The sequence below is a fragment of the Vicugna pacos genome, chromosome 14 (genome assembly GCF_048564905.1).
Source record: "Vicugna pacos chromosome 14, VicPac4, whole genome shotgun sequence".
Lineage (NCBI taxonomy): Eukaryota > Metazoa > Chordata > Mammalia > Artiodactyla > Camelidae > Vicugna > Vicugna pacos.
Window position 1 is genome coordinate 25,358,707 of NC_133000.1, and position 72,089 is coordinate 25,430,795.

The following is a 72,089-nucleotide window of genomic DNA, read 5'->3' on the forward strand; positions in this document are numbered from 1 at the left end:
ATGAATATTTTGATGAAGAGCTAGTCATTAGATTTTTTAAAAATGTACTTTTATTGAAGTACAGTCAGTTTACAATGTGTCAATTTCTGGCGTACAGCATGTATTCAGTCATATAGGAACATACATATATTCGTTTTCATATTCTTTTTTACCCTAAGTTATTAAAAGATATTGAATATAGTTCCTTGTGCTGTACAGTAAAAACTTGTTGTTTATCTATTTTATATATAGTAGTTAGTTTCTGCAAATCTCAAACTCCCAATTTATCCCTTCATACCCTCTGCCTGCCCTGGTAACCATGTTTGTTTTCTATGTCTGTGAGTCTGTTTCTGTTCTGTAAATAAGTTTGTTTGTCTTTTTCTCCCCCAGATTCCACATATAAGTGATATCATATAGTATTTCCCTTTCCCTTTCTGGCTTACTTCACCTAGAATGACATTCACCAGGTCCATCCATGTCAAATTTATTTTTAATAAGCTTCATAGTGACACAGTGATTCGTGTGCATCATACTAGTGGAAGGTTCAGGTTTTATGTAATAGTACACACCAGTTACCATCTTCCCAAGATGCAAGACAACTTCAGAAATCTTTGTCTCTACCAGTAAAGGACAAGAGTACCTTGTGGGCTTCATTGGCCGATGCTTTAGGGTAGCTTCCCAACCTAATCACCCCAGAATCATTGCCAATCACTAATAAAAGCTGCAAACAGTACCTTCTCATTATTCCTAAACAATATATCCTTGCTTGTGATTTACTACTTTGAATTCCATGTCACAAAAACAAAGTGTTTTCCTAAAATCATTTCCAGATGGAGAAGAGAGATTCAAATACATTTTCAGGAAACGTTGGAAGTGTTAAAGTAAAGGAACAAAATATAGTCATTTTCAAAGCCTTAATTATTCATCCATGACCGTATGAGTCCTTTTTCTTCACTGTGGAAGAAACTAAGTATTAGATTATACACACAGGCACTCTTTTGTACTGATTTTTAAATTTTTTTGCTTCAATAAATGCTATAGCCACCTTTACACATTTTTGTAATTAACTAAAATTATTAAGCAATTAAAGAATCCAATTAACAAGATCATTCTAAGACTAAAGGTCCAAGAAAGGTTAGAGAATTGGAAAACACTTTGCAGAATTTTAGTCCTTGCTTCCTCTCAGGCTGGACTTTGTCCAAGTTTGATGGCACCCTTTTCCACTGACACGTATTTCTTTCACTTCTTCCCCTTTACATTACTTTTCCAGGTGTGCGGACTGTTTTCTTAAACTACCTTTTGCCCTCAGTTGAATGTCAGATCATCCCTTTTAAAGTGTTAACTTATAACCAGTTTCCTCTGTCTGATTTACTTTGTTCTTAACCCTTCAAGGAATAGAGTACTATGATATAAGAATTAAGTCTTACAGTCCAACTTCTTAAACACCCTGAAGAAATAAAAGTTACATGAGAGTATTTTTTTTTTGTCAAGAAAGCTGTCTGTATAACTCATTCCCCAGAATTAATTTTATTTTTATTTAAAAGGCTTTCCATGACTAGATTTATCAGTGACCCAGATGCAGTAGAAATAAGACTGAAGACAGATTAATAATAATAAAATAACAATAATAACTAATGCATATATGTTTATTAGTCTCTATCTGCTCAGCCCCCTTTTCTCTGCTCCACTCTGTGTCTTGGTGGGTTAAGGTTAAGGGTTTTCAATTCCTTTGGTCTTTGGTATCCAGTTGGTTGCAATCAGTGGGAGGCATAAACCAGAAGTATGAGTGAATTAGAAGGTGGTCAGCTATTTTCTCGTCTGCTCACGTCTGCTTCAACAATCAACCTGGCAGTGTCTGAGAGTTGACTCTCAGGCCCCATGAACAATGTCAGGCCAATAGGTAGACATGGCTTCCTGCCCATGCTAGTCCCTGGGCATCTTAACCTGTATCTTTGGTTCCTTTACACTGAGGCATACACCCCTAAATAGTCCTATAATTAAAAAAATTCAGTTCAACCTTTTGAATAGAATTATCTTTCCTGTTGAGACTGTTACTGATATAATGAAGGGCACCAAGACTGGTCCCCAAGAAACAGACTATCAAGATGGCTTTCTGGGATGGGTTACACGCATCATGGATATAGCAACTATCGTGGCATTATGCTCAGTGACCACAGATTGACTCTAATAATTTGTTTTGTTGGTCCATTGATACCTATACTCAAAAGTATCCTAGTGTCAATAAGGTTAAGACTCAAGAATAGACTTGGCAGGCTATATAAGATTCAATACAAACACTTTGAAAGGGGAAGTAGATGCTGGCCATGCCATCATGATTATATTAAGACCAATCCTCTCAGCCATTGCTCAAGCTACAGACTAGAATATTCCTTTCATCAGGGCACTAAAAAATGTATTGTCAAGAGAAGTACCAACATCCTTTGAAAAATTCTGTCTTGGTCGCACTCTCTAGGTTGGAGAAGATGGTGGGATATGTTGCCACTGCACTGTGTGCCTTAATGTCAATAATTAGCTCCTCGAGAGACAGAGGTAAAGTATCAGAATGTAATCATCAGAGATAAAGCAGAGCAAAAGCCTCAGTAAGCCACGGGGACCAATTGATAATTAGAGCGCTTTGACATCCCAGGATATCTGGCAATGGCTAATTGATACCATTGTCCTTAAGAATGAAATAGCTGGGCTACGTACTAAGGTGCCCCCCTGCCAGTTTCCCTGTCCCAGGTCTGTGCATCACAGCTTCTGTGAGTATCAGATGCTAATAGTTCACAAATGATCCTTCTTTAGAGAAATGTTCTCTGCTGAACAGATGTCACTTTGTCCTCCTGGTAGTGCTGACCTCTTTATCCTAGGGGGCCCTGTGTCATGTTTAAGGGGGCCATGTCATGGAGTTACAAAAGCCCAACCTCCATTGCCTTCATTGGGAGACAAATTCTGTGGTACAAGTCATGACCCAAAGCTGTCAGAGGGATCAGCCTAGATGGAGACTCAGGCTGAGCTGTTCTGTCCTTGTAGAATGCCTTTCCTTGTGTTATCCTGCCTGCCTTACTTCTTGTCTCGAAAGAGCACTCACTAAATAATATACTCTTGAACCCTTATCCCAGATTCTGCTTTTAGCAGACTTCCCTTAAGTTTACTGGAGCAAACAAAAACAGCATCTCCCCTCTTCCTTAGCAAGGGCCACTTTCATTTTCTAGGGGAAGATGTGCACCTTTACAACCTAACTTTCTCATCAAGATCAGGAAGGACCTTTGACAACCAAGTAAAGAATGACTTTGACTCTGACCAAGAAACTCAGTTTTTGGTGGACAGAAGTCTAGCAGCAGGCTCATGTACCCCAGAAACCACTGGTCTTGTGATAGACCCCCTCACACAGAAGTGGTCTGACAGAAAGGCGGAATGACTACTGAACGCTCGGTGATGGTGCCAATCAGAAAAACACATCTTGTAAAACAGGGATGCTAGCCTATAATATTTAGAATAAATATGTTGGTATATGTTTGATGGCCAGAGTGGAAATCTGAGAAGCCAGGTATGAAGGTGTGTGCTCCTTCATTCTCTCTCTTTCTCTCTCTCTCTCTCTCCCTACATGTATATATATATATACACACATGCATATACACACACATACAGACACACACATAACATGTCTATGCTACTTAAAGAATTTTTATTTCTCTTTCCACTACCAGAGGCATGGCAGGTTTGGAAATCTTTGAGAAGAATGCTTCCAGGAAAGAGCATAGTCATTTTTCCAGTAATTTGGAAGTTAAGACTATCTCAGGCCCTCTGGGGCTTCTTATGCCACTACCTTTCAAGTGGAGTGAACAATCCTAGTCATCAAAGAGAAATTGAGTGCTGGTTATAAAATGACTAAAAGAAGACTGTATTTTGAAACAAGGAGACTCAATGAGGCACATTTTAATAATCGACATCCAATAATAATGACCAAGGTAAACCATGGTGGCCCAGTGAGAACAGTATCATTAAAGGGCTTGAATCTCAGGGGAATGATAACTTGGGTCCCTCCTCTGGGTAAAGAGTCCAGACTGATTGAGGAGCTAACAGAAGTCAAGGGGAACGTAGAATAGATGATGTAAGAATGAAGCAAGAGTTAACAGTTTAGGCTTTATGACTTGCAAGAGTAGGTACTTTTGCAGCTGTATATTACCTTGTGTTTGTTTGTTTCTTTTTTTTTACATTTTATATTGATTTATAATCATTTTAGTACACTGGTGTTTGTTTCTTTTTGACCTTTTCCCTGTCTTTATATATGAAAAATACTGGCTGTGGCTCATGTTATAATTTATATCCTAGGTGGTAGTAAGATTGAAGAGACACCATCCCAGGATGACATCATGGCTAATAGGACCTCTCTGGGGATGAACAATATTCATCCAAGTAAAGGACAAAACTGGATGCTGAGTGACAGAAGAGGTAGAATGTTCTGGTTACAAAACTTTATTCCTTCCTTTGCCTTGTCATACAATCTCTGTTTCTCTGTGCAACAAACTCTAGGCCACTGCCTGCAAAGGGCTGTATCACTTGGGCCCTTTTGTCTTCCTTGGGTTGGACCAATGTGAAGCAGAGGCAGGCGATGGTAGAAAGAGGTAATGCCAGCTCACCAGGCACTGGTGTTGTCAGTGCCTCTCCTTCCCCTTCAAGCCCAGGTGTAGCAATGACTCCCACTGGTGCAGTCCATGGGTGTCTCACATTCCTTGGCCCTGAACAGTCCACACACTTCTTTAGACAGATTATCCATTCACTTCACTTCAATTAAACACAACTGAGAGGAACTTTTTTATTTGTTTGATGGGCCCACAACCAATACAATATATTGGTCGTTGATGAGTCAGACACTTTTCCAAATCCAACACCTCCATTATCCTTCTTGTTCTTCACAACCTGATAAGTTAGGAACTACTACTCCTCTGCCATTTTGCTAATAATGGAATTGAGCCCCACGTGGCAAGCATCTTGCCCAGTATCACACAGAGGGTCGGAAGTATCACACAGGATTGAATCAGGACAAAGTTGATTCAAGCCCAATCTTTGGGTACTTTTACAAAATGTAGAGGCATTTCACTTTTGTGTAAATAAAGTGCCCATTAGAGATGGGAAGATCTCTTTGCAGAACAAATAAAAACAGTTAAAGAAACATTTCTCTGGACTGAAACTCTTTCTACCAACAAACAGAGGCACTGAGAATCCTGCCCAGTATATAAAATATAAGTACCTTGGTCACCAATTTTGCATAGTATAACAGAGTCGGGCTCCTTGAGTGAATAAGTTATCCTCAGGTAGTGTTTTACGTACTCAGACTTGAAGAGAGCATTCAACAAGACTGTCAGAACTCGTCTTCCAAAAACTCAGTTTTATCCTGATTTTGGTGACACTTTTTGTCATTCTTTCTTCCATCTTCTCTGGCTGCTTCTTATATTCCCAAGCTGTACCCTAATTTCAAATTGTTGGAGTTCATGACTTTATCTTGGAGCATTGCTGGTCTTTTGTTTTCCTTTCTTCTCCTCTGTCATTTTAATTTTACATTTAGTATTAGTTTTTCTTGCAAGATATGTTTGGTTAGAAGTTCACCATCACAGTAAACTGCTAGTGTGGATTTACCTGGTGATTGGGCCTGGATGTGTTCTGATTGGTTGATGTCTGTATAGTCACAATCTGGAATTGTACAAATAAGATTGGATGAAAAAGTCATAAATCAATAGAAAGAGTGATATTTAATAGTCCTTCTCAAACTCTTCCAGACGATTGAAAAGGAGAATTATAGGCCAATATCACTGATGAACATAGATGCCAAAATCCTCACCAAAATGTTAGCAAATAGAATCCATCAACACATAAAAAAGATTATACATCATGACCAAGTGGGGTTCATCCCAGGGACACAGGGTGGTTCAACATATGCAAATCAATCAATGTAATACATCACATCAACAAGAGAAAGGACAAAAAACACATGATCATCTCAATCGATGCAGAAAAAGCACTTGATAAAATTCAACACCCATTTATGATAAAAACTCTTACCAAAGTGGGTATACAGGGAACATATCTCAACATCATAAAAGCTATATATGACAAACCTACAGCCAGCATAGTACTCAATGGTGAAAAACTCTAAAGCTTCCCACTGAAATCTGGGAAAAGACAAGGCTGCCCACTATCACCACTCTTATTCAACATAGTCTTGGAAGTCTTAGCCACAGCAATCAGACAAGAGAGACAAATAAAAGGGATCCAAATTGGAAAAGAAGAGGTAAAAGTGTCACTATATGCTGATGACATGTTACTATATATAGAAAACCCTAAAAGGTTCAACATAAACTACTAGAGCTGATCGAAGAATTCAGCAAGGTAGCACGTTACAAGATTAACGTTCAAAAATCAGTGACATTTCTGTACACTAACGATGAATCAACAAAAAAAGAAAGTAAAGAAACAATCCTCTTTAATATAGCACCCAAAGTAATAAAATATCTAGGAATAAATCTAACCAAAGAGGTGAAAGAATTATACACAGAAAACTATAAACCATTGATGAGGGAAATTAGAGAAGACTTTAAAAAATGGAAAGATATCCCATGGTCCTGAATTGGCAGAATCAATATTGTTAAAATGGTCACACTGCCCAAGACAATCTACAGGTTGAATGCAATCCCTATCAAATTACCCAGGACATATTTCACAGAACTAGAACAAATCATAATAAAATTTATATGGAACCACAAAAGACCTAGAATTGCCAAAGCATTACTGAAGAGAAAGATAGAGGCTGGAGGAATAACTCTCCCAGACTTTAGACAATACTATAGAGCTACAGTCATCAAGACAACATGGTATTGGCACAAAAACAGGCATATAGACCAAATGAACAGAATAGAGAGCCCAGAAATGAACCCACAAACTTTGGGTCAACTAATCTTCAACAAAGAAGGCAAGAATATACAATGGAATCAAGACAGTCACTTCAGCAAATGTTGTTGGGAAAACTGGACAGCAACATGTAAAGCAATGAAGTTAGAACACTCCCTTACACCATCAAAATGGATCAAAGACTTAAACATAAGACAAGATACAATAAACCTCCTAGAGGAAACTATAGGCAAAACATTATCTGACATACATCTTAAAAATTTTCTCCTAGAAGAAATAAAAGCAAGAATAAACAAATGGGGCCTAATGAAACTTACAAGCTTCTGCAGCGCAAGGGAAACCATAAGTAAAACAAAAAGACAACCTATGGAATGGGACAAAATCTTTGCAAATGAAACCGACAAAGGCTTGATCTCCAGAATACATAAGTAGCTCATACGACTTAATAAGAAACAACCAAACAACCCAACCCAAAGATGGGCAAAAGACCTGAACAAGCAATTCTCCAATGAAGACATACAAATGATCAATAAGCACATGAAAAAATGTTCAATATCACTAATTATCAGAGAAATGCAAATCAAAACTACAATGAGGTATCACCTCACACCAGTCAGAATGGCCATCATTCAAAAATGCACAAATGATAAATGCTGGAGAGGCTGTGGAGAAAGGGGAACCCTCCTACACTGCTGGTGGGAATGCAGTTTGGTGCAGCCACTGTGGAAAACAGTGTGGAGATTCCTCAGAAGACTAGGAAAAGACTTACCATTTCACCCAGGAATCCTGCTCATGGGCTTATATCCAGAAGGAACCCTACTTCAGGATGACACCTGCACCCCAATATTCATAGCAGCACTATTTACACTAGCCAAAACATGGAAACAGCCTAAATGTCCATCAACGGATGACTGGATAAAGAAGAGGTGGTATATTTATACAATGGAATACTACTCAGCCATAAAAACCGACAATATAATGCCATTTGCAGCAACATGGATGCTCCTAGAGAATGTCATTCTAAGTGAAGTAAGCCAGAAAGAGAAAGAAAAATACCATATGAGATCGCTCATATGCGGAATCTAAAAAACAAAAACAAAAAAACAAAGCATAAATACAAAACAGAAATAGACTCATAGACATAGAATACAAACTTGTGGTTGTCAAGGGGGTGGAGGGTGGGAAGGGATAGACGGGATTTTAAAATTGTAGAATAGATAAACAAGATTATACTGTAAAGCACAGGGAAATATACACAAGATCTTATGGTAGCTCACAGAGAAAAAAAGTGACAATGAATATATATATGTTCATGTATAACTGAAAAATTGTGCTCTACACTGGAATTTGACACAACATTATAAAATGATTATAAATCAATAAAAATGTTAAAAAGGTAATATTTAATAATAAATGCAAAAACAAACTTTCAGGCTAGAAATTCAGACTGCTGAGATCTGCCATCTACTGGACATACAACTACCTGTAACACACAACTTTTCTGTTAGTTTCCTCATCTATAAAACCTGATTCATGCATTAACTCCATATTTTGAGGTCTTTTCACAATTCTGAATTTCTATTTTTCTACTTGCCAAACTAAATAATAAAAATTATTTCTTCTTTTTCTGACTTACTTCACTTAGAATGGCACTCTCCAGGACCGCCCATGTTGCTTCAGATGGCATTATTTTATTATTCTTTATGGCCGAGTAGTATTCCATTGTATATAAATATACCACAAGTCCTTTATCCAGTCATCTGTTGATGTGTATTTAGATTGTTTCCATGTCTTGGCTACTGTATACAGTGCTGCTATGAACACTGGGGTGCAGGTGTCTTTTTCAATTAAGCTTCCCTCTGGATGTATGTCCAGGAGTGGGATTGCTGGATCATATGGTAAGTCTATTTTTAGTTTTTTGAAGAATCTCCATATTGTTTTCCATACTGGCTGCACCAAACTGCATTCCCACCAGCAGTGTAGGAGGGTTCCCTTTTCTCCACAGCCTCTCCAGCATTTAGTGTTGATGGACTTTTGAATGATGGCCATTCTAAATGGTGTGAAGTGATACCTCATTGTAGTTTTGATTTGCATTTCTCTGATAATTAGTGATATTGAGGATTTTTCATATGCCTATTTGATACCACTCATATGTGGAATCTAAAGAACAAAAGACAAATTAATTTACAGACTCACAGACATAGAAAACAAACTGGTGGTTACCAGGAGTGAGGGGCATGGGAAGGGATAAATTTGGAGTTCAAAATTTGCAGATACCAAATGTTATATATAAAACGGATAAAGAAATTTACACTGTATAGCATAATGAACTATATTCGAAATCTTGTAGTAGCTTACAGTGAAATAGAATATGAAAACATATATGTGTATATTCCTATATGACTGAAGCATTGTACTGTACACCAGAAATTGACACAACATTGTAAACTGACTATAATAAAAAAGACTGAAAAAATTAATAAAAAATGCTAAAAAATAATAAAGATTAGTTTTTGATATCAATTGGTATTCTAAGAAAACTGTGTCACATGTTCAAATAAGTTTTAACTCTGCCTAACATATTTTCCATATTGTAACTCTGAGCAAACATTCCAAATTTTGAAATTCCTTAAGCCAAAGAATGTTTGTTTATACAGAAAAGAAACATGTAAGCAGTATATTTTAAATGTAAAGAGCCATATTTTTCTAAGCTAAAAACTTCATTGCACATCATACTGTGGGGGCAGTCTAAATACAATGTGAACTTGGAAAATTTTAAGAAGCATTAGTCACTATCTGAATAGTACTTTTAATATATAGATTATCCACCATAATATTATATTTGTTCTTCAAGTAAATCCACATGGGGCAGAAAACTGGTCTCTGGATGGTGATGAAAAGCCATAGAAGAAAATTACTGCTGTTCTTAAGAATGAAAAAAAAAAATGATGTCATTCAAGAGGTCAGTTCTTTGGCATGAACAAAAACTCTATTTTAAAATCACCTGAAAATGTCTATGTATGGTTAGTGAGGGACTGAAGCTATTTCAGAGAAAATGAATGAGTCACAGTAATGAGTTCTTCCTTTATTGTAGAGTTTAAAATAGACTGTTCCAGCTCTTTCTTGGGTGAAGCTACAGTATCACATAAGGATCTTTGAAGCTGAATCTCTGCTAAATAACAGCTCGCATCCAACATTTCTGATCTACTACACATGAACCAGTCATTAGCAATAGAGTTGCATACTTGGTTCTTATTGTAAGTAAAGATTTTGATAAGTAAAGTTTTGAGACACAACATGAAAATTCCAGTTTCAATGAATTTTTTTTCCACAAAACTCTTTTAAAAGAGGATCCCAGAATGGGCACCTGATTCTGATATTTGGATAAGAAGAGAAGGCAAAAGCATGAGAATGTCTTTAACGTCAGATCATCTTTTCTTCTCTTGTTTTCCCTCATTGCTCTCAATTCTTTGTTCCTTCTCCTTTCTCTTGTCTTACCTGTATCATCATTTCTTCTCATCTCTCTTGCTTTGTCTCTTATTTCTTCCCTTAAACCTCGTTTGACTTTTCTTATTCTCGCTCCTCTGCTTTCCCTTCTAACTGCTTTCTTCTTGTCTCTTTTACCTCATTTTCTTTCGAATTTTCAATCCTTAATTTGATTATACAATAAAAAAGGAGGAAAGGATAAATTTAATGATGATTATTATAATTGAGAAATATATATATATGAATATATAATTTTAACTGAAGTGTAGTCAGTTACAAAGTGTCAATTTTTGGCGTATAGCATAATGTTTCAGTCATATATATATATACATATATTCATTTTCATATTCTTTTTCATTATAGGTAACTACAAGATATTGAATATAGTTCTCTGTGTTATACAGAAGAAATTTATTTTTTATCTGTTTTATATATAGTAGTTAGCATTTGCAAATTTTGATCTCCCAGTTTATCCTTTCCCACCCCCAGCCCCATAGGTAACCATAAATTTGTTTACTATGTCCATGAGTCTCTTTCTGTTTTATAGGCAAGTTCATTAGTGTCTTCTTTCTCATTTTTTCTTTTCTTTCTTCTTTTTTTTTAGATTCCACATATGAGTAATATTATATGGTATTTTCTTTCTCTTGCTGGCTTACAGGAATATATTTTTGAATGGTAAGTTTAGGTCCTATACATTAATGTTATCATTTGTCTCAGATGATTTATAGAGACTTAGTAAATTAAAGTAAAAATTACCTTTGAGATTTTTTTTTAACATGAGGCTTATCTTTTGAAATAATACTTGTCAGCCTGGCCAGAGAATGGGATTGAGTTTATGATGAGAGACATGTACCAAAAATCAAGCTGGCCTACTTCTCAAAGTTGCCCTGCCCGAGCAAATTGGCAACTCATAAATGCGTTGGTTGATGGTGGACACAAAAATACATGCATGGAAGGCTGGCCTGCCTGCTGCTCTGTGTGGCCAAAGAGATGCTCTTGCCAGCTGCTGAGTCCAGTTGCCTCGCTGCTCCTGGCAGACAGAGGCTTCCCTGGAGCAAGAGATTCAGAAAGACTTTCCTGTGCATATGGAAGGGCATGTTGCAAGCAATCCCTTGGAGAGATAAAAAAGACAATGTTTCTAATGAACTTCACATTCAGAAACATCACAGTCTGGCGGGAAAAAAACATTCAGATTCATGTCAGGATTTAGGGCATATCCCACTGAGCCCCATTTTACTAAAGAGATAAATTAAAAAAAATAGGAGAAGCCTAAAGAAGTGTCAAAGATACAGACTGAGAAAGGTGCACAGTTTAAACATAGGGGATATAAGAAGTAATCCTACCCTCCTTGTGCTGATGCTAGGGTGGATTGGTAGTCTGAGTTTACATATGTAATAAGGATGCTTTTTCCCGTATGTACCAATGAGCATTAATAGCTAACCTCCCCCAGGTTAAAGATAATCACTCAATTATCTGTAGCCTAGGTGTAGGTTGATTTCTCCTCTCCATCCCTTTTCTTTTCCCTTCCCTTCCCTGAAGGATTCGAAGCAACCTAATTGCATTAAGCATATTGGGAAAGGATGAAGCAATTAATCTAAAATATGAAATGGGGAATGGAAGTGGGGTCTAGGGACCATGAAATGGGAGTGGTATTGGCAGTGATAAAGATAAAAATTTTTTATGAAATCACAATATCATTATTATAGCTAAGAAAATGCAAAGTAAATCTTTAATATTATCTAATACACAATCCATAATAGAATTTCCCCTCCTTTCCACAAATAACTTTTGTTAAAGTTTATTTATCTGTATCAGGTTCCAAACTAAGTTCCCCAGATTCTATTTGGCTGTTATATCATTTAAGTCTTAAATATATCTCTTAAGGCTGGCACTTCAAATAGATCTTCAACATTGGTTTAACATTATCTTGGTTTAAGGTTTATAAATTATGTGTATTTTAAAAAAATAAATTCAAAGTTATTAAGAGAAGAACCAATATATCATTGTCTATAATCTGGAAGGTAATTAATATACTCAAAAAAAAAGATTTAAGAGAAAATGTAGAAATTATGCAAAGATATTTTGCCTTTAAAGTTAAAAAGATCCTTTAAAGAGAAATGTGTATATACATTTAAATATGTTTAAATTTATAAATGTATTTATATTGACTTCACACTTAAATATATAATATGCTGGTTCTCATTTTTACTACTTCACTCTGTTATCAGAGGAAACATGTCTAATACTCATTATTAAGAATTAGATAATCTAATCCTAAAATTAAATTTAGATGTTTCCTATAATACTTAGAGCAAAATAAAATAATTTTCTAAAGTACTGTTTAAAATTGGTCAATTAAGAATTATTTTTGTCCTGATTAATAATTTGCATCTTGGCTCAGAAGGTTCAAGTTATACTCATGAAAAATACTTAACAATTCATTATTCATATTTGAGATTACAAGCATATACGTGTGTAATTAATTTAGTTTATAGACACAAAGGTACAGATAGGATTTTCAACCACCCTCTTCTATTTCAGTAAATTTTGGCATTACTTCATAAGCAGAAATGGAACTCTTACTGCATATTTGAAATTTCTCTATTATGAAAGGAATTTTAAAAGATTTATTTTCTTGCCTTTTAATTTTTTTTTTTACTAGTTGAGGAGTACTGTGAGCTTATGAATATTTTAATAGAAAGAAAATAGAGCCCCAGCTCCATCTTTCTCTTAAAGCAAGGATCATTTTCATTTTAATTCTTCCTCACTCTGTAGCTTCAAAAGAGTCGAAAAATTCCCCTGCCCACAATTTCACAGACTGACAGACTCATACCATATTCCCTGTTTATCTAATGACTTCCATACTGATTAGATTTAATAGTGTTCTTCGTGCTATTTGGCAAAATTAAATGCTGTGTGATTAATTTATTGTTTTTAACTTTTTCATTACAAAATGTAATTCATAAGATATCATTGAACAAGAGATGTATATCAAATACTTTAATCATGGTGGAATTATTTTACAACAAGCATGATTATCAAAAGTGACTTGCTGGCTAAGTTATAAAATATGTTCTTATTGTAAAAAAGTATGATGCAGTGATAACGTTTGAATCCTACATTCAGATTTCCTTTAATTATCTCAGAGTTGCAAATGGAAGCTCTATTACTCTGTACACTACAGTCACAAGATAACACCACAGAAAACATTAAAATATTTAAAATATGCATTCAGGATTGTTTAAAGATTGTCAAAGGAATTTATAAACTGGAATTATGTCAAAAAATGAAAGTGTTTCAAAAGAATTATAAATTGTCATAGGCTTACATCAACAAAAACTATGGAGGGTAAGAGGAATATTAATTGCAATGGAGTATTGGCCTCTCCACTAGATGACTTTTAATTAAAAATCTATATGACTAAATGACCAGATAAATAATTTTGAAATTGTTCATTTCACTTTGAACAATAAAGTATATTGTGATAAAATATATATTCATTTCCATTTTCAGTCCTGAAATCATATCAATAGGACCATCTATAGCCATAGTAACAATATCCTAGGTTTAGAATTTATAATTTGACATGTAAAATATGGTAATATCTACACCAAGGTCTATATTTACTGATAATTAAATTAAATATATATGGAAGGGTGTGTGTGTATATGTATGTCATGTATATGTCTGATTTTTGTTATGAGGCCAAATTAAATTGCCATATGATAAGTTAGATTTATAGACATTATTACAAAGATTATTTTGAAAGAAAACAAAAAGCCAATATGGATTAATTTTGTACAATTGTAGATGAAGTTGATCTTTTTCTGACTTGCTTAAAATCTGTGTTAGGAACATATTTACTTTGTTATTGAAATTCTTCCCTTATATAACCATCGAATAATTTCATGTTTAATTTCTTGTTCATGGCACTTCAGAAAAATAACAAAAATTTCACATTCTAAATAACACTATATCTCAAACATTAAAGAAAAATCTAATTATCCTAATTATGAATGACTTGAAATTTATATACTCTGAGAATTTCATTGTTTTCATGAATTTTAAATTTTGTACAAAATTCTAGTTTAGAAAATATATTATTTTCTATATTCATAATGGCAGTGTTTTTATCCTAGCTATGGCATTTTGTGAGATGAAATATTTGGTGTTCCCCAGTCCTATTATTAACAACTAATACTTTATTTACTGGACAAATGCTCAGAATTTTTTGGTAAAATGCAATTACACAATTTTTCATTTGGCCGCTTTTGAATCCTGATATTAACAAACATATAACTGACCATGGGATAAAATATCAAACAAACAGAAGACCCAAGCAATCCCAAGTGATGCTCATATTTTGATAAGAACAAACTGTTTCTACATGGGCTGGTGGGCAGAACATCTGGTGCAAATAAAGAATCATCATTTGGGGGAAGATATTTATAATTTTCCTCTTTGATCTTAATGAAAATTTGAAGCTTTATGGCATTTCTGAATAGACAGGGCTGTGATCTATATTTTTCAGTTTTGCACAGGTGATTTTATCAACTTTTCACATTTAGTTTTTTTTGTAATATTTTTATTGAAGTATAGTCAGTTTATAATATTGTGTCAATTTCTGGTGTACAGCACACTATTTCAGTCATATAGGAATATACATATATTTGTTTTAATATTCTTTTTAACCATAAGTTATTACAAGATATTGAATATAGTTCCCTGTGCTATACAGTAGAAATTTGTTGTTTATCTATTTTATATAAAGTAGTTAGTATCTGAAAATCTCAAACTCCCAATTTATCACTTCTCATCCCCTTCCCCTCTTGATAACCGTAAGTTTGTTTTCTATGTCTGTGAGTATATTTCTGTTTTGTAGATAAACTTGTCTGTCTTTTTGTTTTTTTAGAATCCTCATATAAGTGATATCATATGGTATTTTTCTTTCTCTTTCTGGCTTTTACTTCACTTAGAATGACATTCTCCAGATCCATCTATGTTGCTACAAATGTCATTATTTTATTACTTTTTATGGCTGAGTAGTATTCTATTGTGTAAATATACAACAACTTCTTTATCCAGTCATCTGTCAATGAACATTTAGGTTATTTCCATGTCTTGGCTATTGTAAATAGTGCTGCTATGAACATTGGGGAGCAGGTGTCTTTTTGAACTAAGATTTCCTCTGGATATATGCCCTGAAGTGGGATTGCTGTATCATACGGTAAGCCTATTTTTAGTTTTTTGAGGAATCTCCATACTGTTGTCCATAATGGCTGCCCCAAACTACATTCCCACCAGTAGTGTAGGAGGGTTCCATTTTCTCCACACCCTCTCTAGCATTTATCATTCATGGACTTTTGGATGATGGCCATTCTGACTGGTGTGAGGTGATACCTCATTAAAGTTTTGATTTGCATTTCTCTGATGATTAGCGATATTGAGCATTTTTTCTTGTGCCTATTGGCCATTTTTATGTCTTCACTGGAGAATTGTTTGTTTAGGTCTTCTGTCCATTTTTGGATTGGGTTTTATTTTGTTGTTGTTGTGAAGTTGTATGAGCTGTTTATATATTCTGGAGATTAAGCCCTTTTCGGCTTCATCTTTTGCAAATATTTTCTCCCATTCTGCATGTTGTCTTTTTGTTTTGCTTATGGTTTCCCTTGCTGTGCAAAAGCTTGTAAGTTTAATCAAGTCCCATTTGTTTATTTTAACAGAATCCAATAACACATAAAAAAGATCATATACCATAATCAAGATGGATTCATTCCAGGGACACAAGGATAGTTCAACACATGCAAATCAATCAACATGATACACCATACTAACAAGGAGAAGGACAAAAATCACATGATCATCTCAATAGATGCAGAGAAAGCATTTGATAAAATTCAACACCCATGTATGATAAAAACTTACCAGGGTGGTTTTGGGAAGGAACATATATCAACATAGTAAAAGATATTTATGACAAAGCTACAGCCAGCATAATACTCAATGATGAAAAACTGAAAGCTTTCCCCCTAAAATCTGGAACAAGACAAGGATTCCCACTTTCAACACTTCTATTAATATAGTGTTGGAAGCCCTAGCTATAGCAATTAGACAAGAAAAAGAAATAAAATGGATCCAAATTGGAAGAGAAGAGATAAAATTATCATAATATATGGATGACATAATTCTATATATAGAAAATCTTAAAGGCTCTACACAAAAACTACTAGAGGTAATAAAAGAATTTGGCAAGATGGCAGGATACAAGATTAATATACAGAAATCAGTGACATTTATTTACACTAACAATGAAATATCAGAAAAGGAAAGTAAAGAAACAATCCCTTTTAAAATTGTATCCAAAAAATAGAATACTTAGGAATAAATCTGACCAAGAAAGTGAAAGACCTATATGCAGAGAACTACAAAACATTGACTAAGGAAATTAAAGATGATTTAAAGAGATGGAAAGATATCCCATGTTCTTGAATTGGAAAAATTAATATTGTTAAAAACTCCATACTACCTAAAGCAATGTACAGATTTAATGCAATCCCTATCAAATTACCCAGTATGTTGTTCACAGAATTAGAGCAAGTAATCTTAAAATGTATAGGGAATCATATAAGACCCAGAATGGCCAAAGCATTACTGAAGAAAAAGAATGAAGCTAGAAGAATAACCCTTCTAGACTTCAGACAATACCACATAGTGACAGTAATCAAAACAGCATGGTATTGGTACAAAAACAGACATATGGATCAATGGAACAGAATAGAGAATCCAAAAATAAACCCACAAACTTTTGGTCAATTAATCTTTGACAAAAGAGATAAGAATATACAATGGAGTAAAGATAATCTGTTCATCAACAGTATTGGGAAAACTGGACAGCTGCATGTAAATCAATGAAGTTAGAATACTCCGTCACACCATACACAGAATAAATTCAAAATGGCTTAAAGATTTAAACACAAGACAACACACTAATAACCTTGTAGAGGAAAATATAGGCAAAACATTATCCAACATAAATCTCAGCAATGTTCTCTTAGGGCAATATACCCAGGCAATAGACATTTAGTCGTTTGATGTTGTATAACCTTGAAATTCTATTACCTTTATAGCAATCTGAGGGGAAAGGTATATCATTTGGGAGGTTCACCTGAGAGACATTATTGAGATAATGTTTCAGCAGGTTGATTTTTAACTTGTGACATTGAATTCTTTTGATTTACTCTTTGATTGATTGCCTGATTAATCAGTAATAACTTTAGGCCAGTGCTATTCTTTCTCACATGCTCTTATATAATAAAGGGCTGTATTTGAGAATTTCCCTTGCTGCTGCTTAAAGAAGGACTACTTTCCCCTCAATAGAAGCCTGGCTTGGGAATTGGTAAGGATGGCAACAATTACAGAGTTACAGGGTGTATTGTAGCCTCCCCTCTCACCAAGTGTAGCTAAGACTGAGTAAATTGCAGATATTCTCTCAAATTAGAAAAACTGAAGGAGCCAGCACTGGTTGGTGAGATGCAAGTCAAGAATGAGAGGAGCAAACTTGGTGGAGGTTGGGGTCTGAGGGAACAGGAGCGTCCACTGCCTGTTCAGTGTTCATATTCCAACTCTGGGACCTTTGCAAACTATAAGTGATGTGATCACAAGTGGAAAGTGTTGAATTTCCCATAAGGTCCATTTTCTTCACCTAACATGGATGGAGGATCATAACAGAGAATGAGACCCACAAAACTGAGTCAGGGATCTATCCCAACAAAAATGGCTTTAATTAATAGAAAGTGACAGCCATCAATTTCAGTAATCATTATGCACACCCATTTCTCTCTTTAAATAGAAATCAATAAAAAAATAAAGATGAGTTTGTGTGAAGAAAAGATTAGATAATGTTGAATTATTACTTAAAAAAAAACTTTATACTCCTAAATAACTCACCCTTATAAAACTCAGATTTTAACCTTCTCTTTTTAGCTTTAAAGATATTCCTCGATTTAAAAAGAAAAAGAAAAAAATTGCCTGTAGAATATCAACATTTCTCTTTCTGTTATAATTCCACAAAGTCTATAAAGCGATTCCTGGAAATACTCATGATGCGCTTGGAGAGTAAGGAAAATTTCCTCCTACTATTTAGAACATGTAATGTGCAGTTTGATTTGGGGAGGGGGCATTCAGATATTTTATGAACAGTCTGAACATACAGTAAGGAATCTTTTTTGTTTGTCTCATAACACCAATAAGGAGCTAACAAAGCTCACAAGCTCCTTTGTAATGGGATGAATGACTGTTGTATTATAATTGCAAACAAAGCTGCAGATGCAATTCAAAATTCTTTTTATGTTTGCAAATATGTTGCTCATTGTTCCTTGTTTTAGAAGCAACCTTAATTTGCACTGAAAATTCTGTTAGCATCTTATTTTTGTAAGACTATGTATACTATGTATCTTTTAACATGGATCTATTTTTTTTCCAATTGGTGAATAATTTTCCAGGAAAGTGTTTATTAAATTCATGAGGCTAGCACCATTCCTGCTGCTATAATTAAGGTACAGTCTTGATACCTTAGCCATAAAACTATTCACTCCAAAAACTCATCTTATGGGCAAATTTTGAGCTTAGAGATTTCCAAAAAAAGCTTTTGGGCATATTTCATTTATATATCCATATATAAAGAAATGCGTTCAACATACTTTTATAAACTTCTTCCTGGGAGACATAAGGAAGTTTCTCAGATGAATATTTAAATGAACAATATCATAACACCTTACAAATGTATATTGTGGATAGATTATTTAAAATAGTTCCTATTATTTTTTTCTTTCTAAAATGTCCTTATATTTCTATTGATAGTCTTTCTAAATAGACTTATAAATCATCATTAAAAAGAACACAGGGGCTTTAGATATTTTTTTTTGATGTATACTAAGAATTTTCTGTTTCCTAAATGTACCAGAGACGTGAGCGTTACTGAATTGAACAAAACAATATTTGCTTTAATTCTCAAATTCTATTGATCATGTACTGTATTTCAAGCATTATTCTTGTCACTTTAGCAATATTAAGAAAAACTGTCATAAGAACCCTATAGGTAGGTACCGTTACTATTTCCATTTCACAGATGAGAAAAGTAAGACACAGAGATTTATTTACTTGCTTGAAGCCATTCAGCTAATGAGTCGTAAAACTATAATTGGATCCTAGACTGACTTCAGATCCTACATTTCTATCAAAATACTTAGTCACATTACTAATTCTGGTCAGTCTAGTGGAGTGATTTGTTGTTTTCTACCATAAATTGCTTATTACTGAAAGAGAAGATATGATTTTTAGCTGTAGAATTTTCCTCTGTATGACCTTCAATAGACTGCATGGTGAATTTGTATTTTCCAAGTATATTTATCACTGTTGATTGCAACATTATAAAATGAGCTTAAGTAATTACATTAAGCCCTTTACTGTCTTTATTTTAAATATTGGCATAATATTAGGAAATAATTCTGAATCTATCATTTGGGGGACTCATATCTCTACAATTATCATCGTAATTTTCCCCTGGGGAAAGGGTAAGTCTGCTAAAGGATATAAAAAATTGCAAATTATTTTATAATAAAATCATGTTTAGGACATTAGAGACTTTGTTCATAATTCTCTTTGGTGTTTTGTGATAGAGAGAACAGCTGAAAAGGACAATCAGAAGAAATAAGGAAGACAATCATTAAGAAAAAGTAAGGAATAGTAAGAAATCCTAGGAATAGCAACCTAGGAATTCCTATTGTGTTTGCAGCTGGAAATTTTCCAGTTTACTTCTATTGGATGGGATCCCTTCAATGATGCTAAATCGGGTACTTGCCTGAGTCAGAGGCTGTCTGTTGGATGGATGTTGCTCTCCTGTGATGCCATCATTGTAGAATCTTTTAGGACAGTTTTCTAATCCAGTGCCTTCCTTTTTTTCTTGCAGCTTGCCTCCCTGATTTCCTGCTGCAAGGACTTGTAAAGAGAGCAAGAAACGGTGAGAGTCTCATCTTCTTGGAAGTTTGCATCGAGAAAAGCAAGTAAATCCATATTCACTATGTGCATAGTTCATGGAGTGATGAGGACAATATGAGCCTCGGAGGGAATGATTGTTTCACAACAAGGAACTCATGCATTTCAAATTGCTCGACACCTGGGCTTGAAATAAGTCCATACTCCTGTTGGTTATTGGTGCTGCTGTATTGGCAAGAATACCGACAGCTTGAAGGGACATTCACAAAGTCATACAGCACGTTAATTCTGGTAATGCGTATTTTTTTTCCTGGTTGGCGTGATGACAAAAAAAAAAAAATTGGCCATATCTTCCTGGGCCTGCATCTGGTGGCTTAGCACAATGAGAACATAGACTCTGCATTGAGTTTATGGATTTTAATTCTCATTATTTCTGCTTGTACAAGTGTATTTTGCTGACAGTGTATAAAACCACTGAATATTATCTGGCATAGAATTTCTCTCATGTCCTTCATCAAGCTAGGATAATACCACTCTGATCCTTTCAGTTTTCTGATGCTTTTTTTCCACACTGGTTGGCCTTTGCTTCATATATATTCTTGTATGGAAAGAATAGATATCTGATTACTCTTTGGTTTTTGCAAAAAAAACAAAATGGTGTTCAGTAGATTTATTGGTTATACTAAGTACAAAATACTTAACAATACATTAAGCCTCTATTTTTTTCCTCTTTGCATTGTCACTGATATTGATTATATGTATACCAATATTGTATATCTGTATATCAATATCAATGTATATATCAATATCAATGTGTATATCAATCAATACATGTATCAATGACAATATATGTCATTGATCTATCTATCTATCTATCTATCTATCTATCTATCTATCTATCTATCTATATACACGCACACACACATCTATCTTGGCTTACACAGATCCACTTGAAATATCTATATACTGGACCTATGTCCAAGACTCTCAGCTCCCATTTTCCACCCCAATTATCCTTCTTAATTAATGCCCCATGCATTGTGTATTTAAGGTTTATTTTGGACCATTTCAATTGCAGTACACACATTGTCTTTGTAGTTACTGGGAAAAATGGAATTAAATCAGCTTATCACAAGTCTGGAAAAGAAAAAAAAATGGTTCCACTGAAACCTTAGAGAAAATCTGACAGCACACTCTGTAGCTACTCATATCACTTTTGCAAAAACAAGCCCTGTCTTTAATCTGTTATTTGGTTTCAAGCCTGCTTTGATCCATTATTCACTTTGAAATCCAAGCTTTGTTTAGACATTCACTTTAGCCCTATATTCTAAAACTGTACCCACAGTTCAGAAAGATGGAGCCTTGCATCAGCAGCATTTTCTTAATTTCCCAGATCATGGAAACACATAGAAGCTAATGAACTACAAAATTCCTCTGAGTTGAATTCAGCCCCAAGATGCACAATAAATGGCATTCAAGCAATTAGCCAGTCATTTATTTCTGTATTATTAGCTAAATACTGTGATGATGTAAACTCTAAACTAACCAAATGTTGAAATGTTTCCCTTTCTTTCAATAAGATCTAAAATTCTGGAAGGTTAGCATCTTATCTCTATATGTTGGTTGGTCCTAGTCAGTGCCTGATATGTAACATTTTTCTTTACTGACTGAAAATTGTTAAATTTGAGAAATACTTTAAAACAATAAAAAAGCCAACAGAATATCACTGTTATTATTCATAATGGCCAGGTTGAAGACACAGCACTGGGTGACAGCCCAGCTGCTTCCTGAAGGCCAGAATTGGGGTGCTGGGTGTGGGCAGGCTTCCCTTTCCTGAACAGATGCCCCAGGGCAGTAGCAGCTGAGGTGACCCTTGGGACTGGCTTACACCAAAGCATTATTCTTCTTAAGTTTTCCAATTAGCTAATAGTTTGGCTGATCAGAACCTCATTAGAGAGAACGTGAGTAAAGGGACAAAAAAAAAAAAAGGCCAAAAGTACCACTAGGGAAAGTTCTCCTCACGGAAAGCAGGAATGGGGAAAAGTTGTTCATTTCTCATAGAATGAAATGATTTCTTTACGATTTGGAAGCATGCTGCTTTCTTAAATGAATTTAATCCCCCTAATAATCTCCTATAAATAACTAATTTTATTAGTGAATTTTCTTTTCATGACACATGAAAAAGTTCAACTTTACTTTTTTAAAGTTAGAAGAATTTTTTAAAATTCTGAATAAATGAGTTACAAATAATATGATATTAACTTACAAAGTAACTGTGATAAATGCCTTCTTGTTCTCAAAAGCTCTCAGTATTATTTCTATGTTCTCCTTAAACCAAGGAGAAATTTTCACTAGAAAGGGTTTTCAAAATATAAATTACAGTTTCTCATTGGCAAATTGTGATTAATCTAGGGCAGCCTAAATTACATCAATATATTTTAATAATAATTTGGTCACACAGAAACCACAACATTTAATACAATTTTATTTTAAAATAAAATGTATTATATTTTTAAGTTCCTGATCAATCATTTTTTTTATAATCAACCCTCAAAGAATTTAAGTCATTTATAATGAAAAGTTCAGATTAAATACTAATATTATATGTAAATTACATATATATATATCTGAGGGTATTCATGAAGTTTTAACCAAATACCTGAATATCATAATTTTTATAGTATGTGTTCTCTTTTGTTTTTTATTGAAGTATAGTTGATGTACAATAGTATACAAGTTATAGGTGTAAAATTTAGTTATTCACAAATTTAAAGTTTACACTGCATTTATAGTTACGATAAAATGTTGGTTCTATTCCCCGTGTTGTACAATATATCCCTGCAGCTCATTTTATACCTAGTAATTTGTACCTCTTAATCCTGTGGTAACCACTCGTTTGTTCTCTATATCTGTGATTTTGTTTCCTTTTTGTTATATTCATTAGTTTCTTGTATTTTTTAGATCTTATGTATAAGTAATATCATCCAGTATTTGTCTTTCTGACTTATTTTCACTTAGCATAATACCCTCCAAGTCCATCCATGTTGTTGCAAATAGCAAAATTCCTTTCTTTTTTATGACTGAGTAGTATTCCATTATATATATATATATATATATATATATACACACACACATATATACATATATATATATATTCTTTATTCATTCATCTGTTGATGAACATCTTATAACATGTACTTCTTTCCCATGACACATATACACAGATCACAAAGAAAGTGAGAATTGAATTCTAGAACTTTTCTTAGGTATCTTAATTTCTGGAGGGAAATATACATAGAATCAAGCACAATAATAGAAATATGTACCACTTATTCCCTATTATGTGATATTACATTACTAGTCAATTTAATATTTTTATTGTTACTTACAGAAATGTTAACCTTTTGTATATCTTTTTATTCACCAATGTCCTGAAAGTTTTAACAAATTTCTTTATTTGATGGGTTTAGTTAGAAACAAAATAATCCAAAAAGAATCTTCTCAGCAGGGTACTATCATCAAAGACTCATCTTTAAATTCCAATCTTCATTTATCTCTATGAAAATTTAAATTCTGAAAAAAAAAACTTGATTATTTTTGTTAGGGAAAATCTAAATCTTGGATAAATTAGCTATGAGAGATAGAGGTGGATTTACATAACACAAAAATAGCCACTTAGAATTTTAATTGGAAGAGAATATTTTTTGGACACATTTCACTATATTTTTATTTTATATTGATATAAGCTTAACAAAAAAGAGGTAAGAAAAAATTACAATTAGACAATAATGGAGAGAGTCACATTTTAGTTACAACCCTTTCCTCTGTCACACTCTCCCAAACACTGACCAGATAACTGACCAATCCAGGATGTCAGTTGCTGGTTGAGTTCCAGGTGGAATGTTAGGGTGTCCCCTGGGGTCTGTTGTGGCTGGTAGATCCATAGTAACTGGACAGAGCCCTGTGATGGATCCTGTGGTGGATCAGTGCTATGGAGGGGCTGCCAACCTCTGTGGAGCTTGGCTTTCGGCTGATCATTAGGAAGCTGAGTGCAGTCCTGGTGTTGCTGCTGCCCAATGGCCTGAGTTTATGGTCCACTTTCCACAGTGAATCCAGTAGGAGACCGTGGGGTGTCTGCCTGTCCTCAACTTATTGGTGGGTGTCTTATTTGCTTTCAGACTTGTTCAGTCTGTTAGAAGTTGCCTACCTCATTGACAAGCTTTGTGCTTCTAAAAAGGAGTATGCTGGGATGGAGACATCTGTACAGAATTCCAGGCTAGAGAAAGAGTCATTAAACATACCCAGCTTCACTGACACTTTCAAAATGGTGATGATGGTCAGCCTGAATTTGAGGAAGGATGTCAATTCTCTGGTCCAAGAACTGAAGAAAGAGAGATTCCTGCTGTCTAAATGAGAAGAGATGGCAGAGATGCTAAAAGTACTCAAGTTCCTGGAAGAGGTTATGAAAATCAGTGCATTACAAGGGGCTTTTACAAACCAGCCAGGAGACCAGGCACCAAGCCCTGATGGTCCCTTTCCCAGGAGTGGGCCTGGGTATTAAAACTATGCTTTCCCCCCACCCTTCACTTAGGCCTCCCAAGCTGCCAAGCTGCATTCAGATCTCCACCTGAGCTGCACTAAGGCCAGGGGATGGAGGGGAACCTTCACCTTTGGGCCAGAGTTCCTCCAACTTTATAAGTGAACTCAGCAGTGAACTTTTTCATGGTGAACTTCTCCATCTAAAATGTATTGGAATTCCCAGAACACACCAGGAAATGTGGGACTTTATATTCACAGAATGTTTGGATTATCTGGAAGAGAACTTTTTTAAGCTACATGGCCATTTGGTATCTACTCTATTCACAAAAGGTAATATTAAACAACAACAACCAAGTTAAAGTTTGCTTTTTACATTTTAGTGCATGCAAATTTAAATTTTCTTTTTTTTCTTTTTTTTTGAGAAGACAGCTGTTGACTCAGTTGTCTTTCATTTACAGGTAAATGGTGTCTTTTGTTGCCTTTATAACCTATTTAGTTTGCATTCTGAAATTTTACATAAATATAAATTTATTTTGCTTATGCTGTTTGTGGTTTATTTGATTTTTTGAATGCGCTTAAATATTTGTTTTACTGAATCTGATATTTTACTTCAGTTCTAGGCATTTCCATTCATTCCATTAAAAAATTCCTCTGTCTCTTATTTCCTCTTCTACTAGATCTTTATATTTTGTAATATCTTCTTTATCTTCTATATTTTAAACCCTGTAGTTTTTCTGTCTAATTTCTTGCATTCTAGATAATTTTTTCTTATATATTTTCTATTTCATTAATTCTTTACTCAGCAGTGTCTAATCTGTAGTCAAATCAATCCATGGACTTTTAACTGTTAGTTGTTTTTACTTCCCTTTGTAGATGTATATTTTGATTCTTTTGCAAACTTAAGCAATTTTTATATTCATCAATAAACTTATTTTAGTAACTAGTGATACAGTAATGTAGTAGCCCCTGTAAGCTTGACATTTGCAACCTAATGAAATTAACTGGTTTCTCAATCTTTATCTTTTCTTAAATATGGGTATTTCTGGTTATTTCTCCAAATCCTATTTTGGATTCTCATCTGTTTTCTCTGTGTAATTTACATGCTCTCCTGGGCCTGCCCAATATACTCATGCCTTTTACCGTCATGTGATTATAACTTGTAAAGCTAAATTTTGGGACCCCCAAACTGTATGCTGTCTACTAGTTAGCTCTCCATGAATTTTCAATTGGAACCTACAATTAATATAAAAAGTAAATTCTGAGTTAGTTCTCCCTAACTTCCTATCTTCCTTATTTTGATGAATGACCCTATAGTCCAGGCACTTCAAACAGCATCTTGTGAATTATCTATAATTCTTCCCCAGATCAATACAATGATGTGTTAATACTTCTTTTTACTATCTCTCAGTTAAACTCTTCCTTTTTATCCCCTGTGCTATTGGCTAATTTCAGGTTTTTCATTTCTCCTATTTTTAATTTTATTTAGTACTCATCCTCTTGCTTGTCCCTCTAATTCCACTTTATCTTCTTCTGATCTGTTTCTACCATATTTCTGAAATAATCTTTCTGAATTTGAAATCTGATCATGAATCTGTCTTGCCAATCATTCTTTAATACTTTGCCAATTTCTTACAGAATCAATTCCAAATTTATTTTCCTACAATTTAAATCCTACAAGCTTTGGCTCATCCTTTTGACTCTATTGCAAGTTCTATCACCTTTTCTTTCTCTTTTCCACCGCATTCGTGACTTATGGTAAGAACATTTTTTTTTTCCTACAAAAAGCACACTCTCTTGTATTTCCCTAAGGACATCTGTCTTCTTTTCACTTCTTATTTAATTTTTTCCAAACACAGCTCAAAATTTTGTACCTCTTGGAGGACTTGGTTGTCACATCCAAACTTAGCTGCTACTTCTCTCTGCTTCTACATATACTGTACATATTTCCATAATTTCACTTATCATTCTATATTAAATGTATAAGCTTTTCCAGATAAGCTTAAATTCTTGAGGAGTGAGGTCATTTTTTAAAATGCCCTTATATTTTCAGAATTTAGTACATTAGCTGATATGTTGTAGGTAATCAGTAAGTATTTTGAATATATGAATGATTCTATGCTTTGGAATTTTACTTTGACCTAACTATGAATTCTGTCTCTACCTGATACTTACTCTCTGTCATATAAATATCGTCTACCCTGTATAGTTTAGCCCAACTGTCATCTCATTCAGGACACATTTGCTGACCAGTCCAGCTCTCCATATTTCACATAATTGAACACTATCAGTTGTGATGTCACGTTTATCAGTCCTGTGTGAGGGTATAAACAAACTAAATTAATTTTCTCTTTACCCAATTCATGTGTGTGTGTCCTTAATCCCTGGAAACAGAATCTAAGGTAAGGTTTGCAAACAGATTCATCACTGTTCTCACACACAAAACCTTCTTTTTATGATTTCCAGTTAATTAACACTGTCATCATCATACAGAGTCCCCAGTGTGCAAACCACCATGGGGATTATATAATTTAATACTTCAAAAGTCATATTTGTTTTTTTTTCATTCTGTATTGTTCTCAGCAGTATTGGGATCAATATTTTTTTCAGTCTCAGGCTTTCTTATCTCAACATTTCTTCTCAAAACACACTTTTCTACAATTTTTGCAATGTTTTGTATTAATTTATGTTATGTTATTAAAGTGGCAGAAATATTAGAATTCTCTTCTCAGGAGGGATGTCTTTCTATTCCCCAGTTATATTGCTGCTCCTGCATAGATTAATAGCTGGCACTTGAGTGGCAAAAAGGAATAATGTAAGAGATGTGGTATAATGAAGAAAGAGCTCTCCAAGAGTATCAAAACTATGTTCCCTGAGTGCATCTGTGGAGACAAGTGGCTTGAATAAATTACCTGAACAAGCATAACTTCTTGTAGAGAACTCTTGCAGATGCCATAAATAAAGAAGAAGCAATTTCAATAAGTTAAAAATAATTTCTCAAATCTTTATTCTTTGTCCTCATGGAAAGTAGTCTAGTGTAATGATGTGTCTGTGCACATTGGGGTCAGACAAACTGGATCCAATTCTCAGCTTTCCTCTTTCCTGTAAGAGTGACCTTGATCAGTTGATTGGTCTCTAAATTTCACTGGGAAGAAGTATAATAACAGAACAGCTCATAGGGATACCGTGAGGACTGAATGTTGAGCATATAGAGTGGGTAAGCTAGTATGCTACTGCATAGGTGACATGGACAAAACACATAGTATGTGTTAAATATAGATACATAATAAGTAGCGTGTATGTGTAAAACAGATTTTATAAGGTGCATTAAGTATACATATTTATATACATGTAAATTTAGTAGTCTACAAAATATATTATAGATAGAAGAAACAGAAATGTGAGCACTGCTTATCGACAGGGCTGAAAAGACCAACTCTTGATCATACCTCTGCCTGACAGTTCTGTTACCCTCTGCCTGACAGTTCTGTGACACTCAGTACCATCCTCTTCTGGCCCCCAAATATGCAAATATAATCCCCAGCAGTTTTGCAGAAGAATTTGTGAACCACAGCTGTGGCCATATTACTTGTCACTATGCTCTTTTAGAGCACATGGGCACAAGACTCAGGCATCTTCTGCCTGATTAGGTTCCCCTTGTTCCTTGCTATACCTCAGTTTCCTTAGCTACAGTATCAGTAGGGAAAGCTGATGTGGCAAAAAGAGAGACCAGATGTGGCTATTATATATTCCAGGACTCAAATGGTATACAGTCTTCACCATTTCCCATTTGCTAACTATCTTATATCAATTGCTTTCCCTTTGCTGATCACTGTGAGTTTTAAACTGATTTAATCAACTGTGCAACTCAATCACTTAAATTTGGTCAGTTCCATAACTCATAGCATAGTTTATTCAATAATGACTTAGGGACTATTATAGCATCATGGCGGTTTCTCATATGATAAACTCTAAAGAAAAATAAGGGAGGGAAAGGGAAATCAACAAGCACTTCATTAAAAAAGAAATATAAAATACCAAATACATGAAAATAATATTTTAATTAGTGACAAATCAGAGAAATATTAAATAAAAGTAATAAAGTCATTTTTACTTGTCACGCATGCAAATCTGAAAAAAGAATAATAATGGCCAGTGTTAACAAGGGTATATATATATATATATATATATATATATATTAAATTGGGACATTAATATCTCGAGTGCAATTTGACAATATACATGAAATTACGTAAATATGGTGTAGTATTTGACTTGGCAGTTATATTAGTAATGTATCAGAGGGTATATTCATTAAAAATGTTGATATTGAGTTATGTTAATTAGTGTGCTAAGCATTCATTGTGCACTTCTAATTTGGAGTACATATTATATAATCTCTTTTTGAAATTCATCTGCATTTGTATGGTTATATACACAATGACTGAAAAGAAATACAGTAAGTGTTACTGGTGCTTCAGAATGGAAAAAAATATGGTTCTTTGCTTGAATAATTTACTTTATTATATTTCTATAACATGGATTACTTATGTAAAATATATGGTTAGAAATACATTTTGTTTTCTAAGCTTTTTATTATGAAATATAACACATGTACGTAAAATATGCATGTTCAGCTGACCACAGCAAGGGAAGCTTAACAAGTGATACAAAGCAAATGTAACCAAGTCAACAAAATAATGCCCACTTCAGAAGCACCCAGCATACCTGTTTTTGATCCTGCTCATTGGACCTGCTCCATTTAACAACTATCTTTCTCTTATGGAAAATATTGCTCACCTTTTCTTTACCAACTAGATAGCCATTCTTAAACAATAGAATTTAGTCCTGCTTATTAATGACCTTTCAATAAATGCAATCATATGGTATGGCTTCTGCTGTATATGATGTGTGCTATGAGTTAATTTTTGTAGCTACTCTTTAAAAGATGAACAAAATTCTCTCCTATTTCTGGTTGTCTAAAAGCTCTTTTGTTTAATAGTTCTATCAAATGTTTCTTTCAATTTATTAAACGACCATATGATTTTTAAAGTCTCTGTCAATCTGTTGATATAATAAATTTAAATAGCTTACTTTCTAATCTTAGACACATCTTGCTTTCAATGGATCCAAATTGTTCATGTTGGAATTATTTTGCTAATATTTTGCTTAGGGTATTTGCATAAGTGAGATATTCTTGTCATTTTCATTTCTCATAATCCCCTGCTGAATTTTGATATCGAGTTAGGGGAACCTCATTAATAAAGTTGGAGAGTGGACCCCCTTTCCCTACTTTTTGGAAGATGTTATGAAGCATTGTAAATATCCCAATGATACCCATAATTTTACAAGGCAAAAAGGATTTTTCTGCTGTGGTTGAGAATGAGGGCCTTGAGATTAGAACCCAATCTAATCACATGAATCCAAAATGGGGAAAATCTTCCCTTGCTGTCATCAGAGAAAGACATGTGAAGACAGAATCAGAGTAGGAGAGATGCTACATTGAGGGCATTGAACATAAAGAAGGTTCCAAATCAAGGAATGAAGTCAGCCTCTAGAAACTAGGAAAGAAAGAAAACAGATTATCCTCTATACTAGGAGTACAGTCCTGCCAACATCTTGTTAGTCTAGTGAGATCTATGTTGGATTTTTGACCTACAGTATTATAAAATAATAAATATGTGTTATTGTAAGCCACTATGCTTTTATCAATTTGTTAACAGCACAGTATGAAACTAATACAATTCTTTCATGAATTTTATTGGGATTAGTGTTGAAGTTACATGTTCTTGAGTAACATTTAGGGAAGATATTTGAATACTGATTAATTTGATTAATATTTATGGATTAATTTATATTTTAATTTCTTATTATCAAATGACATTTAATAATTTTTAAGGAATTTCCTTAGTTTTTTCTAAATTTTGAAACCTACTATGTACATTGCTTATAAAATTTTGTATCACGTTTTAAAAGTATGGTAAAAACACAAAATAAGATACACTTTTAAGTGTATAATTCAGTGTTGTAAACTATAGGCATGTTGTTGTGCAGCATACGTGTAGAACTTTTGTGTTCTTGCATGACTGAAGCTCTATACCTATTGAACAGAAACTCTGCATTTCCCCCGCCCCCTTGTTCCTGGCAACCACTATTCTTTTCTCTGTTTCTCTGAACTTCACTGCTTTGGATACTTCACGGAATCAAGCAGTCTTCATTCTCTGTGACTACCTTATTTCACTTAGCATAATGTCCTCCAGTTTCAGCCATGTTGTATCGTACCATAGGACTTCCTTCCTTGGGTTGAAAAGTACTCTGTTGTATGTAAACATCATGTTTTCTCTATTTATTCATCAGCCCATGGACATTTAGGTTGTTTTCACCTCTTAACTATTATGAATAATGCTGCAAAGAACATAGGATTGCAAATATCTCTTTGAGATCCTGAAAAACTTTTGAATTTGAATTTCCCTGATGATTAGTGATGTTGAGCATTTTTTCATACACTTGTTGGCTATTTGTAGGTCTTCCTTCAAGAAATGTCTATTCAAGCCCTTTGCCCATTTTTAATTATCATTTTTTTGCTATTGAGTTGAAGAAGTTTCTTATATATTTTGAAGTATTACAAAATTCTGTAGTTGTTTATTTACCTTTACCAGTGAGCTTTATATTTTCATATGCTTTTTTTGTTATTGCTGTTTAGCATTCTTTTGTTACAACTTGAAGGGCTCCCTTTAGCATTTCTGTAAGGCAGGTCTAGAGATGACCAGTCCTCTGAACAACCGGAACCTTCAATGCCTCGCCTACTCTTTTATTCCCCTCTCAGGGAGAAGTCACAAACTCGATGCTCTCTTCTGGCATGAAGGTGTGATGGGCTGGGGGAGGGGCTGATGTAGATAAAGTGAAAATTATTTTCCACTTCAATGAAGCTTTTCTCAGCTTTATGCTTGTCTGAGGTATTGAAATTTCTTCACTGATTCTGGAAATCTTGTAAAAGTGTTTTGGGCTCTGTATCTTGTTAAATGGTTGTTTTTGTTGGGGAATGAGTTCTGGGATTTCCTATTCCACCACCTTGATGATGTTAAGTCCTATTATCTTGTAAATACTAACTACGTGGCTCTCATTCATGTTCCATTTTAATCCATGTTATAGTTATTTTCTTATTTGTTTTCCATGATTGATTTCACTGGAGGTTTAGCAAATTTATTAATAACTTCAAAGAAGCTACTTCTGGCATTATTTATTCTATTTTATATGTTTAGGGTTTTATTTTAGTTTATTAAATTCTGCCAGTTTCTTTCTTATTTCTTCTAAACAGCACCTCAGTGAATCCCACATTTTATTTATGCAATAAATGTGTGTTCTCGTTTAAAATACTCTCTAATTTCCATTCTATTTTTTTTGCCTCTGTTTTATTTAGAAGTATATCTTGTAATTACTAAATGTACAAGAACTATTAAGTTATATTTTACTATTGCACTAATTCATTGTGGTCAGCTGCTGTAATCTGCATGCTTTTGATCCTTTGAAAAAAATTTTTTGAGAATTGCTGTGTTTTTAACATTCAGTTGAGAAAATTCCTCAGTATACTTTAAAATAATGTGTATTATTCAGATGTTTGATATGCTTTTCTGTAATTATTTATTTGGCCAAATTTCCTCACTATGATGTACATGTGTATTAGCTCTTTACTAACATTCTTTTGTCCGCTTGTTCTGCCAGTTACTGAGAAAGAAATATTTAAAAATCTCTCAGTATAAGGGTTTTCTATTTCTTCTTATAGATTGTTAATTCTTATTTTGTATAGCATTATTTTATTTGGTGCATACTTCTAGATTCTTGATGAAATGCAAATATTTTCATTATGAAGTAATTATATTTATCTTTATTAATTCCCTTCAACTTAAAGTTGATTTGCTTAGATACTAACATAATTATACTAGATTTCAAAGGTAATTTTCATGGTATATTTTTCCATCACTTTATTTTAAACATTTTTACCTTCATAATTTTTGTGGGTTTCCTGTAAGAATCATAATATTTGGATCTGATTGTGATTTCATTCATGTGAATATTTAGTCAATGTATAGTTAATATAATTGCTGAGATATTTGGTTCTAAATCTATCATTTTCTATTTGTCTTAAGATACAAAGGTAAAATAAATAATAAATGTGTGGGAAAATATAAAGATTTTTAAATTTATAATAATAATGTATAAATGATGTTAAAGAAGAAGAAAGATTATTGTCATGAATTTTAAATATTTCTTTTTTTTAACACTATACAATATCAACAGTGTAAATTGATGGAATATTTATATTGCCCCATGAATATATCATTTTCTTTGACATTTATTTTTCCTGCCTCTCAGACCTTATATTTGCAATACATTTTGACTTCAGTAGGTTATTTAGAATTTCCTTTAGTGTGGCAGTGTGGATGATGAATTTGCTTGGTTTTTGGTTCTGAAGAAATGTCATTTTTTTCACTTTCTTAGTTTTTGCTTGTCAGGAAATGTTATTTGTTTTACCTTCATATTAAAATTTCCTTCTAAAATATACTTTCATTTGGTATAAAATTCTGGGTTGACAGTTATTAATTTTTAGCATAGTGAAGATATATTTCTACTGTCCTTTGACTCCTATTTTTGCTACTGAGAAGTTAGCTATCCATCTGTTCCTCTTTAAAATAACCATCTATTATTTTCTTGCAATAGTAAAGACTTTGCCTTTTGCATCTTATTTTTTAATTATTTTGTGTCTACATAAAATATTTTTGGATATATTTTATTTTTTATTAGTTACAGAACAATCATTTACCATTTCCTCAAGTAATGTTATTGCCATAACTTTCAATCTCCCTTTATTCTGGGACTCATTAAGTATATGAGATATTTACTCTCTAATATATATATATATATATATATATATATATATTCTATATGTAATTACATACTATATATATAGTACTATATATTTGTAATTATATTTATGTTGTCTTTTTTAAATTTTTATTAGTGCTTTGCATCTATTATTCAGCTAACCAATTTTCTTTTTAGGCCTGTTAATAATCTTTCAGTTATCAAATGTTTCATTCCCAAAACATCTGCATTTCTTTTCCAGATTTGCTCTGAATCTCTGTATAGTTTTATTTTCCTTGAAGATTTCTTCAAGTTTGTTGTTGTTTTAAAGTTCTTTAAATATAGTTACTTCATGGTTTGTGGTTGTTATTCTAGTAATTGAAATGTTGATGATTTGTTTCTGGTTTTTTTTTTTTTAACTTTCCCTGCAATTCTTTCTCATGGTGTCTTATTTTTTCCTTTTGTGTCTGATTATCACTGATTACATAATGAACATCAATCCTGAAATATTATGTACAGCTAAAGTGTGAAGCCTAGGTTAAAGTTTATTTTCCTTCAGAGTGTATAAGCACTTTTTCAGCCAAGAATCAGCAAATAATACCAATCTAGAATCAGCTTGAACCAATTTCATGATTTAGGGCTTCCTAGATTGCCAATGCAAAATTCTGAGAGTTGTTCTCCATTTCTCAGTCTCATCCTGAGGGTGTTGTTCTTTGAGATACCAACACACTGTGGGGAAGATCATTATTTTGGACTCATCACTTTTTGTTGTCTTATGCTTTGAATTCAATCAGCCTCACTAGTGGGAAGTTCAGATTTTCTGAATTCTGCATTTGTCCTCAGGGCAAAAGTAGATTTAGAATTCATTTGTGTCCCTGAATTTCATTTCCTTGTGATATTTCTTCATTGTCTTGTTAGTTCTTGTTAGTGTTACAAGAATTTTGGTAATATATTTCATTCTTAGGTTATTCCTCTCCTCTAGCCTGCTATTACCAGAAACAGAGAATCAGAAATGAACCTTTAGTGTGTACTATGGACTCTACAAACCCAATTAATTTTAAAAGATTCTTATGTTCACAAGGATTGTTATATTCTTTTCAAAATCTTTATAGAGATATGATTGGAAATAAAAATTTGTATATATTTGTTTTTATACAATAAACAATGATATAATGATGATATAATATAAGCATACATTGTAAAATTCTTATCACAGTCAAATTAATTAACACACCCATCACCTCACTAGTTAACATTTTCTATGACAAAAATACTTAAAAGCCCTATTTTTAGCAAATTTCAAGTATAAAATATAGTTATATTAACTATAAACACTATGCTGTACATTAGATGTTCAGAACTTATTAATATTATAATTAAGCATTCATATCCTTTTTTTAGGTAGTTAGATAAGTAGGGGAACTTGGCAGATAGTTGGAGGAGAGGGAAGATGGTCTGGATGATGGAGGTATGTCTGCCTCCAGCATAAAGAAGCTTTACTTCCTCTAAATGAGTGCTAACAAGAAACTGGTTAGACCCTGACAGCTGCAACTGTGCAGTAGCAAAAAGGACCTAACCAGACATGATCCAGTGATCACTGTAATATAATTAGCATTGAGTTTTAGGCTTTCCCATTGGTTTTTCTGTGTGCATCATGGATAAGAACATGCATAAAGAGGACAAACATGATTAAGCATTCCAGGGGCAAGAGCTGTTAATCAATCAAAAGACCACCTCTAAGTGAGGGTATAATAGGAGGGACAGACAAAGACCACTGCTTTTCCTCCCTTGGATCAGCCCACCTCCTGTTCTTAAATGTGCACTTACCCTTTGCTAAATAAATCCTTTAAAATCTTTCCCTATGTAATGCTCCATCTCCTGTCTGAATTCTTATCTTTCAGGTGTGACAAGAATTGGGGTCTTTTTCCCTTGCATTTTGGGGAAACACTTTGACCACTATCTCCCCATTTCCTGCAACCCTCAGCCCCTGGTGACTACCATTCTACTCTCTGTTCTATGAGTTTGGCTTTTTTACATTATGTATATAAGTGAGGTCATTTATTGAATATTTATTGTTTTGGGTCCAGCTTACTTTACATAGGATAATATATTCATAAATATAAGCTGTATAATAGAAATATAATTATTTTGAAATAATGACTATCTTTTACATAACTACTAGAATACTCAATTGGTAAATGTCAGAAAATACAAAGTTTTCCCCCTCTTCACTAATGTCTTAAATTATCAGCTTTGAAACTGGCAAATATACTGGTAAGTATACCATCAAGAAAAAAAGACTTATAAATTAAAAAAAAACATTTTGTTTAATTTTCAAAAGAGTCAAAAAATGGAAAGGTGCTTACTTAGCTCTTCCACTGATACAAACATTTGCCTAGGTTCTTGACAATTTAGAGAGTTCCAAGGAAGAGATACAAAGCCTCTCAGTTCTACTTCTTTAAAGAAAACATGATCTCTCTCATGTTCTTAAAAAATCAAGTTAAAATAGACCTGTAAATTAAAAAATTTCTAGATTCCACTTTTACTCAGAAAATTTGACAGATATTACGAGTTTCAGAGCATGCATACAAACTCCATCAAGAAGAATGTCTTGCTCCTAAATGTGACAACTTTTTGAGGAGAAGGTAGTGTACTACATACTTGTCACATGGCCAGTCATGGAATCATGGTGGCAAAGATTTGCTTTGCTGATTCCTATAAGCATTCTGTAAGATGTTTCATTCCTTTATACATTTGAATAGAATAGTACAGGCAGACATTAAAAAGATCAGTATAGATCATTTGTCAGTTGAATATAGTCTTATATTTAATAACCATTCTTGCTATGGTGCTTTGTGTTTTCTAAATACCATTTTTACCTTTACACTTTGTTTTCAAAAACAATAAAATAACTTTTTTTAGCTCTCAAATATATACTGTATACACTACTTCTTTAACACAGTTCTGTTTCTTTAGGCAACCTGAATTTGATCAACAAATATCCTTTGTGACTGAAGGCAAATTATGTATTAACTATGTTTTTTAGAAGGAAAAAAATATAAAATAGAGAATAATAGATACATGTGGTTTAATTTTTCTTTTAATTTCAGTTTATTGAGATATAACTGACATAATATTTAAGGTGTACATTGTGGTGATCTGATGAACATATACATTGTGAAAAAATTCCTCTTCCGTCTAGTTAATTAACACATCCATCACCTCACATACTTATCCCTTTGTTTTTGTTTTCTTTGGTAAGCACATTTAAGTTCTACTCTCTTAGCAAATTTCAGTTATACAATACAGTGCTATTAACTATAGTCACCATGCTTCACATTAGCTCTTCAGATCTTATTCATCTTATAGTTAAATTTTTGTATCCTTTTATCAGTAAATCTTGGAGAGACAAGTATTATAAAAATTTTGGGGTGATTCATTTTATTTATACTTATCATCTTATGGCCATTCATTATATTTACACGTTTTATTAATGCCTTTCATTGAAGCACTAAATATCAATACAGTATCATTTGACAAGTCTGGTAGGTAGAAGTCTAGCATTTGCACTCTGTGTTGTACCATTTTGAAAAATATCCTCCCTTTGAGTGTTAGAAAACCTGTGCATACAATGGCATATATCTCCCATGAATGTTTTACATTTTATAGCTAAAGGGCTTTTGCAAATGTTATTAAGGCTTTTAATCCATTCAGTTGGAGATAATCAAAAGGGAAATTATCTTGAGTTGGCTTGATCCTGTCAGTTGAGGACATTAGAGTCAAGAAGCAGCAGCATAGATTCTTCCACTGATTTTAAAGGAGCAAACTAAAATTTATACAGAAGGCCATGTGGCAGGAAATGATAGGTGGCCTTTAACAGGTGAGAATAGCCCTTGGTTGACAACAAGTAAGTAAGAAGGAATCTCAGTCCTACAGCTACAGAGGACTGGAATTCTGCCAACAACCAATGAGCTTATAAGTGGTCCTTGAGCTGCAGGTGAGATCACAGACTGATATTTTGATTTTAACCAGATGACATGAAAAGCAGAGGGGTCAGCCAAAAAAAAAAAAAAAGTGCCAGATTCCTTTCCCACAGAACTAGTGAGATAATAAATGAGTGACATTTTAAGCCACTAAAATTTTGGTTATTTGCTGCACAGCAATAGAAGACTAATAAGGCAAAAGAATAGTTGGAAATACAATTTAATGATATCTATTGCTCATTATTCATCTGTGGTAAGCATACTATAACCTAATAAATTGGTCTTGGGAAAAATTCAATATCAACTTAACTTGCAAATGCCAACTGGAAATTGTAAAAATATAATTAAATTTTAGTTATAAAATTTGGGACACATTTCCCATGATTATTGATCAAGTAATAACAATGCCATCTATCCAAGATTATTTTCAGATAAGAAGAGAGACAAGATCATCCTCCTGACAGTCTTCCAGAATTATGATTCTGTGATCTTAGTTGTGAGGATTAAACCAAGTTAGTTAAGTTTTCCATGCTCCAGTTTCATTATCTATAAACTTTAGCTAAATTATATTTCTCTAAATTTTCTTTTATATCACAAGTTCTATAGTATGCTGATAGTTGAGTGAAAATGTAACTAATGTATTTTGAGGGAAAAAAAATCAGAGTTTTAACCCCTGTTAACAAAGCAAGTAAATAAAAATCGGTAGTAAAAATAGTTTAACTACTGGGAAAAACAAATTTTCTAATGGGAATCAAGAACTAGATCTTGTAATTCTTTTTTCTTAAGAATAAAAAAAATAAAACCTCTGTGAAAACTCATAGAAATGGTGAAAAACATTTGTGTGAACACTGAGGAAAGTTAAAAAAAACTTAGATCTTTTCCTTTAATAGTAGATTTCTTTTTATCTGTTACAAGCCCTATGAAAGCTCAAGAAATGAAGTAGAGATGGGGATGAATTCCATTCCAATTCAATTCAGTAAATATTCTATAATAAATAGATTAATGTGAACATGAAATTCGAATGAAGTCAATACCATTAACTCATGGAAAGCCTAATTATAATTAGGTCAAGTCTCACACCGGGGTATCATTCATTTTACCATATAAAAGAAATGTAAGACAATTAACAGTCTCCAAATTAGCTTGATGGAGACAACCTACAATAGAACAATCCATTACTTACTAATGAAGTTACATTCCATAAAGGAGTTCCTCCGAGGAATTTCCTTTTGAAATAATATTTATGTACAGTTTAGCAGAGGTGAGCATTGATTGCTTATCTCAATTGCAAATTTAGCAAGCTCCCCAGAGGAAAAAACACACAGATTGTTTGACTGAATTGTTGTGGGTGGTTTAAAATTATGATGAAAGGCACTGTAAAAATAGAAACCATGTGGGTTTCGTATTTTGCTTGAAGGGAATGTTACTAATTTATTTTCCCTATAAAAATTCAATGAAATTAGAACTTACATTTTGCTTCCCAATTGGCAATAACAAAGGGGGGTATTAAATTAACTAGTTTGTTATATTTGTTAGTTCTATGCCATTCATTTTAGCCCAGCCACTGAACATGAGAGCTTACTCAATGGCAGAAAATACTAGATAAAGTAAAATAAATATTAAAAACTTGATATAAAATGGTGTGGATTATTAACTACATGTATGAATGTAAATTTAAACATTCCATAAAATTTAGTTCCAGTGTATTCACAGCTAGAAACCTTGTAGAAGTACAAAGAAACATATAATATCATCTCTGACTTTACACACTTACAGTGAAGTTGGTTGATCATAAACATATATTTTTCCAAGACACTCTATCATTTATTAATCTATGCAATAAATGAATTCTAGTAGATACTTGGCATTGAGACAAAGACATAATTCTCCCTATCATGAAATTTACTGTAAAGTGAGAAAGGCAGAAAATAAACATGCAAACAACAAATAACTTCAAAATGACAAATATTTCCTCTGAAGATGTTGAAAACAATTCAATGATACAGAAAAATAGATGAGGGGGCAGCTGATTAAATGGGAGGGAAGGCAATATATGGTTTTTTGAATAGATGCTACTTAAGATCAGACATGGAGTTTATAAAAGAAACAACTATGTAAAGAGCCCTCATAAGGTACTTGGTTGCTGCTGCGATTAGAAAGGTCTTGGTGTAATTAAAGGTTGTACAGAGTCCAGTGTGATTGAAACACAGAGAACCAGATTCAGAGTTGTTTAAAATGTGGTTGAAAAGGTACATAAGGCTCAGGGTTTCAGGACCATGCACAGGATTGTAGATTGTATTCAGAGTTCCATGGGAAGTCAATGGAAGAATTTTGTGAGATTTGCTGCATTCTGATTTATGTGTTTTTTTTTTAATGACCCAGCTACTTTGTGTTTTAAAGATTATTGGCAACTGAGAGTGTAGAGGACAAGAGTAAATATCAGGAGACCAGTAAGAGACTATGGCCCCAGTTCAGCCAAGATGTGACCTGAGTGATAATAGTAGCACTGGATAGGAAGACAAAGAGATAAAAAGTAGATTTATTTTGATGGTGGTATTAACAATACTTATCAATATTTTGGATAGAGGGAAATAGGGAAGAGGAATGAATAAAGAAAGCCCCCTGAATTTTGCTTGAGAAGCTATATGAATGATTGTATCATTTTACTGAGATAAGAAACTGATCCAGGTTTCAAAAGAAGGAAACTTCATGTGCACTGTGGAAGTGTTGTTTTTGAGATCTGTAAATAAACCAAGGAAGTTGCCCTTAAATGTAGGCAGCAAAGAGATCCAGCAAGAAAATTCAGAGTCATTAGCAGCTACTGGAACAGACTGTAGACAGAAAAGAGCAAAGGACTGAGGAATAAGCCCTAGAGACTCAACATTAAGCTGTCAGGAAGGTTATTGGAAAGGTTATTAGAAAAACCAAGATAAGATCGATGTCCCTGAAGCTCAGAGAGGAGATGGTTTTCAGAAGAAGGGAATGCTCCGCTATGATGAAGACTGCAGAGAAGTAAAATTAGGACAAAAAAATGATCAGTGAAGTTGGCAAAAATAAAGTGGAGATTTTGACAAAAGACATTTCAGTGTAATAATGGTGAAAGAAAGTAAATTGTAGAGCACTGAGGAGTGAACAGAAAGTGAGAAAGTGGAATCTGTCTGTAGTTTGTTCTTTCTAAAAGTTTATCTATACAGGTAAGTATAGAAATGGAGTCAAAGCTGGAAGGAACTGTGGGGAATTTTTTTTTAAGAAAATGAGGTAGTAAGGCAAGTTTGGATGCTGATATGAATATTGTACTAGAGAGAGAGAGTCAGGGGACTTAGAGGAATGAGTAACCCAAGTGGAAAGTTTCTTAATTTCTCAAGACTGTTAGAAGAGATGGGACTCGTAATAAATGTACTGGAATGAGAAAGAACGGTAAACTGTGAATATAACACAAGGGAACATGAATAAAAAAGATGCACAGGCAAGTAATTAGAAATTAAGTAGCAATCTGAGGGAACTCTAAAAAGGTAATTTCTATATCCCAATCAATTGGAACAAGGTTATCATCTGAAATCCAAGACATTTAAGGAGAAAAGACAATAAATGAAATTGTTTTAGAATAGAAATATAAGCTTTCCGCAGAAATGTCTTTGGATTGACAGAGGTGTCAAGAGACCACTTGACATCTGATATCATAAATTTAACCTAACACTTCATTTAAGTCAACTCAACTGGTTGTGGGACCTTGATTTTCATCTATCCACTTTGCTTTGGAGTATAACTTGTTAGGATCTTGTAACGCTGAAGTTCTTCCAGTTGAGCAGGGAAGAAGGTGAGTGAAACAGATGTTAAATATTTTTGTAAAGGAGCATTTCTTTTTCTGGATTATGAAATCTAGGCTAGACATAACATAAGAGAAGGCAGAAGGGCATTAATAGATGGTGAGAACAGTGGTTTTAGTATCTTGGGTGGAATGATGGGGAGTTACCGACAAAGACAAACTAGAAGTGGAGAATTGAGTTGAATTTAATATGTTGGTGTTAGATATTTTGGAATTGGTAGACTTGGGAAGGGATGGCTGAGAAGGCGAGAAAATAAAGGTCTGTGGAGATGGAAGCAAAGAAACAGATAAGACAGCATATTCTGGGAATAAGACTAGGAAATGTGGTGGAGCTATAGGGGCTAAGTCTTCAGTTAGTGTGGGGAAAGGATTAGAAGGTTGATGAATGATAATAATACTGAGCACCCCGAATTTTAGATCTCCACCAATCAAACGTTTCTAACAATAATCTTAAGTTGCCGCTTATTGTGTTGACTTTTGAAGCGGGTATTTGGCTTTCTGCTATGATGAAAAGGGATTTTTTTTTCCCCTCAGGGTAAAGGTGGCTTACATCTTCTCCCCTCCGATTTTACAAATAGTTATGTCTAGTGTTTTGTTCAACTAGTACCCAGCAGTACAACCTGAAGAGTTGTTGAATATTGAAATAGGCCAGAAAGGTGGTCCAATAGCTGCATCTTAGGGCCTAGAGCACCCCCTGCTACCCCTCCCCACACGTTTCCTTGGACAGAGGGGGCTTTCAAGGGCCAGCACTAAAGCTGGTGGGTGGGTGCATTATGATTGGTCTAATTAACTGTAAAAGTTAACATATTATGTAAATATCACCCCTGGTTATGCCTCCTGTACCTAAATTCCTTGACAGCTCACTCTCAATATCAAATGACATATTTAAGCCTTTTAAAATATATGTATGTACCATTCACAATAATAATAGTCTGACTGTTCACTCTTAAGATACTACTCTTCTGTTTACCTACTTTTTTTTTTGCCTTATGTCCTATCTTTTGTGGGCCTTACTTTATTAAGATTGATCATATCTGCATTATATTATATATTCAATTAAATGATAGTAATAGAAAACCATTATCTAGTAATTTCTATGTACTGCACTATCTCATATCATGGGAATGATTGGAAAATTACCTATAATTACTTTTTTTTTCACTTCTTTTGGCTAACAAGAGGAAAAAGGAGTTTGTCTGACTGACGAGTTCTCTGTAACATGTTGTTTTCTAGCTGGCATTTGCAGATAGCTTGATGAGCTATTTATTACAAAGGTAATTGTTCATATTTTGGAAATTTTGCACGATTGTAATTGAGTGAGCAAACAAAATTCAACAACTGGTTGGAAAATATTCCAGTTTTCTTAAAATCCTTCACTCCCTTGTCTTGCTGGGGATGATATTTTCTATTGGAATAATGACTTTCTCTTGCAGCGTCACTCACATTTGCTCTCTTTTTTTCCGTATTTCTTCACATTCTTCTACACTCCCAATTATTCCATACGGTCTCTGGGGTCTATGTTTTCCCAAAGGACAATCCTCTGGAAAAACATTGTTTAAAATTGTATGAATGATAATATAGGGAATGACAAGTTTCTACAAGTCAATTTAAGAAATAAAAGGTACATAGACAGTTGTATATTTCTGCATCTCATCTGATAGCTCCCAACCTACCTACTCCCTCCCATCTGCCACCAGTCTGAGCTAATTACCATTCTGAATTTAAGGCTTATGATTTCCCTACATTTCTTTAATGAATATATCACTACCCATGCGTATATCACTACACACCATACAACACGTTTTTATGTTCTAGAACTTTATTTAAATGTTACTGTGCTGTGATTTTCTGTTCCTATTATGTGCCTTAAAATATATATGTTACTACGTTTAGTTTTAGATCATTCATTTCCGCAGCTGTGTAGTAGTTCTCCACGAACTTACCACATGTTATTTATCTATCCTGAAGCTGATGAATGTTTAAGATTTTTCTTTTTTTCTATACGCAGTTCTCCAATAAACACTTTAATGCATGCGTATTTGTGAGACTCAGTAATGATTCTTAAGGATTTCATATATATATATATATATATATATATATATGAATAATTGTTGGGTCATAGGCATATGCATATATCTTCAATTTTGCTAGATACTGCCAAATTACTTGCCAGATTGCTTTCAACAATTTATATCTCACTAACTGACTTATCATTGCTCTAAATTCTTGCCAAAAGCTAAAGTAGTCAGATACATAAAATCTTTTGAAACTACAGAGCTTTAACTGTTTCTTTGTTGCTTAATCATTTGCATAGTGTCCAGTCTACAAATGTCTTCTCTTTATATACTTGTTCATTTTTTCTAGCTAGTGTAGGCGTTTTTTTTCTTATTGATTTGTTGAAAATATGTAGAAGGAATATATATATTCACTATTAATGCATTTTTTGTGTATGACTCTTCACTTTAAAACAGACTTTTGACCCAAAGAATTTTTTTTTAAATGCAGTTTTTAACATTTAATGCTATTTTTCTTAGGGTTTGTGCTCTTTTTATTTGTTTGTTTCTTGTTTAAGAAACCTTCCCCTATTTTGAGGGTATAAATCTGTTTTTCTCTATTTTCTTCTAAAAGTTACACATTTCATTTGATATTAAATCTACCTCAGTAGACGTTTGTGTAGGAGTAAAGATAGAATTTTATTTGCTTTCTGGAGAGTGATGGCTTAATTCTGCCAGCATCTTCCATTGATGGCTTCCCCAGTGAACTAACTTCACTGTTGCACCTTTTCTTTTAGTCTAAACTGGACATGTGGCTTTTTTGATCTACTGCGCAGCTGCCATTGTAAACACTGTTCTTCTGAGTTATATCCATATTTTGCGAGATAGGCTCTAATAACTTCCTGCAAAAGCAAGTGTGGGAAGTAACACGTTTTATTCTTTATAGAGCTGAAACGTACCATCAAGGCAGATCACAAAGCCTGTACCTCACACAGTAGAGGATGATGAAGAATATAGGTTCTCAAGACAGATTGCCGGGATTTGCGTTCTGTTTCTTACTACTTCCTATGTGATGATTATGCCAAACTTCACACTGGGTGTATTCACCCCTTGGGGGTGAAGGGCTTAGAATGGGTGAAAGGGCATAAATAGTTCAAAGGAATCAATTTTCATATCCCTAAATTAAGTATATACATTAATCTCTAAATTTATCTGACTGTAGAAGTTTTGACTGAGGTTTGGCTAATTTTTCCTACCTCCCTTGTCATGACACCTCTCCACCATTTTACCAAAGAAAAGCATAACTCCTACCAGTCCTAAATCTTTGTCTGATATACTGTTTGTGGATAAGGGCATAGAGCAATGAACAGATGGACAGTTCAAAATACTTTGTGTGAGTGATTGTAAAAACTGAGTAACAAATACTTATGCAAAACTGATGCTAAAGGTTTTGTTTATGTCAACTGAAAAACTCGCTTTTAACATAATCAAAAGAAGACTTGATCTAGTTGCTAGCTGAAATATCACTAAACATAACCTTTGATGATAGATTAGTCTGCGATATTTAGCATGTAGCACAGGAATCCAGCTCCTGGTTGAAAGCCTATGTGATTTTTCAGGCCTGATAATATGATCAGGCCTTTTAATATATCATTATGAAAGTTTTCCCTGGCAGGCCGTGGGCTGGGGGGAAAGGTTCTCTCCCCACACTGGCCTTGGTGTGCAGCCCACATTACACATTGCAAACTCTGAAGGAATTGTAGTCAAGGTCTCAGGCCCCCCTGGCTGGTCAGGTCTCTGAATATTTGGGTTAAATTATTTCTCCTTCTAGCAACTAGTAATAATCATATATAGATATGAAAAATCATTGGGACAAAGAAATCTCATTCACTTCATTAAGAAATGTGTGCATAATTAAACACTTTTACTTTTATGCTTAATGATTATATGCTAAAATTTTAATATATTTTTGTCAATTTAAAATCAATTTGGAACCTAAACCAGGGGAATTATTTTTTAACACATAGAGCTTATGTTACTGGAAAAAAAGAATTCAATGTTAATTTATATATTTATTTGTTTCTTCAGTGAAGTATGAAGGAGGATCAATAAAATACTTTCAAGAATAAAAATATACTACATTAAGATGTAATTCTGTTCGGGAAGTAAAATGGAAATATGAGTACCAGGAGAAGAGAAAACTGATATAAAATTCTTATTTATTGATGAAGGGCTTTTTCATCAATATTTAAATTGGATGATGATGGTAGCAAATTCCTACGGTATCCTGATACCATGGGGCATATATGAGTGAATTATGTGACAGCAACACTTTAAAATGTCTCTGTTTACTATACATAGAAATAATATGCCTTGCAGCTAGCTATATTCAAACTTTGGATGAAATATTTCAGACGTCCTGTTAAAAATATATGTGGAGGTACATTGCTTTGGAAAATTATGTTAAGGGAGCACAATCAAAAATATTTGATGATCATTTACCTGAGACATCATGATATTCTTTGATACATGAGAAAAAACGTGGAAAACCTCCATCCTGGTGAAGTATGGTCTCTGTGAGAAAGTAAAGCTTAGCAGAAGAAGGCAAATCTTCATTTCTTGTGGCAAAATCATATTAAAGATCTAGAGAAAAAATGTTGGACATAAAACTTTTCAGGTATCTTTTAAAAATCTCTAAGGATAAAATCCAAATTCTGACACTTTAGATTAATCCGCTGAGGGTTTACTCCTTAATATACTGATTCCTTAGACAAGTCCACTGTAGAGATAATGGCTGTGGCATAGACGGGATCCTCTCTGTGACAGTCAAGGTCCTGGCAGAGAACAGATGTTTATTTAGACAGGTGACTAAAAGGAGTTGCAAGTAGGGAGTCTGCACAGAGATGTAGCCAAGGTTAAAGGGAAAAAGGCATGTTGAAGCACTACTGTAGATGGGAGCCTTTACCAGATCCCACTGACAGACCCATAGGTAGAAAACAGAGGTTGCTTTCCAGCCTGTGGTCTTATACAGGGAAATGCAGGCAAGGTCAAATGGGGGTTAGCAGTGGCAGAAACAGGCAAACAATTGCCCAGAGTCCCTCTCTTTCTTCCTTCTTGTCTTGTTATTGGGCAAACCAAACTGGAAGGTGAAGTTTAGGAATCCTGGTGATGGAGTCAGGTAGAGATCAGACCCTATGGTGACAGCAGGGTGGAGAAGTTTACAGTAGAAGGGAGAACAGAGACAAACCAACACACTTTTCAAAATACTGATGACTTCACTTTTGAGTAAATTAGATGTATATCAAAATGTTATAAATCCCCCTGTATTTGCTCCAAATTACAAAAACCAGAGACGAGATTTCATTATTCAGAATTTACAATAAAATGTGTGGGTTGGAGGATATGAACCTAAGTGATAAATTTCAAATGTACATATCTGTATGTGACTCCATTTTAATGTATGAGGCATTCTTTGTTTTATAGATAAATGTATTTGTTCACTCTAAAAGTAATTGGAGTGCTAAGAGTCACATAACACACTTTTAAAATTTATTGAATTTAGAATGGTGTTCAGACATCTCAGGTCTCAAGATTGATGGTCTGTTTGGTGGGAAGCTGTTCTCCCAAGTGCTGGTCAAACGAATATATTGAGAGACACATACGTAAATATTCTAGTGACTACATTTAAGAATGGATATATTAACTTTAGTAAAGTTTTATTTAATACCATACATCAGAACTATAATCAATGCAATATAATAAACTTAAACTTATTAATGAGATATTTTACATTCTGTTTAATCTCATAGTGTCTTTTTTGATTGAAGTACAGTCAATTACATTGTTTCAATTTTTGGTGTACAGCACAATGTCCCAGTAATGCATATACATACATATATTCATTTTCATTTGTCTTTTCATTAAAGGTTATTGTTATTATAAGATATTGAACATAGTTCCCTGTCCTATACAGAAGAAACTTTTAAAATCTATTTTTATATACAGTCGCTAACATTTGTAAATCTCGAAATCCCAAATTTATCCCTTCCCACCCTCTTTCCCCAGTAACCATGATTGTTTACTAGGTCAGCAAGTCTGTTTCTTTTTTGTAGATGAGTTCCTAGTGTCCTTTTTTTTCTTTTTCTTTTTCTTTTTTAAAGATTCCACATATGCTTGATATCATTTGGTATTTTTCTTTCTCTTTCTGGCTTTTACTTCACTTAGAATGATGATCTCTTAGTCCATCCATGTTTCTGCAAATGGCATTATTTTATTCTTTTTTGTGGCTGAGTAATATTCCATTGTATAAATATACCACTTCTTCTTTATCCAGCCATCTGTAAATGGACATTTAAGTTGTTTCCATGTCTTGGCTATTGCATATAGTACTGCTATGAACATTGGGGTGCATGTGTCTTTTTGAATCAGACTTCCCTCTGGATATATGCCCAGGAGTGGGATTGCTGGATTGTATGTTAAATCTATTTTTAGTTTTTTTCAGGACCCTCCATACTGTTTTCATAATGGCTGCCCCAAACTGCATTCCCACCAACAGTGTAGGAGGGTTCCCTTTTCTCCACACCCTCTCCAGCATTTATCATTCATGGACTTTTGAATGATGGGCACTCTGGTGTAAGGTGATACCTCATTGTAGTTTTGACTTGCATTTCTCTGATAATTAGTGATATTGAGCACTTTTTCATGTGCCTACTGCCCATTTGTATTCAGAGTGTCTTACAAAGGCAGTGGGTATTTTGCATACATGCTGCATTTCAATTGCTTATGAGCCACACATGGTATGTAGTGGACTTCCTGGTCAGAGCATTTCTAAAAAACAATTAAAGGATACTTTATAGAAATGAAGGAGCATTTACTGGTTAAAGTGTAATGAAAAGATTGTGTTTGAATATTCTTATTGAGTATGTTTTTATATTTCTAGCCAGAAAGGCAGGAGGATTATGCAAATGAGTTTTATGGAGCTAAAAATTATATGAATTAAACCCATTTAAATCCAATAATTCTACCTATCTCTTTCACTCTGTCTTGTTCTGCCTCTTTCCAGTATAATTTTGAGGTCAATTAGAAAATTTAACCTTGGATTGATAAGAACAGTCTACAGTTGGAGTAGTAAAATAAAAAAAAAATCAAGAATGAAACTACAGATATTAAAAGGGGAGAAAAAAGCAGACTGTTTTTCAATTTTATTTTATTGAGGTATAATTCACCTTTCACAAAATTCAGCATTTTAAAGCAAACAATTCTGATTTTAGAAATATTAAGAAAGTTGTGCAACCATCACCATTTTCAAATTCTAGAACATTTTCCTTACCAGCAAATAAATGGTGCATTAATTAGCAGTCACTCTGTTTCCTCTTCAACTCAGCAACTGGCAAACACTAACATATTTGTATCTCTATGAGTTTACCTATCATGGCCATTTCAGATTACAGAATCACCTAGTATGTCCCCTTTTGTGTTTGACTCAATTCATAAATGCTGTAGCATGTATCTACACTTTGCTCATTTCTGTGGCTGGATGGCAGTCCATTGTCTGGATATATCACATTTTACTCATCCAGTGTTCAGCTGATGAACATTTGTGTTATTTTCACATTTTGGCTATTGTGAGTGATATTGCTACGAACACTTAGGTACAATTCTTTGTGCAAACCTATGTTTTCTATTCTCTTGGGTATATATGAGAATTAGAATTGCTAAGTCATGTAGTAACTGGATGCTTAACTTTTGATTAATTATTAAACTGTTTTCCTGAGCATCTGCACCATTTTACATCCTTACCAACAATATATTATTTTTTTTAAATTACATCCTCACCAACACTTGTTACCGCCTAATATTTTAAATTGTTAGGTGTGTAATAGGTCTTTCATCATGGTCTCGATGCACATTTTACCAAAGGTTACTGATGTTAAGCATTTTTTCTTGTATACACTAGCCATTTTAATATATTCTTTGGAGAAATGTCCATTCAAATACTTCAATCATTTCTAAAATCAGTTATTTTATTTATATTATTGAGTCGTAGGAACTTTTCCTTTTCTCTGGATTACAGTCCCTTATATTTGTTTTGCAAATATGTATCCTTATCTGCACATTGTCTTTTCACTTTCTTGATGGTGTCCTTTAAATCACAAAAGTTAAAAAATTTGAGGTAGTCCAATTTATTACTTTTTTTTTTGCTTGTTCTTTTGTTGTCATATGTAAGAAACCATTGTCTATTCCATGTTACAGAGACTTACATGTAAGTTTTCTTCTTAGAGTTTTAAAATTTTTCTTTTAAATTTAGGTCTTTGCTAAATTTTTTGTTAATTTTTGTGTATGATATGAGGTAGGAGTTGAAATTCAGTTGTTCCAGCATCATTTGTTGAAGACTTTTTTTCTTATTTGTTTTGGCACAATTGTTGAAAATCAACTCACCATAAATAGAATGTTTTCTAGTGATATTTTTAAATCCTAGATTTAGGTCTACAAATTGTTTTTTGTCAAATTCCTTTATAGCATTCTTCAAGGTGTAATTTCCTTCTTGATCTTGTGCCTAAATGTTCTACTATTATTAAAATGGAGTATTGAAGTTTTCAACTGTTCAATGTTGAATTCTCTATCTTAGTGATTTACCTTGGAATTGTAATTAATACTTAATTATAACAGTTAAATTTGAATTAATACCAAATTAATTTCAACTTTACACACAACGTTGCTCTTGTATAGCACCATAACCTCCCTCCTTTGTATTATTATTGTCATACAAATTGCATCTTTGGACATTATATACTCCTCAAAACAGGTTTGTATGTATTACTTTGTATGGTTATATTTTAAGTCATATAGAAGAAAAACAAGGTCACAAAAAACAGTCCTCTACACAAACATATTTTATTGTGCCTCACTTTATTGCACTTCACAAATACTACATTCTTTATAAATTGAAAGTTTGTGGCAACCCTGTGTTGAGCAAATCTATTGGCACCATTTTTTTTTCCAAGAGCATTAGCTCACTTTGTGTCTGTGTCACATTTTGGCACTTCTTGCAATATTTCAAAGTTTTTATGATTATTATATTGGTTATTTTGATCTGTGGTCAGTGGTCTTTGATGTTGCTATTACAAAAATATCAAAATTTGCTGAAGGTTCAGATGATGGTTAGCATTTTTAGTAATAAAGGATTTTTTAAATTACCTTTTTTTAGACATAATGATATTATTGCCCACTTAATATGCTATTGCCTACTTATAGTATAGTGTAAACATAACTTTTATTTGTACTGGGAAACAAAAAACATTATGTGATGTTTTATCACAATATTTATTTATTGCAGTGGTCTGGAACTGAACTTGCAATATCTCCGAGGTAAGCCTGTGCTGTCTTGTCTATTTCCACATGTAGTTACTTTTACCAGATCTCTTTATTTATGTGGGTTTGAGTTATTGTCTAGTGCTCTTTCATTTCAGCCTGAAGAATGCTCTTTAGCATTTCTTGTCGGGCAGCTTTGATAGTGACAAATTCTGTCTCAAATTTTCCTTCACTTTGAAGAATCCTTTTCCTGGATATGGAATCTTGACTGATCATCTTTTCTCTTTGGCAGTTTGAACATGCGATTCCACTACCTTCTAGCTTCCATGGTTTCTAAGAATGAATTTACTGTTAATCTTCCTAAAGATCCTTTGTCTGTGATCAGTCACTTTTCTTTTGCTACTTTCAAGATTCTTGCTTTGTCTTTGTCATTTTGCAGCTTGAATATAAGTGTCTAGAATGGCTCTCTGAGTTTATGTTACTTAGTTTATTGAGCTTCTTGACTGTGTGGATTGCTTTATATCTAATTTGGCAAGTTTTCAGTCATTCTTTTCTTAAATACTCTTTCTGACAATTTTAAACTTTCTTCTTCTGGGATGCCTGTTATGCATATGTTGGTGTACTTGATGGTGTCCCACAGTCTCTGAGACTCTTTTAACTTTTTTCTTATATTTCTGTTAAAAAATGACTAATTCCAACTGACCTATTTTCAAGTTTGCTGATTCCTCTGCCAAGCATATTTTCTCTCGGTGACTATTTTGCAGTTTTAGTATTTTCTGACTCCAGAATTTCTATTTGGTTCTTTATTTTTAAAATAATTTCTACCTCTTTATTGATATTCTTTATTTTGTGAGGCTTTATTCCCATAATCTCTCTCTTTGCTCTTTAGACCTGGTTTCATTTATTTCTTGGAACATACTTAAAATAGCTAACTGAAAAACTTCATCTAAATAATCTTGAATTTCTCAGGGATAGTTTCTGTTGATTATTTTCCTTCCTTCTGTGTATGGACTATAATTTCTTGTTTCCTTGCATGTTATGTAATTTTTTTGCTCAAGTTTTATTATTTAAAATAATATAATGTGACAATTTTAATTACCAGAGTCTCCTACTTCCCAGAGTGCACTGTTGTTGTTTGCTGGTGTAGAGTCTTTCCCAAAATAAATCTGTAAAGTCTGTATTCTTCCTCATGCTTGACCACTGTCTCTGTTTGATTAACTTAGTGGTCAGCTAATGATGAGACAGGAATTTCCTTAAAAATCTTAAACTAATAAGTCTCCAGCATTTGTCAGGAGGCTCTTTGTACCTTTTGGGTTATACTCTCAATCCTAAGGCAGGCAGTCTACAACTCTACCTTAGCTGCAACTTCTTTTTGTACAGAGGCTCATGATTTTCCAGAAGAGAGATTTCAGGGCTTTTTCAAATAGCTCCTGGATATATGCACAGTTGTATATATGTGAATAACTTTTTGCATTTCTATGAATTTCTAAAAGTTTTTCAAAGCTACTTAAGGGTATTTTATTTTCCAATTTTCTTTTAAGTGTTTTCATTAAATTCTTATTAGCCCACACTGTTATCACCTCAGACAGCTGCAATGTTAAGCAATTGCTGTTGATTGTTTTCTACAAATGCCCAGAAATAAAGGCTATTTGCACATAACAATTTCAGAGTCAGGTTAAAAAAGTGAGGGTTTCCAGGGAATTGCCAAACAAGTCAAACAATGACAATTTTCTTGCAATGGGGATTTTACAAAGTTCCAAACCCATCTGTTCTTCACAGGGCTGCTACGCTGCTGGGTATCACTATAATTGTAGAGGCTTGGTTTTCAAGGCCATTGTGGAGCTTCAGAGAGAGGAATGGAAATAGGCTAGTCAAACTGTTACAAATCTCAATGTTTTTAATCAAGATACAGTAGTTTTTTATTGAATAAGCCTGCAGATTTTGGCAAGCCTTGTTTAATTGCAAGAGTTCTGAGAAAGTTAATTTGAAAAGTTAATTTTGATTTTTTTCCCAGTATTCTCATAACTTTTATAGAGAAACAGATTTTTGAAGGTTTTTTACCCCCTGGCTGCCACTGATGTCACGTTAATAGAAGCATATTTAAATCTTATCCAACAAAAATAATGACAAAGCAACAACAAAACCTCACTCTGGAAATATGGATATTAACCATTCCACTGTACTTTTTAGTAAAATAAAAATTTGTAAGTTTCACTGCCTATTGAAATATTTATTCAGAATTTAGGGGTTTGCATTATATTCTTTTAGATTTCAAAATATAATTTAAATGCATGATATAAAGAAATTAGACAACTTAAAAATTTTACTTAAATAGTAACATACCAGTAATTTTTATTTGTGTGTGTGTGTGTGTGTGACATTAATGATATTTGTACAGAATAAAGAAGTAGAAATTGAGAGACATAGAATATTTTTATACATTTTAAGAACTTGGATCTCTAACTAAAATTTAATGACTAATGCTTTGTGTGATATAAAATGAAATATGTTAATTAAAACATGTCATGGAGTTGAAGCATTTTATAATTGTTAAAATATCGATCTTTTATAAATTATACCTAATAAAACCCAAATAATTTGAAAAATTATATTAGAGGTGTAACATGTGACACTCTATTCCAAATATTATTTATTAGTTTAATGTTATTTTTAAAAATATTTTGTAATTTTTTCTATTATTCCTACTTGCTTTGGGGAATTTCAATCTGCGTATCAGTATGGTAGGAATACAGCATTTATTAATGGACCTCTGAGAAAGTGGATTTCTACTCTAGAGCTGTCCATAATTAAAGATAGGTTAAATTGTTGACCTACAAGTTAAATTGGTTTTCAAACAAGACTTCAGGTGATTTTATTTACATTTATTATTCTTTGCCAACAATTTGATTTCTATGAGTCTAGATATCCTCTTGATCTTATTTGGAGAAAAAATTAATCTATAATTGGTGTTGGCTCAAGATGACGCCAACTGGGTTCACACACTGCCAACTCAAGTTAAGCATAGAGTGTTAATAAGAGCTTGGAACTCAAAGAGCAAATTTTAAAGTTGTAATATCAGAGCAAGATTTAGTAAAATTAACTTGTATTTGTATTTGTGGTAACATGTGACTTTAATATAATTTAAATTAAATATTAAGAAGCAGAATGGTCTGTCTAGCCAGCGTTTCTGAATATGATTCCTTTACCTATAACCACGTATTAGATTATAAAAGTTGGGCTATTTATTGGCAAAGTAAAACTTGGATATAAATTAGGGGAATGAATAACTAATTTTCCATCATATAAAACAAAACTCATACAGGAGTCTCCTTTTTTTTTCGTTGTTGCATTTCTCTACCTTTAAAATACAGAACTGTTAAGCATTACCATGTCAATGTTTTCAAATTGAAGGTAAATTTAAAAAGTGAACTAAAATAGCCATCACTTAGGCAATTAGATGGCAAGTCACAATGAGGAATTATTATTGATTGTAGATTAAATAATTTCTCTACATCTTTATAGGAAGATGCAAGAACAAAATAGCTACAGAGAAATCTTGAACTTTGTTTAGTAGCTTTATTTTGTTGTTTTAATATTTTATTGTTGTTTTAGAAATATTTTATATTTTCACTTATGACAAAAAAGGTAATTATGCTTATTTTGTTAGTAGTGCACTTCATTAAAGACCTTGTTATTCCATACACAAGGATGCTTTCAAAGGTTAAAGGAATTTTGTCAAAAGGACACAAAAGCCAACCTAAAACAGCACCTATAGCTAAAATTTGTTCATTTGAGTATGAAAATGAAGATGATGACTACAGACCACAATGCATTAAATCTTTCATATCCCAAAATAAAAATATAATATAATATAAATTTAAAGTATTTTAAAAGAAGGCACACAGCATCAGATAAAATAATTTTGAGACATGCTATTAAATTATGTTGGTATTTTTGAAACATTTGCTATGATGGTGAAAAATAAAGAAACTAATAAGCATTTTATATTATGATTAAAATATATTTTTTGATTAAGGGCCTGACAAAGCCAAGTCAGAGATGTAGAATTCAATTAGTTATTTTTCTTTTAATTGAGATATAGTTGATGTACAATATTATGTAAGTTTAAATTGTACAACTTTGTGACTTACAATTTTAAAGGTTATATTCCATTTATAGTTATTACAAAATATTGACTATATTCCCTGTTCTATACTGTATACCCTTGTAGCTTATTTATTTTATACATAGTAATTTGTATCTCTTAATCCCCTACTCCTATGTTGTTCCTCCCTCCTCCCCTCTCCCCAGTGGCAACCGCCAGTTTTTTCTCTATATCTGAGTCTGTTTCTTTTTTATTATATTTACCAGTTAGTATTATGTTTTAGATTCCACACATAAGTGATATCATACAGTCTTTGCAATTAGTTATACTTTAAAATATCAACTTAAAAATCGTCAAGAATGACACAAAAGAATGTAAGTGCTGATTAAGTGCAAATGCTCTAGAGTTATAATGAACAACATATACAAGCATCTTGAGAATTCAAATTTCAATTTCGAGTTCAGTCTCCAAGGGAGCGACAGGTTTCTCTGAAAAGATGGAAGAACTGAGTCCTGGGTATAACTTGAAACCAGAAAATTAGGGAAATAGTTACTCGTATTTTTAAGTTATAGCATCATTGGCCTAAATACAAAAAAGGATAAACACACACCATGGGGAATATCAACCAGAATCTGGTCAGCAGATCAGTTAGAAATTTAAGTTGGTAAACAGCCTCAACAAAATGGTGGCAATCGTATTTAAAACCTTGCACAATTAACCATAAGAAGGTTAATAAAAACATAGTATTAATATTTCATATTAAGAAGGGATCTCTACATACTTAATTTTATGCACTTGTAAGTTTGAGGAAGAATTCACCCTATTGGAGTGACTTCATTATAACTATACTTAGAATAAATATTGAATAATTGTTTTACATTTATAGTTTACCTTACTAAGCACACAGTATTGTAATATCTCAGAGAAGTATTTATTTAGTATATATTTTTTAAGATTTTGCTGGAATCATAAGAATTATATAGTACTAAGGTAGGTTTATGGTATTCCTAGACAACTGCCTGTAAAAAAGAAAAATTCAACTTGTATATGCTATTTAAAATCTTTTAAGGTAAAATATTGATTACTTTGTACACTCGTTGAAAATGTTCTTTTTTCAAAAACGTCTTGAGAGTGACTTTAAAATATGGTAGAGTTAAAAATATAATATTAAAGTTTGCTAGCTGCACTTAAAAAAACAGCAAACTCAGGAAACTATATTTTTATAGCTTAGTGATAGGTTTAACCTAAAAAGGAAATGGTTATCCTACAGAATCCGTAGTAGGCTGTGGAAAAACTTTGAAGAACTTCATGATGACCCAGAACAAATAACTTCAGTAACTGTAGCATGAACAGGGAAACCATTATTCTAATTTCTACTGCTGCAATATCATTGCATCTAATTTTTCAATATGTTCCTCTTGTTCACATTGTTACCAAACTCATCAAATTCAGCTGCTTGCTGATCAAAAGCCAATAATTTGAGTGGAAATGTCAGTAGAAAGGAGATGGGCTTTAATCAGAAGAGCTGGCAATCTAGTAAAATGGTGGACTCCTGTCCAGAGACCACTTCTGAAGATTTTGCTCAGCTATGACAGTTTTTAAAGGGAAAAATGCAGGGAAAGAATCTCAGTGAATCATTGAGGAAGGAGGTTGAGTCTGCATCATTCTGCATTGTGTGCAGACTGGCTGACTCTCTTCAGATGTTGTTTTGCCCATGATTTGCTTGCAGTTTTGCTGAGGGAGCTCATAGGGGTAGAGGGCTAATCATTTTTTAATTGCTTCAGTCTTCATTCTTACTTCTTTTTATCTAGGAAAAGAATCAACAGGTTAGGCATGGCATCGTGTGCATTCAGGAAAGCCTAAGCTGGGAGTTAGTTTCAGTTGCTTAGTGATCCCATTCCTATAACTAAGTTCTTTTAAGATTAGAGGGGGACAGAAATGGGCAAACAGGAAAGAGGCAAAAATACTGCTTTCAATTCCCAACTGTCAAACATTATTTCATTCCTATGGGATTAGGAGTGAAGCTCCATCTTCTATAATTTCCTCATGATGACATAGGGAGCCACGCTCTCAGAGTGAAAGATGTTAACACAGGTCTGCAGCATGTCTTTGCAGGCAAATTTAGCTGCCCACTTACATATACCAGCAGAGCAAGCTACAGTTATTTTGATACCCACACAAACAGATTATTATGAGCAATAATGTTAATCCTATTCTCATGAGGCCACTTTTTGGAATTGTGCTGGCCATAGATTGAGCACTGCTCACAATGGAGCAGCTTATGTCATGGCTGCGGTCTAGTCATCATGCAGTTAGCTTTTTCCCTCTGGTACCAGTTATAATATCTGTAAAACAACACAGGAGTGTGCATCAAACATTGAGTTTGTGACTCTATTTTCCTAATCATTCACTGTTTGGTTTTGTACTAGGGAGGAGGGTATGGGCGGCAGGGTTCTGCTCAGTTTCAATATGTCTCCCCAGTGATAATTAACAATATCCATTTCTGAAATGGATAGCATACTGAATACTTAGGAATAAAGATACAGATTACACAATGAAAAAGGAAGCAACATGATGAAAAATTATCCCCTCTATAATAAGACGGAACTACTGTAAACAGAAAGGAAAAAAATAAAAGGTGAAAAAAATGATAGAATCTTAATCTTGTGCTGCGCAGATCACATGACCCCTTTCAACTGAGTTATCAGCATCTCTTTCAAACAACTTCTTTAAAGTTTGCGCTTTTGACCATGTTGTTGCTGAATAACATTAGGTTTTTTTCCTGAGTGCCCTGATGACCACAGAACAATTTTAGGAGGAGATCTAAAGTTTTACTACTGTTTAAAATAAAACTTGTATTTTTGATGTGCTAAGGAATTGTGTGATCAGGATCTTTCCTTCCTGTTATGAGAAAGTCCTATTTTAAATTTGAGTCTTATTTTCTGAAATGCTACAATTTAAGAAGAGTGGACAGGATCTGGGGAAAATCCTCAATGTCAAAATGAAAAGGGCTTAACTAAACTGCCAATAACAAAACTAATTGCCCTAATTAAACCCAATTTATTCAATCTCTTTGAAGATGAAATATGTGCCTATTCCCTCCTCAGCTCCCACCAGGCAGGAAGTGACTCAAACTTTTACCTACTCTAAATGCAGAATAAGGAATTCCTGTTTTCAACTCTACAGCCACTGATGTCCTCAGCCTCACCTGCTGTTTTCGAATCAAAGTTTCCAGGGGTTCATTTGGCTGACCCACCCCTTCCCAGTAGCAGAGGGCTCACTTTTCTAGGCTCAGTGCTATTTCATCCATCAACACTTTACACAGTTTCTGTTTTTGAGAAACTTACCCACTGGTTATTTTCCTCCTACTTGCTTAATTGTTTGGGGTTTATTCCCTCTTTTGTTCATGTACTATCACCCTATGATATCACTCATATGTAGAATCTAAAAACAGAATAAACTAATGAACTCATCTACAAAACAGAAACAGACTCACAGTCATAAGTAAACAATCTTATGGTTACCGGGGGAAAGAGGATGAGAAGGGATAACTTTGGGAGTTTGAGATTTGCAATTAACTTCTATATATAAAAATAAATAAAAAACAAATTTCTTCCATATAGCACAGGGAACTATATTCAATATCCTATAATAATGTTTGACAAAAAAGAATATGAGAACAAATATATGTATTTATATGTATCACTGGGACATTATGCTCTACATCAGAAAATTGACACATTATAACTGACTATACTTCAATAAAAAAAAAAAGAATAGAAAAAGAGTCTTGGGAGGAAAATGGTAAGTTCTATCAACCACCTGGTTGTTAGACTTTATTTAAGAACCACCCTTTCCCAGGAACTGTGCTAAGCAGTTTTCTTATAGTTTCTCATTTTTTCCCACAGGCCAATCTTTCAAGATGAGTATTATTTTCTTTTTATATATAAGCAGTTGGAGAATTAGGGAGGTAAAGTTACCTATTTGAGGCCCTCCAGTAGTAACTATTAGAAGTTCAGGATGACACCTGCACCCCAATGTTCATAGCAGCACTATTTACAATAGCCAAAACATGGAAACAGCCTAAATGTCCATCAACGGATGACTTGATAAAGAAGATGTGGTCTATTTATACAATGGAATACTATTCAGCCATAAAAACCGACAACATAATGCCATTTGCAGCAACATGGATGCTCCTGGAGAATGTCATTCTAAGTGAAGTAAGCCAGAAAGAGAAAGAAAAAATACCATATGAGATCGCTCATATGTGGAATCTAAAACAAACAAACAAATAAACAAAGCATAAATACAAAACAGAAACAGACTCATAGACATAGAATACAAACTTGTGATTGCCAAGGAGGCGGAGGGTGGAAAGGGATAGATGGGATTTCAAAATTGTAGAATAGATAAACAAGATTATACTGTATAGCACAGGGAATATACATAAGATCTTATGGTAGCTCACAGAGAAAAAAATGTGACAATGAATATATATATGTTCATGTATAACTGAAAAAATTGTGCTGAACACTGGAATTTGACACAACATTGTAAAATGATTATAAATCAATAAAAAATGTTTAAAAAAGTAGATATTCAGTATTGGATATTTAGTTCAAGTTTTCTTAATTCTAAATCTATTCTCTTGGACCACCTTATCAATGGAAAAAATTTTCTTGCAGTTTTGAAATTTTGATGCAACTTTGATGTAGGTTTTTTTTCCTACACCTTTACTATTATTGAAAACCAGGAAAAAGGTATATTCATTTATACAACAGATGATTGCATATCTCTAGTGTATAACCCTGATTAGGAATATTTAATATCTTCCTATTCTGGATAGTCAATCCCTCTCCCCTAAGTTGAAGACAAAAGGTAGTAGTATCAGTAGTCCAAGGTTTTACCAAAATAATATTAAATGGCTTTAAAAAGTGCATTGTACAAATTAGAGGAAAATATTCAATAATAAAGTTTGCAATGTTCATGTCGGAATTCAAGAAGTACATTGTAAGGATCTTTATTTTAATCTAAATACAAGCCTAATAATTATGGTAGTAGTAGCAGTAGTAATAATATTTTCTTCTGTTGCCTTCTTCAACTTTACTCATTTGTGAAGCTTTTCCTCTGCTGCTTAATGAAAATTTACAAAGCTTCATGACTTGTCCTCTTACTTTTTGGCAACAAATATTCTTACAGTCACTTTATTTTAAAAAGCCCCAAATCAGTATTCAAATTTCTAAACAGAAATATTAATCAAGGACCTTACAATCTTTAAATAAATATAAAAAGGAAATTTAACTCAGTGTTTCTAAACATTAGTCATTAATATACTCTTTTCAAAATGTGATAAACAAAACAAAAACCTAAAAGATACTTAATTTTAACATATTCCTGAAGAGTGTATTTGCTAATATCTCTAGTGAGAGAAGAATTTCCAGAAACGCTTGATCCTTGAATCAATAAATTCTCTCATATACTATTATAGTAAAACTAAATAGTCCCATTCATTGAAATTCCCAGAAATTAGATTTTTAAGACATTTTTCTTATACTTCATAAGTATAGAATGGATAAACTTCACAAGATGACCAGTTTGGTTTTTAAAAGTGTATGTACACTGAAAGTGATTGGATCCAGTTGAGTTGTTGTGATATAGATAGATAGATAGATAGATAGATAGATAGATAGATAGATAGATAGATAGATTGATTTGTGTATTTATTTATTTATAAAATAGAGTGAACATAAAATCTGACTCAGTTAAACAATTCTTAAACTTATAAGTAGAATAATGCTTGTGAATGTAATGTAAGTTTAGGACCATTACTAAATCCTTCCAAGATAACTCCATTACTTTCTTGTTGATACCGGAAATTCTAACATTAATGATTTATTCATTTGATTAGGATTCTATTACAGTTAAAATTGGCAATGATAAACAATTTGTTAAACCATTAGTATAGTGCTAAAATACTTTACTGTAGATTGTGCTTATGATAGAGAGCAATAATAAGAAAAGTCATCTGGCAGAATGGAAGAGGACCCTGACTACAGGACAGAGAGAATGACATGCAAAATGTGAGAATGTGACATGAATAGTAATAGGCAACAGATTTTTATCTATGAAACAATTTTCTCCACAATCAATTCTTGTTGGGGCAATGAGTAAAATGGTGACACTTTGAAATCCATGAATTGACAAGTACTGTCAAGTGTATTATTACTGCAAGTCTAATATCTGAGGATATTCACCCCTAGGCATCAACTAATCTTTGCTGAAATGTAGAGCAGTAAATTCTGCCAGTATGCAAAATAATGAAGAAACACAGGAAATGGTCTCAGTAAATTAAACTGAATTGTCATCTACACTTAGCCTCTGCCATGGCATCATGATTCATATTGTCATGGCAACTAATATCTGAAAGAGAGCAAAGATCAAAACAGATATTCTTTGGTTTGATTAACTGAGAGACATTCTGGAGGAAGAAATGGTGGAATATTATATGGCTTTTATAACAATCTTCAATTCTAATAATTTGTTTTATAAGAGATTTGCATTTCAATGAAGTAAATATTACTTGCATCTACCCACGAACAACCTAAAAATATTTGCTATATGCTATCCATTTGTCCGGAATATGGACTAGACTTTGGAGACACAAAGATGATTCAGACACATTTCCTGACCTCAAGAAATACACTATTTAATGTGGACAACAGATATATTTACAGTTCAGGCAATTATAATGCAGTGCATATGCTATATAGTCTGTAGGCAAGTATGTAAGAAAGTAAAGTAGGGAGAATCATTAATTCTGCTTAAGAAACCAAGGTCTTAAAGAGGAGAAGAGATTTAAACTGAAATTTTAATTTTAAAAACTATCATTTCTACAACACAGATTGTGTTGAGTAAGTGCTGGTTTGGGAAGAATGATAAATTAGGCAGAAAAATAAAACACAGACTCTTAGATTCTCTTTTGTAGGTCCATTAATCAATCTGTTCAACATTTATCAGAACATGCTTTATAAACGTTATATACTCAAGAGTTCTCATTGTTGGATACCACTAGGACATAAATATAGGGTGTCTGATAACTTAGGTAGATGCATAATAAAAGGTTTATTGATATTTATTGCAAAACATGATACAATGATTTTATCTCTGTTTTCAGACTTTATGGCCATGTTATAAAACAGTAAAAAGAGATCACTCAAAGAAAGAACACACTAAACTGGATCTGCTTTCCCTGCAAGATATTAGAGATAGAACAGTAAATAAACTTAATGAATTCAGTGAAGATTGTCAAAACCATTGTTTGATAAAAATGTGTATAATATTTCAGCAGTAATTGTTTCAGCTCCAGGTGCATCCAGTACATGTTGAAAAGCCTATAGCCAGAGAAAAGTAAGCAAGAACGAATAATCAGAAATGTGCCTTTCAGAGAACTGTATAACAAAAGTACTACATGGCACATAAATTCATTAGTGTCAGAGCACACTTTAGAATAGGAAGGTATGCACCAGCATATAAGAAGAGCTCACGTTTGTGTACGCTGACAGATTTGTTTCTCTCAACAGTCCTGTGTTATAGAATGGGCAGGGAACTTTATGTTTATTGTGTAAATGAGAAGGCAGACTTATTAAAAGTCTAGGTATTTGCCTCATCAATGAGAAGCCCCAGAAGTGCACAGTCTTACTTAGTGTCAGGTACATCAGCATGAGTAAACTAAATAAAGACGTCAGTATCATCAATTTTTCAAATTTAAAAATTAGCCAGTTGGGTATCTGTTTCCATTACAACCAGACTTGAGCTAATTACCTTGAATTAAAAGGAGGGATCCAGTTTATACCATCATGTTTTCAATTTTTTCCTGTCTTGAAGAAATCAGAAATACCTGAATCTTTTTTTTTAAGAACAATTACCTCTCATCAACTATATGCAAAACACTGTGTTATACTAAGATAATAAATTCCAGAAGTTAACCATATACTTTTGGAAAGAAAATATATACAAATAAGGATTGTAAGCTAGTTAATGATAAAACCCAGTGAATGGTTTAGTCATTACAGGAGTCGTTTTCATTAGTCAAGTGTTCATAGATGATAGAGAATTTGAGTAGCACCTATACAATTGGATAGGTGAGACAAATGTGAAATAAGGAGTAGGTATAGGCAAATTTATGATCAGATCAAGGAGTAAGTGATTTTTGACCAGTGCAGAATATTTACAAGTCTAGAAAGAAAGGTCGTGCTGAGATTATAGGTGGATTTGAGGACAGCAACTTTACTTGATGAAATTTGTAGATGAGGAATGTTAACCTAGTTTCTATGGGAAGAATAGATTAGAAACAAGATAATTCTTGCAAGAATCCACATGAAAGAGCTCACAATAATGGGCTGACAAGCAGCTTGGTAAAGAAAGGCCAGATATTGGAAATTTTGGTAAGCACGGAACAAGGATGCAGTCAAAGGCAGTTTCTGGGATCTCAAGACATTGTTCGCAAGAGAACTGCTTTAGAGAACGCTTCCACAGAGCACATAGCCCCTGAAGGTATTTTCTAAAGGTCTTCTTTCTTGGAATTAATATAGAAAGAATTCTGGGAAGCAGAGACGATTGCAAATCAGGTGTTTCCCCACAGGTTTCTTCGTGATCAGTTACTCACTGGAAAAGGAAACTTCCACATATGCACACATTTACAACTGGAAAAAAGGCTGCCAAGACTCCAGCATATCATGTAGCAGGTTTGTAAGAACTGACGATTGCTCTCAAGCCAGCACTTCAAAAAGATTCTTTGCATTCAGTGCTTCCTCTCAAGGTCTTCCAGAATTTTTTTTCCCATAGCTGTTCATATATATTTTTTTTTTCCTCTGGCAAAATAAACATTTTTTAGTTAGGAAACACTAGAGCCTTCCTCTGCATAAAGCATATGCCTTACTTCTTTTTCCATTGGGCAATCATCTTTTTTACTAAGTACAAGAATCACCTTACTTACTAAGTATAAAACAATGTTGCATCTCTTCTTCCTTCTTAAATTGAGAGTCATGCTGTGATTATTTTTCTTTAATTTTTATTGAAGTGTAGTTGATTTACAATATTAGTTTCAGATGTACAGCAAAGTGATTCAGTTATACATATACATACATATATATTTTCTTTTCAGATTCTTTTCCATTAAATGTTATTATGAGAAATTGAATATAGTTCCCTGTGCTATACAGTCGGTTCTTCTTGCTTATCTATTTTATATATAGTAGTGTGTGTCTGTTAATCCTCAACCTTTAATTTATCCCTCCCCTCCCTTTCCCCTTTGGTAACTATAGTTTATTTTCTATGTCAGGGAGTGTGCGTTTGGTTTATAAATAGTATTTGTATCTTCTTTTTTTTTATTCCACATATAAGTGATATCAAATAACACTTGCCATTGTCTGACTCGTTTCACTCAATATCATAATCTCCAAGTCCATCCCAAAATTATTTTTAAATTTCCTTCTACACGCACACTCTCCCAACCCTTGACACCCGCATAAATCACATCTTCATCTTTGCTGTTAACTTCCTTGCCAGTTTCTTGATGAGTTCTGAGGACAGTGCAGATCTCTTTTGTTTGGCATATTGTTTCTTTCTGATGTCCATAAGCCAAGTTGTTTTGGATGCTCAGAGTGCATAGAATATGTTGTTAAGACTGATAAATTTGAGAAGTCAGTGTAGTGAGCTGGTTGTACTTGACTTAATTCTAAAAGATACATGCAGAGAAGATTTCTAAGTTTTATTGTGCTGAACCACCTCTTTCCATGCCACCAATTTTACAGTATATGCAGCTCTTGCAAAATTTCACAGTCACCACAAAAAATTGTGGAGAATTTCTGTAAATATAACACTCCAATAATTACTTCAAGTACAGTATACACGTCATCATTTTCATTTGCCATTTTCATGGTGGCTTGTCCTTTCTACACTTTATTATTCATTTATGATAGCTATTATAGGCCTTTCAGATTCTATCTTGCTCTCCTGAGGAATATTTATAGCAATTATAGGGCTCTTATGAGAAGACCCAAAGATAGTTATTGCAGAAACCCTGTGAAATGCTACATTAGTACAGGGATTGGCTGGCAATAAAAGATCTCAAGTTGTTTCAGAATCCCCCTTGATGAAGATAAAGAGGCAGGTTATTCCTGGTGAGGTTTCCTTTTCACCCAAGAGAACCAAGTTATTTTTGACATGGAGGTTAGAACGCATAAATTAACACAGTTCTGCAAATAAGAGCTCTTTTGGAAAGGTCACCAGGAGGAAAGCAAGAAAGGGTTTAAGATGTATTTGCAAACAGATTTGTGAATGCCATTTATAACTCTATTTCTCATGGAGTGTACAAATGGGTGAGGTGTGAGACACGTGAAAAAGAAATGGCAATGTCTTAGCCAGCACAAAGTAGGGGCTTTACTTCTCATCTCAACAGCAGTGTCATAGGACCTAGAATGTAAGCTCTTCCAGGGAAGGGCACCAAAATGTTCTATTCGCTAGGGATTCTAAGCAGCTAGAACAGAGCTAGGCGTATAATAGGAGATCCATCAATATTCGATGGATGAATAAGTAAACTTTTGCCATATCTGCTGACAGCGCTCGTTAATTTATAATTAACAGTTATTCCTTTCTGCAGAGTACTTTTTGTTTGTTTTCATTTGGTTTTGGTTTTCCTCAAGTTGATTTGACAAAATAGAGTGGAATAAATTTAAATCCACAGTAAAAAGCTGATCAGTCAGAATACCTTTTGATCTCTTAATTTGTCACATTTACTCTTATTCCAAAGAGCTATTAAATTGTTTCTTTGAAAAGATGTATTTTTTTCATTGCTTTCTGTAAACCCCTGTAACTGAGCATAAGATCTAAATATTAAGAAGTTAATTCTAGATTCGTTGCAAAGCTATTGATGTTAAACTTAATGTTCCACATTCTATCAGTCAAGCAACTCTAATCTTGACTAACAAAAAATAAAAAGAAGGAAACAGAAAGGACAAGAGGAAATATTTGAGATATATCTCAATGTTTTTATTTAAGTGAAGAAAATTTTTGCCTGAGGTTTTCTCATTTACCATTTTCTTCTGAGCAACTACAGAGGTGAGATAGGGTTGGATCTGGAGATGTGTTGAATTCTTGAAATACATAGAGTTTGATGTCAAGTTGTAGCAAATGTCACATTATTGCCAAAAATACATCAACTATTCTATCACTATTCTAACTGTATTAGAATCAACTCGTAAATTATTCACAGGGTACTATAAAAATAAAAGCAAAAAAGTCTATGGCAGACTTTGAAAAAAGATGGACTTTTACTTGAATTCCAGCCTAGGTATTACTGACCATAGAATTCTGTACTCTTAACTTTTCTTGTCTAATATTCCTCATGTGATTAATGAAAAATTTTAAAAAGCTGTAAGAAATCACAGAGTGATCAGAGAATTAATCAAAGTAAGTATTATGGACACAGAGGAGGATGATAGCATTTAGATTTTGTTCTAAAGCAGTCAGAAATATTCTGGATTTACAGATATTTACCATTTTTGACAGAAACCTTTGGCAGATACCTAGAGCAAAATCTGTGAGATCTGTATGCAAAAGGTCAGGACAAGAGGCCTGGTGACTCATCCAGTCCTTTGCTTATAGGTCATGTCCTCTTGGACATGCCACTTCTTTTGTTTAAACTCCAGTCTATTAATTTACAAATATTGACACTTATCTGCCTCACTGAATTCTTGTGAGGGTACCATTAAAGAGTATATTTGAAAGACACTTAACATTGTGTCATTTTTGTAAACATATGAAGCTTTATGGATACATTCAACTGTGATGTCCATGATCCTTCTTTATAACTGAATATTTCTTTGCAACATTAAAAATGTGAAGTTTTCATCGTGTATTATTCCTGTATCCTCATATCTTTCTGGCCAATTCTTGCTTTCTTGCTATCTTTAGCTATCTGATCACTGATACATTACAATGTCCTCAAGGCCTATGAGGGAACAAATAAAATTGGCTCCTCCAGGATCATGTCACTGTGAATTTTAAAAGAACAAAAGCAAAAATCCAAAACAGACACAATGAATTTTCTGTGTGATGATGTTGACACCTACCAGATGCAGCTCTTTCTTCTCTATCACGTTTTCATGAGTGCCTATGTTTATATTTTATTATCAGACGGTTGACCAAGAAGAAGGTCATCTAGGCTCAAGGATATAGAGATGTCTTAATGTGTTTAGGATAGTTGAGTTCTTATTATCTTCTATCTGCACTTTGTGAATAAGATAAAACCCAGTCAATGCTTTGGATTTCATTTTAGCTCAGCACAAATTTCTTTAATGAACCATGCTTGTTCCAGTCATGTGCTCATTGCCCAGGTATCCAACAGCTTGAGTCAGTCATCTTAGTTGTATTAGCTACCTATAAATGCAGCTCCCTACAGGATGAAATGACCTGGGACCAATTAATTGAAAATGAAAAAAAAAATGTAGTAAATGCCTCTGGGAGTGATTAACAAAACTAGTTATGCATCAATTGCAGATGGCCAGAGATACTGCTTGCCAAGTAGAGTTGGCTACGTACAAAGGAGAACATATTGTTCAAGCAGCAGGACTTGTGAAGGATTTAAAAATTCCAGCAAAATGGGCATGAACAGATGCAACATTACCTCTATGCAACAAATGCCAGTGTTCTCTCATTGCTTGTTGTTGTTGTTGTTGGTCCAAATTAGATATATTTTACTGGGACAGGTACATCAAACTACAAGTAATTTCCTGAAGTCATTAAGCCTAGAGCCCTGTAGGTCTCTTGGCTATTAACTACCCTAGAAAGTTGTTTATTTGGGACTTAACAGTTAAATTTTCAGTGCATGTTTTAATTCAATAAGAGTTTTCCTAATTATAGTCACATGGCTAAAAATTTCATTCTCCAGGTCATTTTCATCATAAATGATCATTCTCTGTCAATAATCAGCCTTCTTGTTTAATCAAAGACAAAGCATCATGTCCATGCATGAGAAAGCTGTTTTCCACTCTTTAAACAATTCTTCTCTAATTTGAAGTGTCTGAACCAAGCAATTTCAAGCCTTAATATATATAAAGTATGGATTTAAGAAGTGTAGACATTCCCTTGATGAGAAGACTTTTTTTATGCTTCTACTAGACATACAGTAAGTCAAGATAATGACATTTCACCCAGATCTAAATACATATCTTTATTGAAAGCTTCTTAATAAGTGTTCTTATTTTTTGCTTTTGGATATCCTGATATAAGAAATTTCTGAACAGTGCTCTAGTAACCTATTGAATCTGTACCTGGACATTCAATGTAGTTACAACCTCTAAGAAATGAAGCAAACTAGACTGCAAATAAATTCTAAAAAGCAAATAAAAACATTACACACTACTCTTCATTTGTTTTTGCCACTTGGAAACTGACTACAATCTCCCAAGGCTATTTACTAATTAGATCTCAGCCACAAGTGCTACTGTTCATTAAGGTTGCCAAATGGCTTCTATTACTGTGTGATCATATCACTTTAAGCCTGTATTTCATATCATCACCTCTAATATTTTCTAAAATGATTGTTAGTAAGTTTGTCAGTATTTGTAAAGTGACTCTGAGATTGGAAAATATCATGGGAATATGATTTCTTAGTTTGGCTGGTTGATACTTTCTGAAACTTACATGAATGATATCCAAAACTAGTTTATACCATTGCAAAATGATTCTGGGATAATTTACCTAAAGTGCTGATGGTTAAATAACCCTTTCAAGCTGATTCCTGGGACATTTCCTAGCTATCAGCTGGTTGAAGATGGAATTCAGAAAGACTTACAGCACAATGAAAATTGCCACTCCTGACTCACTTTTCACTAATGTACCACAGGCGTCTCTTTAAAATCTAATTTAATGAACAAATGCCACACACCTACTAGACTATCAACTTAAAGGAATTTGACTTACACTCTTAAATTAAAAAAAAAAAAGCAAGTGAATGATTCTCTCAAGACCCAGAAAAAAAAAAACCTTCCAAACTCCTTGAAAGAAATCTGTATTTGGTGGGTTCACATGAAAGAGGGGATACATCTTAATCTTGCTCCAGTTCAAAGGATGTCATAACACAAACATGTTAAAAATTAAACTATGTTATCTGTAACTAGGTCTAATTACTCTTCTAAGTTCCCCTCCCAGTAAGTTGTTGGGTAATTCATCTTGAACTGTTTCAGGGTATTCTACCCCATCAAACTTGTGTCCTGTTTATAGAGCACTAAATTATTTGAAACGACTTGGGGAAAAGCTTGTAGCTTTCAGTCACCTGGCCATAGATCTCTTACCCTCTTAATTATAATATTTACTGTCCAGCAGCTCTCTGTGTTTCTCTATTACCCTGGAGACACCAGAATCTTTGTGAGAGTGAAAAGATGTATCTTATAGCCATGCTGTCAAGGATTCCTTTGCTCTGATTATCTAACAGATTTCTCTGTGGTTTTATTACCTCTTCGGACATTAAAGAGATAGACACCAACTTCTCTCTTTCAGTCTCATCTTCTCTGCCAAGACTGCAAGTTTGCCTTCTAATCTTTCTTAGGAGATTAAGAATTGGGTGAATACACATTTTTTCCTAATGCTTCTGAGTAAGGTGTTTTTCCAATACATGCAAAAAACTCCAGCTGTGGGATAGAATATTTTTAGGTTTTCTCATATTTCTACCTTGACACACTAATGGTAGTGGAGTAACAGCAAGACCCTCGATCTCACAGAAAAGACAGAAGAGTGCCTGCTTATTCAAAGAAATAGGCTAATCATAACATTGATGTTAATGTGCAGGTCATACTTGAATACACTGCCCACCTTAAGAATATTTTCTTTTCAGGTCCAAGTCAGAGGGCCTGACACTAAACAACCCTCAAACACCTATGTATCAAGTTCAGTTTGAACCCTTGGCAAATTCTCAGAGGCCACCTTGAAGACAAGTGTGATGTAGAATCATCAAAAATATCTAGGTGTGTTCAAAAAGTGTTCCATATTTTGGACATTATGTGTTGAAGCTGTAAAGATATCTTAGGAAGTCAGAATCCCTCCAGCAAATGCATTTTTAGAAATATATACAGGGCTACCTAGTAACTCTTATGAGATTTTAGACAGCCTTTGAAAGGCAAAAAGATGGCACTTTACAAAAGCATTCCTGAAACAGAAGGAAACATGAGTTTCGGCCATAAAGAACTGAAAGTAATCTTTTTGGCTCACTATTCTAAAATTAATCTGTACTTGACTGTGAAAAAGTCCACATCAATTTGTTGAAGGAATGGATAAAGTGGAAATGAGATTATTCTCATGGGGAACCAAAGAGAATAAAAATATCCACACATATCTGCCAAAATAAAAACAAAAAATACTTTTGCCACCACAGTTGCCAATGTTAGAAATACCTGTGCAGATATTCTGGTGGCACACCCCTGATTTAAGGCATATGAATAGTTTTAAATTGAACTTTATAAATAACCTGATAAAATTTAGGAACAGAAGTTAACTGTTTTTCAGTTAGTGATGAATATTTGCTGTCACTTTATGTCTCTTTTAAATAAAATATGCTGAAACTATGCACTTGAAAAAACATGGGAAGATTTTGTGAATGTTTCTTGATGTGTATTTTATGATAGACAAAATAGCACATGTCAGGTAATGAACATATCATGTTCTCAGTATGTTGCCAGACAGTAGAAATACAGGCATGAATAAATCATGGACTATACTTTCAAGGAGTTTGGAATAGAGTGAGGAAGCAGTGAAGTAAATAGAAAAGGACAATACAATATTCATGCTACAGTGTGGATGAGAACTAGAGAGGAGTGGAACTAAATCATCACTGGAAAATAAAATTAAAATTTCACCATAGAAATGGCATTTGAGGTGTACCATGAAGGATGAATCCCAGTTCTTTAGGTGAACAAGTTATGGAATGGAATTCTGGGTTGAGGGAAAAGAATATGAAAAGGCAATGTGCCAAAACCAAAGGCATGATGGACGAGGTCTCTGGACACATCTTTGGATCTTATTATTGTCCATGCAGATTATGAAGAAGCCAGGTAATAGTTGGAACATGAAAATAGAAATCAAACCTTTCCACTGAACCAAATGATTTTTACTTTGAGATATAGTTGTGACGCACTCATGAATATGGTAATAGTAATGGTACAGGAGCAGTAATAATAATGATCATCTCTGTCATGCCTTCATTAAATGGTTACTAAGCCTTAGCTATTTGACTCCTCATAATTTACATCCTTCATTCGTAGCTGAGAAAAACTTGGTTCAAAGATGTTCAATAATGTGCTGAAGAGCTAGTAGTAAGTTGTAGAGAAAATATTTAAACCTAAGTCCTATTTGCAGCTCCAACACTGAGCTGAGCATGAGCAAATGATTTATTTGCACTCACTGATTTTCTTCCCCTATAAATTGGCCATTATAGTAAAAACTAAATCCCAAGGTTACTGTGATCAAATAAAGAATGCAAAGGAAAGAATTTTGTAAATAGCAATGAATGAAATCACTATGATTCACATAAAGGCTATTCTAAGAATTCAGGTTATTTTAAGTTTTAAAGATGATGAGATTAGGTAAATTCAGCCAGACTCTGTCTTCCTAGAATAGTTCATTCATGGCGGAGACCATGTTTTACAGCATACATTTTCTAGAACACAATTTCTGCACATTTTGAATAGTTTTAATTGTGGGAAAAGTGTTACACTTTTAGAAAATACTGTGCTAAACATACTTAAGCTATTTTTTTCTTTAAGTTTGGGACTCCTCAGAGCTTTAAATATATGTTCACTGAACTTTCAAGGACCAGTAGTCTGAAGGATTTACCAAATTTATTTGAGCTCAGAAAATTATTTCCTTGGAAGTTATGATGAGACTAGAATTTTAGGGAATACATTTTGCAAATGCTGATTATAAGACATGATTTTAACTTTGGTGTTTATGTATTAACATTAGTGTAGAAAGAAATTTTTTAAATTACTATTATAATGCGTGGGTAATACTTGAATTACTTCACAGTCACCTAGAAATATTAATGAAAGAGA

The 72,089-nt window shown here is 33.5% G+C and overlaps 1 long non-coding RNA gene across 1 annotated transcript; it reads right to left on the reverse strand.

The window, feature by feature from the left end:
- Positions 1-9,948: 9,948 nt before the first annotated feature.
- On the reverse strand, positions 9,949-24,259 carry LOC140685506 (uncharacterized). Its single transcript, XR_012058753.1, has 4 exons — positions 24,214-24,259; positions 23,754-23,937; positions 20,231-20,367; positions 9,949-10,537 (listed from the first exon to the last, which is right to left on the reverse strand). It is a non-coding gene; the product is annotated as an uncharacterized lncRNA (long non-coding RNA).
- Between the last annotated feature and the right edge of the window lie 47,830 nt (positions 24,260-72,089).